The sequence below is a fragment of the Eleutherodactylus coqui genome, chromosome 5 (genome assembly GCF_035609145.1).
Source record: "Eleutherodactylus coqui strain aEleCoq1 chromosome 5, aEleCoq1.hap1, whole genome shotgun sequence".
NCBI classification, from domain to species: Eukaryota; Metazoa; Chordata; class Amphibia; order Anura; family Eleutherodactylidae; genus Eleutherodactylus; species Eleutherodactylus coqui.
In genome coordinates, this window is record NC_089841.1 from 68474791 (window position 1) to 68546879 (window position 72089).

Here is a 72089-nt window from a genome sequence, read left to right on the forward strand (position 1 = left end):
TAGAACTTCCCATATTGAACAAAGTATATATATATATAAAAGAAAAACTCTTATGTACCGCGGTTTTTACATATTTTGTTCAGAATAGGCTATCCAATGACAAACACAATACAACTTATGCCCATTTCCATCCACATACTTATATTCACCACTCCAGATAGCAACTATTATCACCGTTCATTGTTAAACCTTCTACCTTTCCTTACACATTCTTTGTTCCCTATTAACCTGCACAGTCTGCTCACACCATTCACTACTACAGAGACTATATAAAACCCCCCCCATAGCTCACACCTTCTTTACACTCAGGAAAAACAAAACAAAACACACAGTATATATATACTTCATTGTTCTTTTGAACCCCCACAGATGTGAGTGGGGTATAATTTTCTTACACTTAAATGAAGAAGACTAAGACGTACAACAAAGATTAGTTTACATAACAACAAGACTTACAAGACAAACAATAGTGGTTATTTGTCACATAATTGTCCACAGATTTTGCATGAACTTACTTTATGTCCCAGAGGGACACAAACTATAAGAGGATTCCCTTTCTCTGATAACCCCTTACTGCCGTATCTATACTTGCCTTAATCCATCTGTCTAACATATTTTTATATAACCTTTTGACTATCTCTGAATCTTTTCCCCAAACTTGCTGGTCTAAGACTCCCAAAATTCTAAACACCTTACTACATTCTTCTTCCCACAGCTAACGTGCCTTCTTTGTCTTTTTCTATTTCTCTAGCTGATTTCCATATAGGCATACTGCTTGCCCTGTACGTTTCCCATATTGTCTGTTCCTTTATCTAAACCGGCGTCTCTGATATCTTTCATATGCTTTTTCCCGTACTATTGCCAGAACCCATAGTTAAAGGTTCCCGCTTTTCTAAGTCCTATCTGTCTATATATTTTATACGTTTGTCTGCGTACGTCTCCCCCTTCCCTTTCTCTTATGGACTTACCTCTTGATTTACCACTGTTACACAGCATTGAGGATGCATACGGCTTTCCTCAGATAAATCTGGCGGTCCCTTCTTACCAAGCCGCAGCTGGCAGGACAATTATTTCTCACACAGACCTCTATTTCCCACTATTCATCACCAAGTAAAACAGGACCTGATATCACATAGTAAACTAAGGACCCCTGGTCCCTGGTCCTGGAATAGTTTTACGGACTCCTTAAGGGGGGGGGGGTTTAGGGGACTTCTGGTGATATTATAACAGACTCAGTAAAAGCAAATTATGGCTAACATGACACAGACAATCAACGTACAGATTTCAACAATTACTACAGGCAACATGGCAATATACACACAAGGCTTCTTCCGTCTAGCACGGTCACTAAGAACACCGTAAATAACAGGCAGAAGCGTCCTATATAACATGCAGCAACTCACCCCCTGTCGACACGAGACTGAAGTCAGGAGAGCCCAGAGCTTGAGTGGCAAGTCAAGAGCTTACCGTATACCGGTGTTTTGTAGATCTGGGGTCCCGTGGCCTCTGGTCCGGCTGGTCGGCAGGTAGTGTAGTCAGGTATCGGCTGCAGGTAAGGAGTTAGCTTCTGCCCCACGTTGGGCGCCAAATAAACTGTGGGGGGTCTGGAACGCAGACCGAAATGCGAATGTTGCCTGTGTCCAAATTAAAAGGAAATATTATATAGAGTACTCATAGAGAACCATAATAAATCACTACACATAAGACCGTCTAGTGATCAGAATGAATTCTGTTTATTGTTGTACATTGCTAGTTTATATGCAAGTTGTAAAGAAGGCGTTTCCAAATGTTAACTGATACCTAGTTTCTTATTTAGTTACAATGTACCTTTGGTGACCAACCCCTCATTCCAACAGGTTACAACATGACTGTAAATTAAAAAAAAGCTTATCAACAAAGCTGTTTGAAGTAGACATAAAAACAGTTACATGTGATAATAAAGGTCGACTCCTGGCTGTCTAAATACCTTGTTTCTTGACTACTGGCTGAGTACTTTTGTTAATTACATTTCTTGTTTGACTAGAAGTGTAATCTTCAAAGTTCATCAACAATTTGCACATCAAAAGAGGGGACATTGTTTCTAGTTTACACATAGACAAAACTGGTTCAGCCACCTACTCGGGAGTCAGCACAAAGTTGGTAAGTTGGTATTCAGTAAGATAGCTGAATAAAATCTAATTAATCATACATTTAGTATTCTAAAATCAATATTCAAATAAACGCTTGAATATACCTTTTTACATATGATTCTATATCCAAATTCTACTAGCAACTTCCGGAATGTTTTACATATAATACATAACATTATATAACCAAATAACTAATGTCACATTTATTACACTGTTCCCTTATCTTTCTTATGTTAGGTTATTAAAAATAATGATTGACCCCTATCAATTATTACTTCTTTTTTTTAGTTCCCAGAGGCTTGCGATGTTTTGATCACTCCTGCAGTCTAATGTAATGCTACATTACATCATACTGCATTCAGGCAGGCATTCTATTAAGCCACCCCATGGAGACAGCTTTATAGACATTCTGCCATGACAACCCTGGGGCTTTTCAGGAGGCCTGCATAGGTTCCCTGCGATCTCATTGCGAGGTGTTGTATGGGACCCCTGAACTTTGTTCGGGGGATTTAAATGCCGCTGTCTAAAATTACAGTGGCATTTAAAGGGTTAAAAGCCCCAATGAGCCGCGCGGCTTATCGGCGCTGTTGCTGCTAGGTGTCAGCTGTAAGAAACAGCCAGCAGTTGCAATGTATGGAGGAAGATCACCCCGCGATACCCCTCTATACATGTCCTGCAGCCGCAGAATGTTAAAGCACTAGAGGGCTGTCACTAAGGGGTTAAAAAAAACTAATGTGCTTCCAGAATAAAGTAAATAGATGGAAATATACATCTCATCAAAAATGTGTACAGCATGTTTGCAGATATTTGAGATATTGCAGTTGAAAATTCAAATTTTCTCAATTTTGGCGCTTTTAATAAATATTCACAAATTCTATCGGTCTATTTTCACCACCTAAATGAAGTACAACATGTGGCGAAAACAATCAATCACTTGGATATGCAAAACCTTAACGGAGTGAACATGTGATTTCCGCGCGCATAAAAAAATCACTTGTATTTGCAATAGAAGTCAAAAATGGCGCCGCAGTCCCGCATGCAGGGGTGGGCAGTAAGCAGTGTTTTCTCACCCCTTGGCAACCATGGACGAAATTTCAGCAGACTCACACAGAAATAGCGCTTGCTGCAATGTTTTAATTGCGCAGAGAGAAAAAAAAAATCGCCCATTAGACCCAATGAGAACAATGCGGTGCGCTGCAGTGCAGGTTTGTGTGTCTCAACGCAAGAACCGCACTTGTGTGAGCGCACCCTTCAACAGACACGTCAGAGGTGTAGATAGCGCCTGATCAGGAAGGGGTTAATGCCCATGCCTGTACCATTTTGGGCCTCCTCTCGCAGCGCCTCCTCGTGGTATAACTTATTATTACATTCTCTATAAGCGGATGAGGGGAAAAGGTGATTGTTAATAAAAACTGTGCGCCCCGTATACTGCGAGGGGCAGCAGACTAACACCAGGAAGGTCCGTCCATGTGATGCATATGGACGGCTCCTCCTACAGAACGTCATCTACAGCACTTCATTACATACACATCACCTCTCTCCACGTCTTCCCGCCAATAGCGCAGTCATGTGACTATTAAACCACGTGACTTATCAGGCCTATTAGCAACGCCTCCATTCTACAGCCGCAGTTCAGCAGCGCTGCTGATTAGAGCCACCTGATTGGCTCTTCGGCTTCATGTGATTACACAGCGTGCACGCGGATTCCTTCAGCAGCCGTGCACTACACACTACAGTTAAGCAGACGTACACTACACTTAAGCAGCACACCTAAACCTAACCCAGTGCTGCTTAAGTGTAGTGTGTAGTGCACGTCTGCTGAAGGCAATCCGCGTGCACGCTGTGTAGTCACGTGGTGCCGAAGAGCCAATCAGGTGGCTCTAATCAGCAGCGCTGCTTAAGTGCGGCTGAAAACAGAAATATGCCTCCCGCCGTCAGCCGGCTTACAGGCAGCGATCGCAGTGCATGTCGGGGTTTGTAGTCTACTTACCCCAGCAATTGCTCTATGCCTACACAGTATAAACTACAACTCCCGGCACTCCCTGCGGTAGTTACATCCAGCCAATAAGCGATTAGGAGCGAATGTTGTGCTGGAAGTGGCGGCTGCGAGAAGAGAGGGTGGCTCACGAGGTCTGCAGGTAGCGGACTTGTCAGAGGATGACAGGGGGCGGAACTGAGGGGAATCGACTGTTTATCCGGCACTGGGCTGAGTTTGTCCTGTAGCTGGCAGGCAAGTTTCTGCATTAATGAATGCCGGATTAGGGCTAGGATGCCACCTTCGTCACAAGCTATACGGTCCGCAGGAAGAGGGGACGTCACTTATCACAGTGTGTGGTTGTAACAGTAACCCCCTTAGTGGACCGCTGTCCTACAAGCCCATTGGGTTCTGAGGCCAGCGGTCTTCTATCACGTGTATTGGGCATGTGAAACATATAAATTGCAGCGGGTCGTATTTTGGTGCAGATTCTACGCATTTTAGGCAATGGGGGTTCCCTCGGAACACGTCACCCGTTGTTTCCAATAGGGCCGGCGCGGTGTGTGACAGTGATGCCAGCTTTACCCATTGTAACCTTCCCATCCCGTGGGGCATCGCCTGTGAGGGGGGCGATATATGGCACTCACCCGTGTAACAGGAGCCTAAATCACACGTGCAGTTAAAAAAAGCATCCGTTAAAAACGGATCATCGCAGATTAGAAACTGATGCGAACAGAATCTAGCGATACGTTTTGGTTTTTTTTTGGTTAGTTTTTATTACAGTCAGAATCCCATATATTTTCGCTTCCGTTGGCGCTGGTTCGGCGCGGTTCACATCTGCGTTCAGGGATTCCGTTTTCCTGCTCCTTTATGGGAGCAGAGAGGGGAATCCCCTGGCCGGACGGATCCGTCTTATTGGACGGCTCTCACAGGCGTCTTTGTTTCTGCGTTTAACGCTATGTTTTCAGCGCAGCACTAAACACTGTCAATCGCTGCCATTGATTTTAATGGGGCTTCTCGGACCAGCGTAGAAACGCAGCGTTCAGGCGCCGTCTGGTCTAGATTCATGCGTTTCTGCATTTTAAAACGCGATGCTTTGCCCGCTGAAATGAATGGGGTGCCAGGATGGCCAGAATGGAGCCCATTCAGTTTTCGTTCAGCCATTTGGCATTCTACCAGACGAAAAGTCCTCCATGCAGGACTTTTTTGTTTGATGTCTCTTGGCGGATCTATGACAAGCTCCGGCGGCGGTTCCTGACCCAGATGTAAACGAAGCCCTAAACATTCACTATCTATATATATATATATAAATTTTTTTAATGGATCCGTTAAAAGTGGATAAGAGAGCCCAGATGTGAGCGCAGACTTAGTAGATGTGCTCTGTTCCTAGCTGGCATTATAAACCTGCGGCTCCTCGGCGCACCACCAGCATCTGGAGATAAGTGCACCCCCACCCCCCAGTTATGGAGGTGGATGGGGAGACGGAGGACGACGACTGCGGGACGTGGTGGACGCAAGAGAACAACAGCATCATCAGGACGTGGCAGGTAAAGATCAGGCATGGCGTCACATGGATGTCCTGAACAGATCGTCCCTCCGACCACTACTAGGGGTGACCGGGTGTTGTATGTAATGACTCCCCCAGACCATCACACCAGCAGGGGGCAGTGTGCCGCTCCACAGCAAAGGAAGGATTGAGGCGCTCACCCCGAGGTCTCCGGACATGAACACGGCAGTCGGTGACCGTTGGAGATACTTGTGCTTGTTGGATGATCACAGGATCCTCTCTACTGGTGGTCTGTTGGGGGGTCCTGAGCCCGGTCACCTTGTGCCCTCACACATCCACTGGTCCCAACACCCCCAATAGTCACAAGCCATCTGGAGGCCAGATAGAAGGTCCCTGCTGACCCCTTTCCTTCCTGTGACTCCTTGTTGGTATTTCTAAACTAAAGTATATACTGTATATCTTTTATCTGTTTATCAGGACTCGGAAAGCCTGTTGGACGCCCGCATCAGGGCGCAGAGGAGGCAGCAGTGTGATTCCGACTCATTCCACCTCCTCCAGAAGATACAAGGTAACGGCTGCTGCAGCGTGGGGACTGATGCCTGACCATTCATACTGTGACAACTAAGCTTTCTGACTTGGAAAAGACTTGTCGGTTGTCACCGCCCGGCTGTCTCCGAGCATCAGTGAATAGTAATATGATGATGCTACACCGTAGTGATGGTGTCAGGAGGCTGCAGTCTGGACGGCGAGCGCACTTACTATTTGTCTTCTGCTCATCGCTGTTGACATTAGATTGTTCTGTTACCTTAATGTTTTCTTTCCTGTGTAATTGCAGGGTTACCGCCAGCCCCCCGTACCCTTCCCCTGGAGCTAACCGTCCTGTATAACATGGTGATAATGCACAGCAATACAACTGCTGGTGGACTCCTCGCTGAACATTCGGTGCCGGTGGAGGACGCTCTGAGTAGAGGTGAAGAACATGTAATATATATCTGCTGTCAGGTAGTGGTTCCTAGCCTACATCACTTGGGCTGCTTTTATACGAACCATTGTAGGGTTCATAAGCGCCCGACAGTCATGCCAGCGATAATACTCCTGTGCTTTCACACAAAGCGATGATCGCTCACTGAATGGCTTCCGGCTACCAGTCTCCATTCAGATAAAGTGGCAGCCCTTTATAGATCGTCGTTTGATTTTTATGCCTGCACATACTGGACTACAAGTAATAAGCAAACTAATTATTGTTCGCAGGTCGCTGGCGGCGTTCACACTTTAGATTATTGGTCAGCTTCCAACAATTTAGCAAGAGACTGAACGATAAGCATGCTGCATAAAAGGGCTCTTATATGCTCACAGACAGAGAAGAAAGGGAACCTGCAGACTTCTGTACACTTATACGCACTGGAATGCAGGTTATTTCTCCCAGTTATCTGCACTCTTTCTATAATTGTTCGGTGATTTGCACTCTGGGAAATGTCATAGGCAAAAAGTAATCTTCTGGAAATATAACAAGCAGCCCCCCCCCCCCCCCTCCACGTTGCAGAACCTGGTAATTAGATGTAGTGTCTCTTGTTTCCTTACAGTGATAGAAGTCTTGGGGCAGGATGAGACGCTCGGTGCTGGTCACTGGGAGAAGATTCTTGCAGCTGACCATTCCTTGGAGATGACTTCCGCCCTGAATAGACTGGCCGGGCTGCAATGTGCCCTTTGGCTGTCACATGGCCAACTGCAGGATGCTGTAGATCTGCTTTCCCTACTTGGCAGAGTAAGTTACTTGAGGGTCTTGTTTCTGTTTTTAGTGTCTACAAACCACATTGTTGTTGGGGGTCCTGAACTTGCGCACCCTGCAGCCTGGAACTGCATCACTCATGTTAAGCTGTGGTTTTGCTGGTTATACAATTTCTGGATTAGAAATCCTTCGCTGGTGTGTATGAACCCTCTCGACATAGAATTGGCTCTTCTGTACCCAGGAAATCACTTCCTGGTGTGACCCATTCCCAATCATTGTGGAGGGGCAGTATTTAAAGGGATGGTCGAAGGTTAGAAAAGCATGGCTGCTTTCTCCCAAACACAATCTTGTGGACAAGGATGGCACTGTGTTTGTAAGAAAATAGCCGTGTTTTTCTAACTTTGGACAACTTTTTTAATGGGATGTATGATAGAGAAATGCCCCCCAACTCAATTCCAGCCTAAATCTATATACATCTTTCTTTTTCTAGACTCCCGACCTCCATAATTGTTCTCACAAGGAGGACCACCTGTTATCGCTGATCAAAGCCTGGAAGGTGCCGCTGGAGGAACCGGAGACCATCCTCACAGTCCAGACTACCAGCCTCATGAAAGACGTCCTCTATAATGCTGCTGCCCTCCTTCAAGGTAATTGCTGCCCCTCCTTTATGACCAGGTTTAGGTCACAAATTAAATATACCGAGACGTAGCTATTGAGGTATGCAAGGGCCGATGGTGCCAACAAGCCACTTTGCCTTGACTGTGGTATTTAGTACAGAATTGCAAACTGAGCTTTTGCCCCAGGTAACTAAAACTGGCTGCTGAGTAAGTATCTAAAAAGTTAGGTAACTTTGCAAATACTCAAATTTAGGCCAGATTCACATGGTCGTAAGCGTGTTGTGCCCAAGAAACTTTGGCATAACACACATCGAACAGCACACATCCCCGTCCATGTGTTATCCGATCTCTATGGACCCTGCACATTGCTTGTCCTATTCTTGCCCATGAATATGGATGAGACTAGGACATGCAGCGATCGTCTTCACAGGTATCATCAGTCCTTGTGAAAAGTCATCCACCTGAATAGCATCGCAAGCTACAATGGAGCCGTGTGCTCTCTGTAGTATAAAATTTCTGAAAAATCCTGAGTTATGGCTGCCCTCGGGAACCTACATCCGTTTGGCTCCACACCCCTTTCAGGTAGCAGGAAATCGGCAGCTTTCTGTGTGAACACAGGAGAAACATCAACTCATGTAAAACGGCACAAGAGAAGTAAAGGAAACGAGTTACTTGAATTTCATACAAGTTTAATCTAATTTTATGAAATATAGAACATATTTGGTTGCTTCTTGACTTTTCGCCCTCCTTGTTTCAGGCGTTATTGCGTTGAACGCATCAGATTTTTCGCAGGCGGTCATTTTCCTCCAGGAAGCCGCCAGCAGTCTGTGTTCTAGCAGAGTGTTGGCAGACATCTACACTTGTCTGGGCTGCTCCTTCTACAAGATGGTAAGTGTAGACATTTATGAAATGTGGCTATGATTTCCCTGCGTTATCAGGCGATGTGTGTGAGTGTGAATCTTTTGGTTTAACCCCTTCCTGACGCAGGCAGTTTTCGTCTTTTCTTTTTTTCTTTCCATCCTAATGTTGTACCTTTTTTTTCATTGCTCAGTTGACGTAGCCGTATGAGAACTTGTTTTTTGCAGAACGAGTTGTATTTTGTACCACATACTGGAATGGGGGAAAAAAATACAACTCTATTGTTTTACTGGTACACCCTCCATTTTGACACCCCCTCGTATGGCTTCATGAATGTTTGTGCAGCAACCAAAAGTCCTTCCTGGACATGGCGTCCTACGGCTGCATCACTAGAGAGAGGCTCGATCAGGACTGAGTTTATTTCTGAATGTGGCACTTTGACTCAGTTGTTGCCTATGGGGCTCAGATTAAAGTACAGGGCTCATTAAAAGTGTTGGGAAACAGGAGGCATTTGGGGGTCACGCTGTATAAATGACAATTTAGCAACTTCTAGGATCTTGCAGTATTTCTATCTTCTGATGTCTTGATGTCTTTCTAGGCAAAGCCTCAGGTATCCCTGCAGTACTGGAGGCTGGCGCTGAGGACGGACTTCCAGTGTCTGTCCGCCCTGTACCACAGTTCTGTCCTCTACCACGACATAGGAGACACGGAGTCTGAGCTGGAGGCCCTTGCTCTGCTTCATGCGGTAAATATCTTGCTGTAGATTCTGCAGTTGTGTCTGTGCTGGAGGGGTAGTGTCCTCTTACTCCTTGCAGAAGAGCGCCTCTAATTTAAGACAGAGGTTTTAGGCCTCATGTCCACGGGGAAAATCAGGCCTGCCGCGGATTCTTCATGGAGAATCCCGCAGCGGGTCCCACCTGCCCCGCGGACATGAGGCCTGAAAATAAGAATAAACTCACCTGCTCTGGACGATGCGGATCTTTCCTCCGTTGCGTCCGGATCTTCTTTCTTCGGCCCAACGGATGTGTCCGGCGCATGCACGCTACCAACGTGGCGGGCCGAAGAAAGAAGATCCGGCCACGACGGAGGAAAGATCCACAGCGTCCGGACAGGTGAGTTTTAATTCTGGTACGGGTGTTCCGCAGATCCGGACAGCTTCCATAGGCTTCAATAGAAGGAAAAATGACATCCGCAGGTATTTAACTACCTGTGGGTGTCCAATGCATCCCTATGGGGCGCGGATTCGCATGCGTGAGAAACGCTGTGGATTTTAAATATTTATGTAGCTGTGGACATGAGGCCTTAAACCGCTGCACTATTGATGACCCAAACTCAGGATGGTTCATGAATAGATTGCTGGGTTCCAACATCGTGATCCTAATTTTGGCCATGATCGTAGGATTGCTGCTGTAGAATTATAGGATCATGAAGTATTGTCAGGGGTCCAGACTTTAAAAAAAAATTTTAAAAGTTGACTTCTGAACTGAAAAATTTGGGAGACAAAAAAAATTAGTCACCAAATTCAAACACCTATACAAGTAATGTATTAATTAAAAAGGGTAACTGTTTGCAGCTCCCCGCCACAGCTCTTTTTTTTTTTTTTTTTTTTTTTTTCTTCTTCTTCTTTACTGCTAATGGTTACTTTAAATTTGAGAACTACTTTGCAATTCTGTGCTGGAAGGACCACACATTCTATACAACCCAGAGCCCATTGTTGTGGCTGTTGGTCACTGCCCGTTATACTCAGTGTCCTCTATCTTACCACTTATTAGGACCTAGTTTCCTGTAAAACTGGTCGTGGCGGCACAGAGGTAGAGAGAAAAGACCAGTAGCGGAGGGTTGGGTACTGATGATCAGCAGCTGAGGCATTCTTGCCAACATCTGGAGTGTTTTCACATATCGCTGAAATACTGTGGATTTTCCACAGTAGTTGGGGTGGAAAATTGCAACATTTTGCAATAGAAGCAGAGTGGGTGAGATTTTAAGAAATGTAATCCACAAGCAGAAAAAAATCAGCTTCATAAATAATACTTGTGATGCAGATTTTTAAATTCAGAGCATGTAAACCTATGCAATGACTCGTTACAGCATATTCACCTCAAATGAGGAGGAGCCGTATGCTTCACAATCTGCTCGTAATCCATGCGGGTTCAAAAGAGAATCCACAGCTGTATTTCTGCAAGGCCTGTGTCACACAGACATATTTGCGCAAGTGTATAAAAATTTTGCGCACACAATACACAGAAAATAGAGCCCATATTTCAATAGGTTTGTTCACATGCACATACGCAGCATGCTCTATTTTCCTGCACATTTGTGCAACAAAGAACAGGTCTTGAACTTATTAAACTAATTGTTAATTTCAATGGCTGAGGGCCTCTGCACACTAGCATTTTTTTAACGCTGCGATATCGCTGTGTTGTTTTTTTGTTTTGTTTTTTTTTAACCCGAATGTTAATGGGAGTTTCTAATGTTAAAACCGCTTTGCACAAAATACGCAAAGCGCGTGCGATTTTTGCATCTTGTTTATACAGCCTACAAACGGCAACAAAAATGACATAACCACTTTACTCTATGGGTCCGTAGATTACTACGATACCAAACTTATGTAGTTTAGTGGTTTTTTTGCTGTACTACTTTCATTTTTTTTCAAAGGCATTTTAATTTTTTAAAATTTTCTGCCGCCATCTTCTGTGCAATAGCTTTTTTTATTTTTCCATCCACATAGTTGTGCAAGGGCTCATTTCTTGCAAGTCGTCCTATAGTTTGCGATGGTACCATTTTGGATCGCACATGACTTTTTGATCGCTTTTTATTGCATTTTTTTTTCTTGGTGACTGCCCAAAAAAAGCGCATTTCTGCCGTTCTTAATTTATTTATTTTTTATCTGACGACGTTCACCGTGCGGGCTGAATAATGCGTTACTTTGATAGATCGGACGTTTATAGACTCAGCAATACCAAACATGCATTATTTTTTTAATGATTTTGATTCTTTTATTTAGTGAACTAATGACCTGTAAAAGAACAGTTCATTAATTACAACTACTGGTGGATGATCCGCAGCGTTTACGCCACGTGGAAACATACTCTATATGTTATATAAACCTACCCTTATAGTGTTCAGTCAGCACGCGGTGTGTAACAGTGATTGCGAAATAGCTGCGCAATCACTTCTGTTCTTTTTATTAAGCAAGTTTAATGGCGAGCCGACTGGATTACTTGTATTGGCATATTTCCCCAAAATACAATACAGTGGCAATTGAATTACATTATTCCCCATAACTGGAAAACCTTACTGGCAGAAAAAAGCGGATATCATATTTGAATTCAGTGCAGTAAAGTCACTATGAGCCGCCTATCTGCCTATCAGTTACACAAATTGTGTTGTACAGTCTATTCAATCAGTGTCTGATTCGGAGGATGTCTGACCCCTATTAGCTCTACTGATGCATAGAAAGAATGGGCTGGGCAGTTGGTAAAATACAGAGGCCCTTATAGAGTCACCTATAATATATATAATATATATATATATATATATATATATATGTATGTGTATATATGTGTGTATATATATTATATATATATATATATATATATATATATAAGCATCCCAGCAAAGAGGACAACCATGATCTGTCTGGTTTATAAGCAGTCCTTACTAACTGTCCAGCGAGCACATCCCGCAGAATAGCTTGTGGGTTCATGTGTATTGGTTGATTTCCAGGCCTTAGAAAATCCCGGCGCAGACGATTCCTCCAGAAAGACGTCATTTCCATTTAGAACTGAGCTAATTGTCAGCTCTTCGGTTCTGGGCAGTTTCATCCACGCGCCGAGTTCATTTGAGGTGAAATATCTAATGGCGAGGCACTGCCTGCAGAAAAGAAGGTAAGCGCCATGGCTAACGCTGGGTGCGTAACCCCTGCTGACCTAGTCTGACCGCTGTCATTTCTCTGTGTCCGTGAGCTGCTACATATAAGGGTTGCGGACTGTGATGGTTTGGTGTTTTGTCTCCTCGCAGCATAGATCAAGCAGTGGGTCATTACCTAGAGCTGATGAGGGAGCTGCAGGACGGATCTCCATGTCAGGTAAGTGATAGACTGATGCAGCGCTGCAGACAGACCTTTCACATATGCTCTATTTAAAGCGATTGGAAGTAAAGCGATGGAGCAATGTTTGTGTCAGCATCATAGAAAACTCTTGGGTAGAGTTCGCACCCGCGTCCATAACCGCACTTGAATTTCATTGTTTGGCTCTGTCCTTGGATCAAAACAACGAAAATACTGGAACAGCTGCAGAGGCTGCGGATGGACCCCATTGATTATAATGGTCTGTCTGGGTTCCAGCATGCCAGCTGAAATTTCCCCGACAATATGGCACATCAAGCTGCGTTATTTTGTCCAGGATCTTGTACCAGAGACCCAAGATTCTGGACAAAATCCAAGTGGAGCCTCCTAACCAGATGTGAGTGCAGCTTTACCCATCACTTTTTTGTCTCTGATCCCATTTATGCCAATGGTCATATGACCAGAATAGTGCAGCATTCAGTGTTGTGGCAAAGCATCCCATCTCTCAATCATATGATCTCCCTCCGGCTTCCCCGCCCCCTAAGGGCTCTTTCACACGGGCGTATTTTTACCGCGTATATCGTAGGTGTAATACGCAGTGAATAGAGTCAATGAAAGTAAATGGCTTTTCATTGATCCATTCACCCTTGCGTATAGCCATTGTGTATGTTACGCAAGTAAGAAAATCGTAGCTTGTTCTATTTTATTGTGTATTGCGTGAGCAAGAGCCCTGTTGTTGGCGCATATAATACGCAATGTAGACACAAGTACTAGCGTAGCAGTTGCATTTTTCACGCATCTTGTTTGCATTTTTTATTTTTCTTGCTACGCAGTACATACACATGTAGACTCATGCAAAAAAAAGCCACACATACATGATGAAACGCAGGGTAAACTGAACAAAGTGCATTTCAATTGCTGTGATGTTTTACGCATATGCCCATGTGAATGAGCCCTTAGACGCACTGTCATTAGTGACACCACCTACGCTACAGTGTGCCAACACAAAAGGAAACGAGCAGGAGATGTATGAGACTCCCACCAATCAGCAGGTAATCGCCTATCCTATGGATAGGGTGTAACTTGTGATTCTGGTGTAACCCTTTGGAATTTTGATCATGTCACCCAGCGCTCCCAGATTCAGACAGAACTAAGAAATGGCTTAACAGCACATTTATGTGACGGGATGATTCAGGGACTTCTAGTAACAGGGACATTTGTGGGAACGATGTACACAGGAGAGCATGTTGCACTGATTTTTTTTTTCTTCTCTCAGGGGTCCAGCTCCAGTCCTGCTCCTCTGCCCAGGATTCCCGCCATCTATCTTGAAGCCTCAGCCGCTCTTCTGGAGGATGAGCGGTTTGAGGATGTCATCACGGTGTGCTCGGAGCTACTGGACAGTGTCAGACACCTCACCTCTGGTGTCATCAATGTAGACACCTTCGGAAGCAACCATGAAAAGGCGAAGTCTATGAGCGAGCAGCTGAACTGTATCGTATGGGCATCATCAGCTTATCTACTGCAGGGAGAGGCCCAGGGCATGCTGGGAGATCACAGAGAATCCATCACTGACTTCACAAGGTATTCGGGAGGGGACACCATTATATTACCCATTAATTCTTGTACATCCAACAAAACTATAGTTTAGCATTAATTACTTAGTGTCGGTATAATCACTAAATTTAGTATTGATTGCTATTGCCTTTGCAGTAGGTGGAGCCTGTAGTTCATGCAGTGATACGTTCAGACTATTTTAGTTATTGGTTCTGTTATATATGGTGGGAGACTTAATTATAAGGGGGACAGACAGGGCAATCTGCCACAAAGATCGGGATTTTCGAACAGTGTGTTGTCTTCCTGGTACTCAAGTTAGACACATCACAGATCGGGTTGACAGATTACTGGGAGGGGCTGGTGAGGATCCAGTGGCCAAGGTGCACGTTGGCACCAATGACAAAGTTGGAGGCCAATGGAGGACCCTCAAAATGATTTTAGGGACCTAGGATCTAATGCTTGGGGCGAGGACCTCCAGTGTAGTTTTCTTGGAAATATTACTTGTACCATGAGCCACACTAGAAAGGCAGTGGGAGATTAGGGAGGTAAACAAGTGGCTCCGGAGTTGGTGTAGGAAGGAGGGGTTTGGGTTCCTGGAGAAGTGCGCTGACTTTGCTGATGACTAGAGACTCTACCGTAGGGATGGGCTGCATCTCAATGGGGAGGGTGCAGCTGTGCTGGGGGAGAAAATGGCTAGAATGTTGGAGTGTTTAAACTAAGGATCGGGAAAGGGGGGGGGGACAACAAAAAGAGTAATAGGGGGGAAGATAGTGTAGACGGTGACCTGGGACCAAGTAATAGGAATGGAGGTGGAGCGGGAGGTGGGGTTAGTACAGTTAGAACTGACAGAACAGTTCTTGATGATTAGTACGACTGGGCGGTGAATTTACAGGCTTACAATCTCTTCAGAAGAGACTGGAAAGTGGGACATCTGTATGTTAAATCCTACTTGATGGCTAGGCTACAAGAAGATCTAGGTGCAGGAGATGAACACGTGGAATCTCTGTGGGTAGAAATACAGGGAGGGAAAAATAACAAAATCCTGATAGGGGTCTTCTATCGACCACCAAAAGCAACAGAAGAAACGGAAAACTTATTAATACGACAAAAATAGAAGTGTATTCTCGAATGAAAAAGAAATGTCACACAAGGGGATAAAACGAATTCCCCGCTAAATATCGCCTGCGTAACACAGGACGAAGTACAGAGCCGGTTAAAAAAGATGAAAATCGATAAATTGCAAGGCCAGATGGAATACGCCTGAGAGTCCTAAGGGAACTAAGTGATGTATTAGACCGCTATTTCCTATATTTAGTGACTCTACTGCGACTGGGGTTGTACCACTGGATTGGCGTATTGCCAATGTGCATTCAGATCCTTTGTTCTCCAGCGGGAAATAATACTATCAGCACTCCCCGTGGAGAACTGCTGATAAGGCTGACCGATTTTTAGGTTGGACTGAATTTAACGATTAGCTAGCACTGCATGATGGGCGAACAGTTAGACGCAACAATTATGGCTAAAACGATCGTATTTTAGCGTTGTTTTTTTTTTTTAAAGCGAACATCGCTGCGTGTAATTGAGCCTTTAGTTTCACTTCAATAATTAGAAAAATATTCTGAGAGACACCATCCTGGAATACCTCAAGGTAAATAATGGTATAATTCCTCATCAGCATGGGTTCACGAGGGGTCGATCATGTCAGACCAATCTGATCACCTCCTACGATGAAGTAAGCTCTAGGCTGGACCTGGGAGAGTCTATTGATCTCGTATATCTGGATTTCTCTAAAGCATTTGACACCGTGCCGCATAATAGATTGATATATAAAATGAGACAGCTCGGATTGGGCGAAAACATGCAGCTGGGTAAGGAACTGGCTCAGAGATAGAAAGCATAGGGTGGTAATAAACGGTTCATACTCTGATTGGCCCACCGTCACTAGCGGGGTGCCATAGGGTTCAGTATTAAGCTCCATTCTGTTCAATATACTTATCAACGCCCTGATAGAGGGGCTGCACAGTAAAATATCAATATTTGCAGACAATACAAAATTATGCAAGACCATTAATACAATGGAGGACAATGTACGGCTACAAACGGACCTGGATAAGCTGGGGGGATAACTTGGGTAGAAAAATAGCAAATTAAGTTCAATATTCATAAATGTAAGGCTATGCACATGGGCAGGAGAAACAGGTGTCACCAATATACACTAAATGGGGTACTGCTAGGGAAAAGTGATATGGAAAAAGACCTGGGGGTACTAGTGGACCGTAGATTTAACTGGAGCAACCAATGCCAATCAGCTGCTGCAAAAGCAAATAGTATTGTGGTGCATTAAAAGAGGTATAGGGGCGAAGGATGAGAACATTATCCTCCCACTATATAAGGCACTTGTCAGGCCCCACATGGAATACTGTGTACAGTTCTGGTCACCGGTGCTCAGGAAGGATGTTGCAGTACTGGTGGAGGTTCAAAGAAGGGCAACTAAACTAATAAACGGAATGAAGGGACTGGAATACCCAGAGAGGCTATCAAAATTGGGATTATTCACCCTGGAAAAAAGACGGCTAAGGGTCGACCAAATAACTATGTATAAATACACTAGGGGACAATACAAGGATCTCTTCCATGATCTGTTTATACCCAAGATTGCGATGGTAATAAGAGGGCATCCACTACGTCTAGAAGAAAGCAGGTTCCATCACCAACACAGAAGTGGGTTCTTTACTGTAAGAGCAGTGAGACTGTGGAACTCTCTGTCTGAGGATGTGGTGATGGCAAAATCAGTAGAGGAGTTTAAGAGGGGACCAGATGCCTTCCTAGAGCGCTGTGATATTACAGGATACAGACATTAAATAAACCAGCGGGGTGTTGTTCCGGGTCCTGGAGTCGGGTAGGAACTTTCAAGCGTTGATCCAGAGATTATTCTGACTGCCATTATGGAATCAGGAAGGATTTATTTCCCCCAAGTGGGCTAAATTGGCTTCTGCCTGTTTTTTTTTTTTTTTCCTTCCTCTGAATCAACAAGGGGGAGGGGGTTGAAGCAGGCTGAACTAGATGGACATGGTCTTCTTTCAGCCTAACATACTATGTTACTATGTGTATACGTGTTTGCATTTCATATCTAATTTATTAATATGTGTAATTCTTCTAGGTGTATTAACTTATTGGTGAAAGTCCAGTGTGGTAATTCAGGTGAGTGTGCCCAACGTTTGTATAGAAGTATGTTATTAAATTCTAACGACCACCCGTCCATAAGTGGGTTTGTGAGCGACTTGCATGCTCTGCCCCTGATCACATGACTGTGACATCACAGGTCCTGTATTCAAATGGCTGCTGTCCAGCTAGGTGTTTGTTAGGCTTCCATAGCAACTGAGACTGTGGGGGTTGGTAGTCCGCCCGTAACCTGCACAACAATGCAGGACCTGTGATGTCACAGTCATGTCATAAGGGGCGGGGCATGTAACTCCTTCACTGCCGATGAAGGACCTTTAAGGATGTGTTACTGTCATGTGATCAGGGGGCTGCGCATGATGATGTCACCACAGGTCCTTCATCTCCAGTGCTCTGCTGATTCTGATCCTTGTTGCATGGGATGAACAGTGCGTGTGTGACATGCATGTAGCACAGCAGTGTGGCGCACTGTACCACCAGAAACACTGGTACTATAGTTTTCTAATAATTACTAATATCTACTGATTATAAAACTCCGCGTTCATCTGTTGTGCTGTCTTCGGCTTCTTGCATGCTTAAATGTTAAAGCTGCGTTCAAAGCACCACCCACATCGAGGCCCCTCCCCTCAATGTATGTGCAGTAGTCATCTTCTCTGACATCGGTCATGCTTACAAACAGTAAATCATTGGGTGTAAAATCGCCTTTAGTTGCTTGTAGTTTATAATTGTCCTGTCCTTGCTGTATTGGTGATACAGCATATACTGACTTCCGGCTAAGCCTCTGCATGCACAATGGATCCAATCTCAGCTAGCAGAGTGGCACTGTAAAGCATGCGGGAGGAGACCAGCCAATGACATGAAACTGGATGCAAACCTTAAAGGGGTTGTCTCGCGAAAGCAAGTGGGGTTAAGTACTTCTGTATGGCCATATTAATGCACTTTGTAATATACATCGTGCATTAAATATGAGCCATACAGAAGTTATTCACTTACCTTCCCTGCGCTGGCGTCCCCGTCTCCATGGCTCCGTCTAATTTCAGCGTCTAATCTCCCGATTAGACGCGCTTGCGCAGAAGGATCTTCTGCCTTCGGGTCTGTCCGGCAGCAGCGGCGTTCTGGCTCCGCCCCTTCTACGCGTCATCGTGTAGCTCCGCCCCGTCACGTGCCGATTCCAGCCAATCAGGAGGCTGGAATCGGCACATGTGACGGGGCGAAGCTACGCGATGACGCGTAGAAGGGAGCGGAGCCAGAATGCCGCTCGTGCCGGACCGAACAGATGGGAGAAGACCCTTCTGCGCAAGCGCGTCTAATCGGGAGATTAGACGCTGAAATTAGATGGAGACGGGGACGCTAGCAACGGAACAGGTAAGTGAATAACTTCTGTATGGCTCATATTTAATGCACGATGTATATTACAAAGTGCATTAATATGGCCATACAGAAGTACTTAACCCCACTTGCTTTCGCGAGACAACCCCTTTAAAATTAGCTTTGCCCGGAACACAATAAGACTTCTTAAGTTCAAACATGATGCAGATTCTTCACAGCAAAGTTTCCAAATATAACACTTCAATACGTGTGGGCGGAGTTTGGTAAATGACATCTGCATGTATCAGAAAATCTCCAAGCAGCAAACAAGCATGCTAAAGATTGTCAAATCTGCAGCATTCTCATTCTGTTGCAGAATGTAGCAGATTTTCAAAGCACATTTTGCCCTTTCATTGTATAGGGATGACATGCAGAGAATTTGCATGTGCCACACAGATTTTCTAGAGGAAATGCCACAGATATGCAATAGGATCCACAGCGGAGAAATTCTGCAATACGTGTCTTTACCCGTAGTCTAGGTGCACACTAGACACAATGCGATTTGTGCCCAAATAACTTGGGCGCAACTTGCATCGATCAGCACATAGAGGCCCATCCGTGTGCTGTTCAGTATACACATAGAATGCACATAGTTGTGCATCTGCATGTCCTATTTATCATGAAACATGCAGAAACCATGTTATGGGTTTTTATGTGGACCATCAGTCAGTGTGAAAAAGGTCTATATGTGTAGCCTCATAAGTTATAATAGAGCTGTGTGCTGTCCGTGGATTAACATGGACGGCACACGGCCCCAAAAACGCAAGTATGCGCCAGAGGTCTTAGGATCACACGGGCACAAACTATCATTCGGTCATACTCGCGCTAATTGTGAAACTTGCATCTAAGACTCAGCTCATTCTTACACTGTGCTCTACATAGGTAACGGGAAAGCTCCCTGGGTTTGCCTACACCTGAGTGGTATGAGTCGGTATACGCTTTTCTTTACTACATAGTGAAGCCACAGCAGACTGCGTTCTCCTACAGGTTGGGCCACCAAAGGTTTTGGGCAGGTGTGGAAAAGCTGCAAAGTAAGAAGGCTTTCAAAAATAGAAGTGTAGGTAGTTTAATTTTGTCACTTGACAAGATACAAAGTGACTGAACAAAAGAGAAATTTAAATCCACTCCGTATTTGGTGTGACCGCCTTCAAAGCAGCATCCGCTCTTCTAGGTACACTTGCACAAACTTGAGGATTTAGTAGGATTATAGTCCAGGTGTATGATTAACCAGTTATCCTAAACGGCTGATAATGAATCAGCATTTTCTTATGTAGGATGAAATGGTCATTAACTGAAACAGAAACTGTGTAGGAAGAGGCTTAAAAAACTGCATGAGGAACAGCCAAACTCTGTATACAAAGGAGAGGTTGTGGAAGACAGTTTCATATCACAGGTGATACACCGTGGCAGGACTGAGCACAGCAACAAGACGCAAGGTAGATGTACTACATCAGCAAGGTCTCTCCCAGGCAAAGATGTCAAAGCAGACTGGGGTTTCAAGATGTGCTGTTCAAGCTGTTTTGAAGAAGAAACTGGCAACTTTGAGGACTGTAGACACCTTGGTTAAGAAAAGTCAGTGCAACAAATAAGACACATCCTGTTTACTTGTCTTTGAAATTGGAAGATGTCCAGCTGTGCCGTCAGCTCAGAACTGGCAGAAACCAGTGGGACCCAAGTACACCCATCTACTGTATGGAGACGTCTGGCCAGAAGTGATGTTTGTGGAGGAATTGTGGCCAAAAAGCCATACCTTCAACGTAGAAACAAGGCCAAGTGACTCAACTACGCATGAAAACCTAGAACTGGGTGCAGAAAAATGGCAGCAGGTGCTCTGGACAGATGAGACAAAATGTGGAAAATTTGGCTGCTACAGAAGACTGTTCACTGGAGAGCGGCACAATAATGAGTGCAGTCAGCAGTGAAGCATGTGGAGGGGCCGTACAAAATGAGTGTCTGCAGTCAGCAGTGAAGCATGTGGAGGGGCCGTACAAAATGAGTGTCTGCAGTCAGCAGTGAAGCATGTGGAGGGGCCGTACAAAATGAGTGTCTGCAGTCAGCAGTGAAGCATGTGGAGGGGCCGTACAAAATGAGTGTCTGCAGTCAGCAGTGAAGCATGTGGAGGGGCCTTGCATGTTTGGGGCTCTATTGCAGCAAATGAAGTTGGGGATTTGGTCAGGATTAATAGGGTCCTCAATGCTGAGACATACAGGCAGATACTTATCGATTACTTATAATACCATCAGGGAAGCATCTGATTTGGCTCCAAATTTATTCTGCAACAGATCAACAATCCCCAAACATCCAGCCAATGTCCCTATATCCTCAGTGTAAAGAAGAACAAGGAGTCCTGGAAGTGATGGTGTGGCCCCCACAGAGCCTTGATCTCATCATCATCCAGTCTGTCTGGGATTACATGAACAGACAGAAGGATTTGTGCACGCTACATCCATAGAAGATATGTTCGTAGTTCTCCAAGATATTTGGAACAACCTCCCTGCCGACTTTCTTCAAAAACTGTGTGCAAGTGTATCTGGAAGAATTGATGCTGTTGTGAATACAAAGGGTGGCCACACCAAATATTGATGGGATTTACATTTCTCTTTTGTTCATTCACTTTGTGTTTTTGGTCATTGAGAAAAATAAACTATTAAACACTTCTTCTGTTTCTGAAAACATTCTTACTTTGCAGCATTTTCCCACACCGGTCTAAAACTCTTGTACAGTTGTGTGTGTACATCGGGGAGGACTCCATGATGCTTTTGTAACCCCTATAGATGGCTGCTATAAGTTACCTATTGTCTGAAGTCAGCTGTAAGACGAAGAGGTTTCGGGCAGAACTCTGGAGGAAAGTGCAGCATACGGGTGTCCCGTCTGTGATAGAGAGCTGCTGCAGCTGCATCCCCCTCCTCTTCCCTGGTCTCATTCTTGTATTACTGTACAAGTTGTTTTGTTTTTGTGATGTTTTGTTTCTGAAAATTGACTGAAAGTGTGTCGGAGCGAAAGGAGAACTACAGTCTTCTGGGGGGTAAGAACTGTCCCACAGAGCTAACAATCCAGACCAGCACCGATGAACCGAGAGACCCCTGTATCCTTGGTATTTTTAGTGCCGCTGTGTCCCCCGGTAAGATCTGATGTTCTGATGATGATGGAAATATTCAGTAGAACATTCTGTAACTCGGAGACAACAGTCTGATGTCTCCCAGCAGATCAGGTAATTGATGTGTCAGACAGTTCAAACACAATAAGAGCGTTCAATATTCAATGACTTGGAGGAGTTTTCTGCGGCGTCTAGCAGACATCGGCCTCCCCGCTCCGTCTGCAGCTCATCCATTTATTTGTATGACAACACATCAATTTTATTAATCGTGTAAGAAGAAAGATGTTTACAGCTGTTTTTTGTTTAAAGGGTTCGTTCAGTCTGCTGTCAATAAAGTTAGATCCATGTATTACAAAGTTCTACAACTTTCTAGTGCACTTTTGTGTTTCTATTGCTCACCATTTTTTTAGATCTCTGCTTGCTGTTTGAGTAGAAACCTTAGCTTTACAAGTTAAATTGCTTTCACACAAGAAGATCGCGTGAGCTTTGTGCGCTGCGAGACGCACAAATGTGAACCCCATTCTTTTGAATGGAATCATATACATGAGCGTTTTGTTTTAATACGCAGCCCTGCTCTGCACAGAGCGGGGAATTACAAAGAAAAAAACAATCACATTGTGCATGCCCGGGACGTCCTAATCCTGAGCATGTGCAGTTCCAATCGCAGCCCGTACACAATCTCTGCCGGCAGAGCTTTTGGGCTGCGATGCGTACAATGTTGTGGGATACTGGCGGCGTTGTAAGCATACGCCCGTGTGAATGAGCCCTAAGGCCTCATGTCCACTGGCTAATTATGTTTACAAAATCCGCATGGGTGTCCCAAACGCGTGATCCGCGCCCAAAGGGATGCATTGGACACCCGCATGTAAGTAAATACCTGCCGATGTCATTTTTCCCTGCCGCGTGGATCGCAACTGCGGGAAATCACCCGCAGCATGCTCCATTTTCTGTGGGTTTCCTGCACGGACAGCTCCCGCAGGCTTCCATGGAAGCCGTCCGTATCCGCGGCACACCCGCAGCTGTTTTTTTTTTTGCTGCGCTGCAGAAAAGCAGGGATTGGAAGAAAAAAAAAAAAGAGTGCACGACGCATGCTCGCGGCACTCTGCCGGCACCGAGCACATCCATTGGGCAGAAGGAAAGAAGATCCGGCTGCGACGGATGGGAACCCGCAGCATTCGGACAGGTGAGTATTATCAATTTATAGGCCTCATGTCCACAGGAAAGGAGGGACCCGTTGAGGATTGTGCATGGAGAATCCGCGCGGGCCCGAATTTCCTAGTGGACATGAGGCCTAAGGCTGAGACCTTGTCCTGATCTAGGGCTGCTCAACCAGCTGACGGATTGTTAGTGTATCCGTCTGGAAGTAATGCGGTCCGGACTCCAGACTGACACATTTTTACCTGCACTATTAGATTGTATTACAATGTGATGCATTTAGCTCACAGAGGATTGTCTAGACTGGGACTAGGATTTGTCCATACAATTGTACCAAAATCTCATCAGTGAACAGTATAAAGCCAGCTTCACACGGACGAGATTCTTCCGCAGGATTTGTGCACTGCGAGACGCACGAATATGAACCCCATTTGTCCTATCTTTCTATGTGCCCCCGCAACGCATTTTCCATTGTTTTCAATGGTGCTAGGTGTACATGATGCAAGGTTTCCACATTGAAAACAATGGGAGACACTCCACGATCCGCGGCTGTCAGCCTTGCTGGAAGATCGCTACTTCCCCCGAAGTGATGCGAGACATGTATGATACAAAAACGCCACACATCCACAGCGAAATCACATGTTGGCAAGCGCAATATCGGGCTGAGTTTCCCAGCCCAATATCATATTTGCCTGAGAAAACTTAGCCAAAGGGCTGACAGCAGAGGATTGCCTGCAGTTATACAATACTGTGCAGACGGTTTAGGGTCCATTTAGACAGGACGGATGTCAGGCAAACGATGCCCGACACTTGGCCCTGTGTGTCCTCGCTCTCGAGCTGTCGCACAGGAGCCAGTATCACTGGCTCACTCACAGAGCGGCCAGCAGGGGGGGACGCTCTGCAGGAGATTTCTCTCCTCGCAATCAGCTGTCCCTCCCCATTGACATAACATAACGGCCATTCATTACTGAACGGCTGCTATATACACTGAGCAATCAGCTCATCGTCCATCGTTTATGCTGCATAGATGAGCTGATCACTGATCGCTCAGTGTAAATAGCCATTCAGTACTGAACGGCCGCTATGTTAAGTCAATGGAGAGGGGCGGGGGATCGTGAGGAGAGAAATCTCCTGCAGCCGCCCCGCTGTGAGCCAGCGATACTAGTTCCTATGCAGCAGCACGAGAGCTGGTATGTGCAGGGATAAGTGTCGGGCATCGTTTGCCTGACATTCATCCCATCTAAGGCTGCCTGTCTACAGGCGTTTTTGCATTGTGTTCCCTGCGGCAATAATCTGTCCGCAGAGAATGCAGTGCATGCTTTCCATAGCGTTGCTACGGAAAGTGTAGCCCCCCTGTCCACAAGTGGAGAGTCATAGCGATTCTCCGCAGTGAGCCTATCTGTCATACAGGCTCACCACGGAGATCCGTCAGCTGGCTCCTGCTCCCCGGCGGCGCCCGTGGACAGGCAGCCTAAATGGGCCTTTACACAGGTGGAAAAAAAATGCTGCAGAGTAAGGCCTCCTTCCCACGAACGGATTTACGCCGCGTAAATTCGCGGCAAAAATCCGCTGCGTTGCCCCCTGCTATTAGGTTCTATTGAACCTAATAGCACAATGCTCACGATGCGGAATTCCACCGCGGAATTTCGCACCGTGAATTCACCCGTCCTCACCCGCGGCATGCTCTATTTGCCGCGGGTGTACGCGCGGACGGCTTCCATTGCAGTCAATGGAAGCCGTCCGTTCACGCTATCTCCCGCTGTAACACAGCGGAAGATAGCGTGAAAAAACGCTTCCCCGCCTACTACCGCGCGTCATGTGACGCGGTGGGCGGGGAAGCGTCTTCACGCTATCTTCCGCTGGTAAGTATGGGGTCTCTGGGGGGCGCCGTGACGGGCTTCACTGCGGAATATTACGCAGCGGAGCCCGTCACGCTCGTGTGAAGCCGGCCTAAGAATGCTTTCCAAAATACAAGTATTAATAGTTTTTGTCAATTAACAAAATGCTAAATGAATGAACAAAATAGAAATGTAAATCACATCAATATTTGGTGTGATCACCCTTTATCTTCACAACAGCATCAGTTCTTCTAGGACACTTGCACATAGTTTTTGAAGGAACTCGGCAGGGAGGTTGTTCCAAACATCTTGGAGAACTAAGCACAGATCTGTGGACGTAGCTTGCTCAAATCCTTCTGTCTCTTCATATAATCCCGGACAAACTGGATGATCTTGAGGTCAGGACTCTGTGGGGCTGTATCATCACTTCCAGGGCTCCTTGTTCTTAATGACCTTCTGAAGATAGTTCAGTACTGTGTGTTGTAATAAAGCCTCGGTGGTGTGAGCAGAATCGGGTTAGAATTAGTTTCAGCCTCGATGGAAACTGTGGATGATACTATTCACTGACAGCAAGCAGAAATCTTTGAAATGAAGATGAAATCAAAAAATACATTACAACGTTGTAACACATTTCATTCTACAATGATTTTAAGCTTAATTGATGGAAGAGCAGGCAATACTATTAATATAAAACAATATAATTTTGTAGAGCGTTGTTGATCGAGCTGCTGGTCGATGTCTTTCCAGGGTCCGTAGACTTCACAGAGTATAAAGTGTGCGGGATCCTAAAAGCAGCCGCCCTGCTAGGGAGATACCACCAATTCCAGGACATGGGGGAGAACACAAAGGCTCTGACTAATGCAAAGCTCTGCCTGCAGGTTGCTCCAGGTAAGGGGCTTGATGATGATGATGATGATGATGATGGAGCAGGTGGGTATAGGAAATTTACGAAACAGTGTGTGGAAATAAATTTGTGTATCCTGAAGGAGGAAGGTTTACTCTGCTAGAGCCTGGGAATTCACATCGGCATTTATAATAGCGGAGCAATGGATGAGGTTTTAACAATTCTTTTCTCGTCCGTATCATTGGGGGCCACAGCCTAGACCATGGGATATAGCCACTGCCCTAGGAGGCGACACTAAGCAAAGAAGCGTTAGCTCCTCCCCCCTGGCTATATCCCCCCTGCAGGCACTCAGCTAATTAGTCTTTAGCTTAGTGTCTGTTAGGAGACAGACGTGGCTATACGCGGGAATCCGGGGAGTCGGGGCTTTTCCCTGGCTCTACTGGCCTCCCGGGGGAGACGCAGGCAGGGGGTGTCTCCACCACTACTGCGGCGTCTCACCCAGTGAAGAAAAAGGGGCCCGACCATGCAATGCGCATCTGAGTCGGTTACCCGCCAGCCATAGGGCTCCCCCTCCCTGGAGTAGCACACTGTCTGACGGTGACGCATAGGGGGCAGCACTGCTGGAGCTGTCGACGCGCGGACAGGCTGTGGCCCCCGGACAAGACCCCGTTTGGGACTCCGTACTGGCAGCGGCGGCAGCAACGTTTCGTGCAACGCAGGGTACCTCATGGAGCATCAGGACGGCAGCGGCAGCAGCAGCAGCTCTCCCAGGCAGGGGCAGAAGCGAGGCAGGTTGCAGGGCGCCGGCCGGCAGGCAGGCCACTTCCGGGCGCGGCGCTGCGGGGGGTGGAGCGCCAGCGTCACGGCCGAGAAACGTCACTTCCGGGTCGCGGGCGTGCTTCCGGGGCAGGCCACGCCCCCTCCGACCGCGGCAAGTTTAAAAGGGGCAGCCCGACAGAGGACTGGCCACTCTCAGCAGCTGGACACCTCGTTCTGTCTGCACTTCTGAGCCCAGCGCTGCGCAGCTCTCTGAAGCATACAGCAGCACACAGGCATTCAGCCCTCCAGCCATCCAGCTCTGTAGTTTCCTTGTCGGCTACTGAGAAAGCACCCGGACAGCAGCAGCACCTCCTGTCTCGGGCACCAGCAGCTGTAACAACGCCGCAGCAGTTCCTGCCACAACACCTGCCGGGTCACCAACGCTGCGAGATCGTGTGGTGGACCCGCGTCGACTCCCGACAGCATCCAAGCGTCAGGACCAGAGGCTCCAGCTGGACCGGGGGAACCGCGGAAACAGCTGCTAGACCGGGTAAACCCTGCCCAAGGCAGCACTTCGCGGTGTGTTCCCCTCGCCATTCCCGTTCCCCCCTGCAGGCATTCCTGTAACAGTACGTAGCTTCCCCGCTACCTAGAAGTTGTTTTCTTTTGCCATGTCTGACCCTAGATCAGAGGGTTCCAGCCAGGCCAAGGGGAGGGTGAAGCACTACGCTTGCACTACCTGCAGCGTTAAGTTCACTTGCGGTCAGGTCGACCCCCGCTGCGCTAGATGTGCCACGGCACGCACAACTCCAGGGACCCCGGTGCCCCCCGCCGCCCCTGTGGAGCCAGGGCCCGAACCCCAATGGGCGAGGTCCCTGGCCGCTGCCGTTTCTGGCTTGGCCACATCCTCTGCCACGATTTTACGCCGGTTAGAGCCCAGCTCAGACGCGTCCTCCTCGGAATATGCGCGAGGGAGGGCACGCAAAAGAAGGAGGTCCCGTAGCAGCCAGGACACTCCCCGTAGATCGCGCCACACCAGGAGGTCGCCTAGATCCTCCAAGTCCAGATGGTCCAGAGACTCTCATGGGTCCCGAGAGTCCGTGCATACTTACCACAGATCAAGGCATTCTTCACGGTCCCGGTACTCTGCGAGATCGGCCCGGGCTCACTATGGGTCCCCTCGAGCGTCTTGCTCACGGGCGTTCCATGACACGGCCCAAACGGCAGGCGAGAGCAGCGGGTCTGAAGACTACGACCATTCTGCAGGCTTGTCGGTTTCAGAGCTAGACAAGGAACAAGTGTCGCGCCTAGCCAGTCTAATGTACAGCCTGGTAATATCCATAAGAGAAACCCTCCAGGTGACGGAGGAAACAGTAGAGACGGCTCCTTCCACAATGTCGTTTAGACGGCAGTAGAGATCACGACAGGTCTTCCCAGACCATCCGGATTTTTCGGAGGTCCTTAATAAGGAATGGCAGAACCCGGACAAAAAATTTAGGCAACCCGGGAAAACTTGGGAAATTACATACCCATTCCCAGGGGGTCTGAAAAAGGGTTGGGCGGTACCTCCGGTAGTCGACCCACCAGTGTCACGACTATCGAGAAGCACAGCATTGCCAACAGCCAAAATAGCAATGCTGGCTAATCCTCAAGACAGGAAGCTGGATACGTTGGCAAAAATAGTTTTTCAAGCCACAGGCACTGCCTTGCAGCCGATTTTTGCGGCTGCATGGGTCAGTAAGGCGTCTATAGCCTGGGCCAAACAGCTACGGAGAGACATTGTAGCAGGCGCTCCACCGAGCGAGTTGCTCGAACTGACAGACAATGTCATACAGGCAAACAAGTTTGTATGCGCAGCAGAACTAGACGCAGCCAAGTTCGTTGCCCGGGCATCCGCTGCATCGGTCGCGGCAAGGAGAACTCTCTGGCTGAAAAGCTGGTCAGCGGATACAGCATCCAAGATGGCTCTAACAAGATTGCCATTCGAAGGAAACAGGCTATTTGAGCCTAAACTGGATGACATGATAAAGGACGCCACAGGCGGCAAGAGCACGTCATTACCACAAATGCCGGCAAGAAAGGAGAAGTTCCACTAAAAAGGAAACCGTTTTTTAGATCCTTTTGGCGTTTTTTGTCCCGCCCGGGGTCGGGACAGTGGTCCCAGTCTACGAGAACCCCGACGGACGCAAAGAGGGGCCCTCTTTCAAAACAAGACAAACGTGGCGATCCCGACCCGGAACATCTAAAACGGCGGGATCAAAGAGCGCGGCATGAGACGCTGCCCCCACCCAGTGTCACCAGGGTGGGGGGGCAGGCTCTCCCAATTTCGGGAAACATGGGGGAGGCACGTGAGCGACAAGTGGGTGCACGAGATTGTGACATCCGGGTACGCAATCGAATTCACGACTCTCCCACGGAATTCGTTCTGCAGGTCCAGAGTGCCTACCACCCCGGAAGGAGTAGCCAACCTACAGCAGGCAGTGCAGAATCTTCTGGCACAGGGGGTTGTGAAACCGGTGCCGGAGGCACAGGAGAGGCAAGGATTCTACTCGAATCTTTTTCTTGTACCCAAAAAGGACGGCAGAGTGAGGCCGGTTCTGGATTTAAGGAGGTTGAATCGATTCATCAGAACAAAACATTTCCGGATGGAGTCAATCAAGTCCGTGATAACCTCCATGCAACCGGGAGAATTTCTGTCCTCGATAGATATCAAGGACGCCTATCTCCATATCCCGATTCGGAAACGCATCAAAAAGTCCTTCGTTTCGAAACACAGGGAAGGCATTTTCAATTTACGGCACTGCCATTCGGCCTGTCTACCTCTCCAAGAGTTTTTACGAAGGTACTAGCAGTAGTGATGGCGCTACTCCATGCAGAAGGTATATCGGCCATTCCATACCTGGACGACATACTAATAAAAGCACCGTCGTTGGACGGCAACATCAGAAGTCTACGCGTCACGATAAAAGCTCTAGAAGAATTCGGCTGGATAGTGAACCACGAAAAGTCATGCCTAATACCAACACAATGCTTGGAGTTTTTAGGCATGATATTCGATACCAGCCAGCACCGGGTCATGCTACCTCAAGCAAAGGCAGACAAGCTCCGGCAGGGTGTCCGGTCCCTAATGCAGGGGAAACCGCTAACCATCAGACACTGCATGGCTATCCTGGGCCAGATGGTGGCAGCATTCGAGGCGGTGCCCTTCGCTCAGTTTCGGTCAAGGAAGCTACAACACCTGATATTGTCGCGCTGGAATGGGTCCCGGCTGACCCTGGAACAGCGAATCCAGATAACCCCGCAAGTCCAAGAGTCGCTGAAGTGGTGGCTGAAACCAGGGAGGCTTCAGGCGGGTCGGCTCTTGGGCCCAAGGCGATGGATAGTAGTGACGAGAGACGCCAGCCTTTCGGGTTGGGGCGGAACACTGGGGGACCAGTCTGTTCAAGGAGTTTGGTCTCAAAGAGAAACAAGGCTGCATATAAACGTCCTAGAATTGTGGGCCATCTACCTGACTCTCCGACACTTCGGGCCCAGTCTCAAGAGAAAAAATGTACGCATCCAGACGGACAACACCACAGCGGTGGCCTATGTCAACCGGCAAGGGGGTACACGGAGCGCGTCGGTAATGAGCGAGGTAGCAGGCATACTAACATGGGCGGAGAAGCATCTGAGCTCAATATCCGCGGTCTACATTCCCGGAATAGAAAACTGGGTGGTGGATTACCTAAGCCGGGAGAGAGTAGATCCCGGCGAATGGGGGCTGCACCCAGAAGTTTTTCAGACGATATGCTTGAAATGGGGCACACCAGACGTGGACCTCATGGCGTCCCGACTAAACTACAAATTACGTCCATTTGTGTCCCGAGCGCGGGATCCACAGGCAGCGGCAACAGATGCGCTGACCATTCCGTGGGGGGAGTACAAACTTCTATACCTATTCCCGCCAATCCCTCTCATACCGAGGATCCTAGGGAAAATCAAGCAGGAAGGGCGACCAGCGATATTAATAGCGCCAGACTGGCTAAGAAGAAGCTGGTACGCGACCATCATAGAAATGCTGTTCGACACACCGTGGCATCTTCCGGAGCAAAGAGACCTGCTATCCCAGGGACCTTTTCTACACCCGGATTCCAAGTCTCTACATTTGACGGCCTGGCCGTTGAGACCGAGGTGTTGAGAAGAAAAGGTTATTCAGACAATGATACGGGCCAGGAAACCAGCCTCATCAGCAATATATTATAGAGTCTGGAAGCGCTTCTTCACCTGGTGTGAGGAGAGGCGGGTACAACCGATGCAATTTTCGGTGGCCAGAATTCTTGCATTCCTACAATCAGGCCTCGAAGTAGGATTGAGGGTAGGTTCGTTAAGGGGACAGGTGTCGGCATTAACGGTACTGTTCCAAAGACCAATCGCAAACAGGATGGCTGTACGTACATTCGACGCCCCCGTTTAAACCCCCGGTCCAGACTTGGGACCTTAATCTCGTATTGGACACTATTACAGACCAATCATTTGAGCCGCTGAAGGAAATTTCTATGCGACTACTGACCTGGAAGGTGGTATTCCTCGTCGCTGTCACGTCGATCCGTAGGGTCTCGGAACTGGCGGCTTTGTCGATACAGACGCCATATATGACCTTCCACCAGGACAAAGCGGTACTAAGACCATCACCCGAGTTTCTACTAAAAGTAGTCTCGCAGTTTCATATTAATGAAGAAATTGTCCTGCCTTCTTTTTGTCCAAATCCAGTACACAAAAAGGAAAAAATGCTGCACCATCTGGACGTAGTAAGGGCGCTGAGGATCTATGTGAAAAGAACAAGGGAATTTCGTAAGACCGACACCCTCTTCATTATTCCGGAGGGGACCCGAAGGGGCTTGGCAGCCTCAAAAGTCACCCTATCGAAATGGATAAGGTCCCTGATAACAGAGGCATATCGCGCCTCAGGACACTCGCCGCCATTCCGGGTTACGGCCCACTCCACACGGGCGGTAGGGGCTTCCTGGGCAGTCCGTCACGGAGCCTCAGCCCTTCAGGTGTGTAAGGCAGCCACCTGGACTTCCTTACATACGTTCTCGAAATTTTATAAGGTCCACATAGCTGCATCATCTGACGCTGCTCTTGGCCGGAAGATCTTACAGGCGGCGGTCTGACCGCACAGCCGAACTTGGAATGCCCACCCAATATATTTTTTCGGGACTGCTTGTGGACGTCCCATGGTCTAGGCTGTGGCCCCCAATGATACGGACGAGAAACAGATATTTTTGGTATAACTTACCATAAAATCTCTTTCTCGTCGCGTTCATTGGGGGCCACAGTACCCACCCCTTGTTATTTAAGCGGTTGCTGGAACTTTCTGTTCTTCGGTCATTGTTTGGCAAAAAATTACGCCAAAGATATGTATTTTGGTATGTATAAAACATAGTATGTATAATTTTACTCCCACTGGCTTCCTACTGCTTGCAGACAGACTAATTAGCTGAGTGCCTGCAGGGGGGATATAGCCAGGGGGGAGGAGCTAACACTTCTTTGCTTAGTGTCGCCTCCTAGGGCAGTGGCTATATCCCATGGTCTAGGCTGTGGCCCCCAATGAACGCGACGAGAAAGAGATTTTACGGTAAGTTATACCAAAAATATCTGTATCTCCACGCTGCATGGAGAAAGTGTGCACAGACTTGATCTGCGGTGTGGACTTTAACCCTTTGCAATCCAATTTTGGATTCAGGGTTTCGTAGGGGGCTTTATCTTTCTGCCATTATACAATGGTGCCATCTGCTGGCTAGAGCCAGTACTGCGGTATAGGACATGCTGGAGAGGCCCTTGACAATAGAGCGGCCACTAATATACAGTAAGAATACCCTGCCGGACATCTTCCGACATCGGAGCTGTACACCCTTCAATCAGAATGTCTTTAGACGTCAGACAGTGGATTGGAAAGGCTTAAAGGGGTTGTCCCGCGCCGAAACGGTTTTTTTTTTTTTTTTTAACCCCCCCCCCCCCCCCCCCGTTCGGCGCGAGACAACCCCGATGCAGGGGTTAAAAAAACAACCCGCACAGCGCTTACCTGAATCCCGGCGGTCCGGCGTCTTCATACTTACCTGCTGAAGATGGCCGCCGGGATCCTCTGTCTCCGTGGACCGCAGGGCTTCTGTGCGGTCCATTGCCGATTCCAGCCTCCTGATTGGCTGGAATCGGCACGTGACGGGGCGGAGCTACACGGAGCCCCATTGAGAAGATAAGAAGACCCGGACTGCGCAAGCGCGGCTAATTTGGCCATCGGAGGGCGAAAATTAGTCGGCTCCATGGGAACGAGGACGCTAGCAACGGAGCAGGTAAGTATAAAACTTTTTATAACTTCTGTATGGCTCATAATTAATGCACAATGTACATTACAAAGTGCATTATTATGGCCATACAGAAGTGTATAGACCCACTTGCTGCCGCGGGACAACCCCTTTAAAGCTACTGCATGTCAATTTATGCTGCAGACTCTTACCACTGATCTCACACTATGCATTGCAAACCCACAGCAAAAATCTGCCTTGTGTGGCCAGCCATACCCTTAGACCTGGACTAAAAAGGTAAGACAATGTCTGGCAACTGTACAAGCGACATGTGGCTGTTAAAATATATAGTACAGTTGGGATGCAGAGTTACCATGTATCATAGACCTCAGGCTCAGCCTATATAATAGCAGTGGCTTAGTAGTAGTGCCACACAACCGGTCACTGCCATTGCTCTTCCTTTACACAAAAACATGTTTTTTCCTAATATATAGGGGCTCCAGTGATCCAACACTTATCATTTATCCTGTGTTTTGGCACCAGTCCTAACAAGTATTCTATCTTAGTTTACTAACACAACTTAATTGGGCTGCATGTCTTCAGCGAATTTCTAACCTTAATGTAAATGTCCACTGTTGGAACATCATTTTGTTTCCTTTTTTTTTTTTTTTAACTCTTAACTAGCTTAAATCTGGTGTTGCCCAGGTATCCCTTGATGTCCTTGCTCTATCCCTCTTTTTTTGAGTTCAGGCCTCATGCTGTGTCTGGGGGTCTCTGAAGCCCTTGATGTCCAGGCTCTTTCCCCTCTCATTCTTAAGTCGTTGGTCACATTGTTAACTTCTCACTTGCTTTCAGTAATTTTATTTTCTTTTGTCTGGACTTGTCCGATGGGTTTCCGTTTTTTCAGAGGCATCCCAGATCCACCACATGCCTAAATTATTCACCACGCTGAATCAGAAAGTATCTTCTCATACCAGAGATTATCCAACTGTCCTCATTTATTGAAACCGTGTTTAAAATAATTTGGTGTGGTGCACGTAGCAACCAGTCCTAATTTCTTAAGGTGTTCTAGTAAGATAAAAAAAAAACTGTGCTGTGATTGGTTGCTATGAGCAAAGCACAGTTGAAAGCACCCCCTCAGTATTTTAGGTTGGATCATGAAGAGCATGTGTACTAAGTTTGGTTGAGATCCATCAAGGTATGTAGGAGCCTATGAAGAACAAACAAATCTGCACTTTTATAGATCTATACAAGTGTGTGCACAACTCTGTGCTGTTAAATTTCTGGTTCTCCACAGTCACCACTAGAGGGAGCTTACTGTATACAGTGAATGCAGTTATAACAGCATATGCAGAAAGCTCCCTTCAGTGGAAGCTGCAGACAGAATTTTATCCTTTAAGTCTGTCTATACAGGAGTTTTGGAGCTGTGTATAAAAAAACGGAGATGTCGGTCAGTACAATAATATCGGTAGTATGGTGATTTGTAGTGAATTCGGCACAATAATGTTAACATCACATTTTGCCCCTCAGCTTTTCCAGGCGCAACCTCATGTCTTTTGAATGCTCTGTGGACACTGGGACAGAAGAAAGAAGCTACAAGTCAGTGGAGAAGGTACCAAAGCAACAAGGAAAACTTGCACCAGCAGTGGGAAGATATAAGAGGGTTAGTGTTACCAGTTTATAAGTATAGTGGGTATATTTGGGTTATAATACGCCTTATATATAACTGGTAACCATCAATGCCAGGCAGCTGCTGCCAAGGCAAACAAAATAGATACACAAAAGGCTTAAATATACGAGGTGTGTTCAAAAAGTATCCAACCGTAATTTTTTGTGTGTATACAAATGAAGCTAGGGCGGTGTGGTTTGGTGTACATATGAAGGGGATCCTAATGCACATGCTTGGATTTTTATCCTGCCTGCAGAAGCTGTCAGTCGTTGGCCAATAAGTGAGGGAGTGTAAGTGAGCGCCGTCTGATCTTTCTTTTTTGACAAAAGGACACAAAAACTTGAACAACTCTACTGCATTAAATTTTGTGTAAAGCTTGGTGATCCCCAAGTAGAAACTATCTGCAAGATTCAAAAGGCCTTCGGGGACTAAGCAATGAGCGCCACACAGATAAAGGAATGGTACAATTGCTTCAAAGATGGGCGCACGTCAGTGGAGAGTCGGGCTTCCTCCTCTCCCGGCGGCTCCATGTGACTTCTGGCTTTTCCCCAAGCTAAAAATGCCCCTAAAAGAAACCAGATTTCAGTCCAGACATCATACAGAATGCGACGGACCAGCTACGCGCCATCTCAAAAGAGGTGTTTTAGCACCTCTTCCGACAGCGGCGGAAGTGTTGGGTGAAGTGTGTGGCTGGCCAAGGGGATTATTTTGAAGATTAGTGTAAGTTTGTTGTATCTAAATGCAAATATTTTTTATTAAGGTTGGATACTTTTTGAACACACCTTGTACACGATGGGCATAATATAAATTACAAGTCTGACATTTTATGCATGTTGTATACAGTGTTGGGCTTAGTGCCTAAAAAAAGACAATGCAGAGATGGAGGAAGCGTAAGGGTGACATCCAAAGGACTTGAGGAAAGTTAGACTATATCACTACTCAAAGTAAAATAAACATCTCTTTATAGTAAACTTCAATAGGAGGTTTGCAATTAGGTTTAGTCACACACACAACAAGTAAAAGGGGAGGACTTCTGGGGAAAAAAAATTGCAGCTAAAAAGTCACAGCCATGTTAGAGTAAGACATAAGCAGAGGATAAAGGCACATAAGATACAGCATTGAGAAAAAGAATGGCTTCACTGAGCACACCTTGAGCTCTAAACCTGCAGCTACACAAGCAGGGCAGACCTACTGAGCTCTGAACCTGCAGCTCCACAAGCTGGCATGTCAGAGAAAGCCAATCTAGAAAGTAAGACAGTAGTTAGCGAAAAACCTATAGTAACTTGAACTTATCCATATACATGGATACATAGCTATGTATTTCTAGATATATAAACTCTGCATGCAGTTACAGCTCAGGCAGATAAGCCAATGATTAGAGTTGTAGTGTAATTAGATGAACGGTCTTGTCACCTGAGGCCCTAAAAGTGGTTCCATCCTTGGCCTATAAAAAATGCTCTGAGGCTACTTGTGTGTAGTGACCTCTTTTTTCGCTTGTGTAGAGCCTGTTGACCACTAGTGACTCTACAACGCAATCAAAGAGATTTTGCCCAGTTAACAGAGTTTGAGAGGGAGCGCATTTTTAGAATGTGATAAGCTGGATGGTCTTATCGATGCATTACCAGCCACCTGGACCATTCTGACCAGACTGCTAGTAGGTGTTGGTGACCGGGCTCAGGACACCCTCCGCAGAGCACTAGTAGAGAGGATCATCTGATCGTCCAGCAAGCATGAGCAGCTCACACTGTTTTGTTGTCCACCATTCAGAGAAAGGTGGCACCATTAATACAGGCCCTGTGTCTGTCAGAACCATTTCCAGGCGCTTGGCTGAAGGACATGTACTGACTTTGATTCCCACCCGCCGTCGCTTCCATTTGCAGTGATGTCATGAACAACAAAACTGGATGCTACAGAGTTGTACCTGGTTGTCTTCAGTGATGATCCAGGTTTACTTTGGGCACTTACGACGGCCATGTTCATGTCTGGAGACCTCGGGGTGACACCACAGTCCTGCCTTTGCTGTGGAGCAGCACATTGGCCCCACTGCTGGTGCGATTGTGTGTGTGGTGGGGGAAGAGTCATCGCATATGACAGTTGGTCCCCCCTAGTAGTGGTACGAGGGACAATGACAGCTCAGCGACATGTTCAGGACATCCTGCAGCCACATGTAACATACATAGTAGCATACTGTGTTAGGCTGAATGAACACTATGTCCATCTAGTTCAGCCTGTTTCAAACCCCTTATTGATCCAGAGGAAGACAAAAACCCCAAAAGGAAGAAGCCAATTAGTCCATTCGGGGGAAAAATTCCTACCCGGCTCCATAATGGCAATTAGAATAATCCCTGGATCAACCTCTGCTAGTTCCTACCTAAATGTAAGACCCGAAACTACAACCCGCTGGTCACCTAATACCTATATTCTGTAATATCCTTCCACTTAAAAAGCAGCTTCCACGAGGCCTTTTCTAGCAGGCTAATGGTTGGCTGGACACACACGGGTGTCACAGGAATATCTCCACAACATTGTCACACTTCCGTGGCTGCCCGGTCACCGGATTTATTACCAATAAAACATGTATGGATCCATCTGGGATGCTAACTTTCACAGCCTACGAGTTTGCACAATCTAGAGGCTCAGTTATAGAAAATATGGAGCGATGTGCCGCAGTATACCATTCGGAACCTGTATGCCTTCATTTCCGCCCGTATCACATCTTGTATACAAGCTAGAGGCGGCCCAACAGGGTACTAGACCCTCCATGCCCGCCTGTGTCACATCTTGTATCCAAGCTAGAGGCGGTACAACAGGGTCATAGACCCTCCATGCCCGCCCGTGTCACATCTTGTATCCAAGCTAGAGGCGGTACAACAGGGTACTAGAGCTTCCATGCTCACCCGTATCACATCTTGTATCCAAGCTAGAGGCGGTACAACAGGGTCATAGACCCTCCATGCCCGCCCGTGTCACATCTTGTATCCAAGCTAGAGGCGGTACAACAGGGTACTAGAGCTTCCATGCTCACCCGTATCACATCTTGTATCCAAGCTAGAGGCAGTACAACAGGGTACTAGAGCCTCCATGCCTGACTCACATCTTGTATCCAAGCTAGAGGCGGTACAATAGGGCACTAGTGTGTTCAGTTTTCTGCAAAGAATTCTCCCTTTGCTCTGATATTGTAATCATTTATTTTATATTAACCTTACAATCATTATATAATGTGTATATATTATGCATTACAAAAGAATAAATCAGTCAGAGAACGTTAATCTTCTAATCCGTTGGCGCTTTATTACCATCTCTCCTGCTTTCTTCCCAGTGACCTTCCCCTGTACCTGTCTTTGATCAGGCTGAGAGGCGATTCCATGGACGAGTCTCTGATTAGAGAATTGGAGGATTATGTACAAAATGAGGAACACAAGATGTCATCTGCTGGTGTCGCATTACTGCTCTGAAGACATGAAATCTACTTCACTGCAAATTCTTGTTACCTGCCACAACTAAGAGGGTTGCAGCAAAACCTGGTGCCTGAGGGGGCCAAAAGACCTCAAGTGGACAGAAAGATTATAGATGGTGGTGGGAAAAGAGGGGGGACTAGTACAAAAATTGCATTATGGCCCATGAGCTTTAAAGGGATTGCCTGGGAGCTCAACAAAATGGCTATCATCTGTGAGAAACCCATATGTAGATTCGGGAGGGAGTGTAGCCTAAAAAAAACACTGTTCATTCTTGTTAGGCTGAATGGTAAACTCGAGAGAAACAAGCAGTGTGGTATTATGGCCCATTTACACGCAACGATTATTGCTCAAAATTCATTAGCTTTCGAGCGATAATCATGTGTAAATGCTACCATAGTGCACTTTTCCTCTGAACAATGATTTTTTGGTGAGCTTCAAATCCGTAGTTCAGACTGCAAGCTGTGATTCCCCATGGGAGCAGGAGATTACATTGTATTATTTCTGCAGCCCAGGAGAGAAAACAGACCTCAGGCTGTTATCTCCACAGGAGCTAGAGATTACATTGTATTAGCAGCCCCTGGTTGAACAATAGAGCTAATTGCAGAGCTCAGACCACCTGCTGAGTTCTGCAACAGCTCCAGGAGGCTCATTTGTATGCAAATGAAGCTGATAAAGTACTAATGGGCATTTAGTGTCTATTAGTACTTTATGCAAAATGACCGCTAATCTTTCAGTCATTTGAAAGATTATCTTTGCGTGTAAATTTGCCTTTTGGCTCCAACCACTTCCCCCTTAGCTCTACAGATGTATTCACCCCTTGTAGGACAGGTATCTCGTAGGATAGATTGTTGCCATTTTTATGAATTCCTGACAGCTTCTTTAAGCTACATCTTGATGCTAGTCTATTAGTTTAGAAAGTTTATACAATTCTTTGACGTTGCAGTTATAATCTCTTTTCCACTACTGTTTAGTACAATAAATAAAAAATGATATGGTTCATATATGGAGAATAATTGTCACTTAATTCTACCACAAACAAGAGTATAACTGTCATAACCCTTATTTATATAGCACATGCATATTACTCAGCACTTTTTAAATAATACTGCCTCCTATGTACAAGAACAGAACTACCATAATACTGCCCCCTATGTACAAGAATATAACTGCTATAGTATTGCCTCTGATGTACAAGAATATACTATAATACTGCCTCCTATGTACAAGAATAAAACTACTATAATACAGCCCCCTATGTACAAGAATATAACTATAATACTGCTTCTATGTACAAGCATATAACTACTATAATACTGCCTCCTATGTACAAGAATATAACTACTATAATACTGCTCCTATGTACAAGAATATAACTACTATAATACTGCACACCTATGTACAAGAATATAATTACTATAATACTGCACCCCTATATACAAGAATATAACTACTATAATACTGCCCCCTATGTACAAGAATATAACTGCTATAATACTGCCCTCTATGTACAAAAATATAACTAGGATAATACTGCCCCCTATGTACAAGACTATAACTACTATAATACTGCCCCCTATGTACAAGAATATAACTACTATAATACTGCACCCTTATGTACAAGAATATAACTACTATAATACTGCACCCTTATGTACAAGAATATAACTACTATAATACTGCACCCTTATGTACAAGAATAGAACTACTATAATACTGCACCCCTATGTACAAGAATAGAACTACTATAATACTGCACCCCTATGTACAACAATATAACTACTATAATACGGCCCCCATGTACAAGCATGTAACTACTATAATACTGCCTCCTATGTACAAGAATATAACTACTAGAATACTGCCCCCTATGTACAAGAATATAACTACTGGAATACTGTCCCCTATGTACAAGAATATAACTACTAGAATACTGCCCCCTATGTATAAGAATAGAACTACTATAATACTGCCCCCTATGTACAAGAATAGAACTACTATAATACTGCCCCCTATGTACAAGAATAGAACTACTATAATACTGCCCCCTATGTACAAGAATAGAACTACTATAATACTGCCCCCTATGTACAAGAATAGAACTACTATAATACTGCCCCCTATGTACAAGAATAGAACTACTATAATACTGCCCCCTATGTACAAGAATAGAACTGCTATAGTATTGCCCCCTATGTACAAGAATATACTATAATACTGCCTCCTATGTACAAGAATAAAACTACTATAATACAGCCCCCTATGTACAAGAATATAACTATAATACTGCTTCTATGTACAAGCATATAACTACTATAATACTGCTCCTATGTACAAGAATAGAACTACTATAATACTGCACACCTATGTACAAGAATATAATTACTATAATACTGCACCCCTATATACAAGAATATAACTACTATAATACTGCCCCCTATGTACAAGAATATAACTGCTATAATACTGCCCTCTATGTACAAAAATATAACTAGGATAATACTACCCCTATGTACAAGAATAGAACTACTATAATACTGCCCCCTATGTACAAGAATAGAACTACTATAATACTGCCCCCTATGTACAAGAATAGAACTACTATAATACTGCCCCCTATCTACAAGAATAGAACTACTATAATACTGCCCCCTATGTACAAGAATAGAACTACTATAATACTGCCCCCTATGTACAAGAATAGAACTGCTATAGTATTGCCCCCTATGTACAAGAATATACTATAATACTGCCTCCTATGTACAAGAATAAAACTACTATAATACAGCCCCCTATGTACAAGAATATAACTATAATACTGCTTCTATGTACAAGCATATAACTACTATAATACTGCTCCTATGTACAAGAATAGAACTACTATAATACTGCACACCTATGTACAAGAATATAATTACTATAATACTGCACCCCTATATACAAGAATATAACTACTATAATACTGCCCCCTATGTACAAGAATATAACTGCTATAATACTGCCCTCTATGTACAAAAATATAACTAGGATAATACTACCCCTATGTACAAGAATATAACTACTATAATACTGCCCCCTATGTACAAGAATATAACTACTATAATACTGCACCCTTATGTACAAGAATATAACTACTATAATACTGCACCCCTATGTACAAGAATATAACTACTATAATACTGCACCCTTATGTACAAGAATATAACTACTATAATACGGCCCCCATGTACAAGCATGTAAGTACTATAATATTGCCTCCTATGTGCAAGAATATAACTACTATAATACTGCCCCCTATGTACAAGAATATAACTACTAGAATACTGCCCCCTATGTACAAGAATATACTACTAGAATACTGCCCCCTATGTACAAGAATATAACTACTATAATACTGCCCCCTATGTATAAGAATAGAACTACTATAATACTGCCCCCTATGTACAAGAATAGAACTACTAGAATACTGCCCCCTATGTACAAGAATAGAACTACTATAATACTGCCCCCTATGTACAAGAATATAACTACTAGAATACTGCCCCCTATGTACAAGAATATAACTACTATAATACTGCCCCCTATGTACAAGAATATAACTACTAGAATACTGTCCCCTATGTACAAGAATATAACTACTAGAATACTGCCCCCTATGTACAAGAATATAACTACTAGAATACTGCACCCCTATGTACAAGAATATAACTACTATAATACTGCACCCCTATGTACAAGAATATAACTACTATAATACTGCACCCTTATGTACAAGAATATAACTACTATAATACTGCCTCCTATGTACAAGAATATAACTACTAGAATACTGCCCCCTATGTACAAGAATATAACTACTATAATACTGCACCCTTATGTACAAGAATATAACTACTATAATACGGCCCCCATGTACAAGCATGTAAGTACTATAATATTGCCTCCTATGTGCAAGAATATAACTACTATAATATTGCCTCCTATGTACAAGAATATAACTACTATAATACTGCCCCCTATGTACAAGAATATAACTACTATAATACTGCCCCCTATGTACAAGAATATACTACTAGAATACTGCCCCCTATGTACAAGAATATAACTACTAGAATACTGCCCCCTATGTACAAGAATATAACTACTAGAATACTGCCCCCTATGTACAAGAATATAACTACTAGAATACTGCCCCCTATCTACAAGAATATAACTACTATAATACTGCCCCCTATGTACAAGAATATAACTACTATAATACTGCCCCCTATCTACAAGAATAGAACTACTATAATACTGCCCCCTATCTACAAGAATATAACTACTATAATATGGCCCCCTATGTACAAGAAGGCAAAGGTCTGTGGATTGGCTGCAGCAGCCTGAACAACACTATGTAAGAGGGGAGACTAGCAGTGACTATAGGATTGCTTATTTTTACAGAGCACACATTTCTTTTCTTTCCTTTTTGTTAAATTTAACTTGTGCAACTTCTTGATCCCTTTTAATGATGTAGCTTTTTTTCTCGGCTTTTCCTCCCCACCCTCAAACAACCCAAAACTCTATTTATCCATCAATGTAGGCAGGCGTTTGGGATCTCTGAACTCCAGTTGGGACATTTAAATGCTGCTGCCAGAATTAACAGCAACAGTCTGCTCTGATCGTGGCTGTTGCCGGCAGGTATCCTCTATGAGAAACGGTCAGCACTAGAGATGAGCGAGCGTACTCGGTTCTGGTGTTTTTGCACTCGAGCTTCGCTTTTTCCGAGTAACTGACTACTCGGACGAAAAGATTCGGGGGGCGGCGTGGTGGAGCAGGGCGTAGCAGTGGGGAACAAGGGGAGCCCCCCCCCCAACCCCCACTCCCCTCTGCAACCCCCCGGCACCCCCCGAATCTTTTCGTCCAAGTAGTCAGTTACTCGGAAAAAGCGGTGCCCGAGTGCAAAAACGCCCGAACAGAGTATGTTCGCTCATCTGTAGTCAGCACCCACATTGTACTGAGTAGGTCGGCTCCTGATGCCACTCCAGACTAACACTGGACCTCAATGACGCAACTGTACATCCTGGAGTGTTAAAGGTTAAATTCAAGGGTTCACTTACTTTTTCTCCCTGCACTGTGCCTGATTGATAATGTTACACCAGAATTCACAAGGATAAGAAATCTATCCTTTTGCTAAAAATGTAGTTAGATTTGGAGACAAGCTGTTCTGTCCTCGGCCTGTACCCTCGGCTAATGTGCTTTGTTACAGCATATCTGTGTAAGCAGAAGCAATCAGCCTAATGTACGGTACACTGTATAGGAGAGAGCTGTGTTCTGCTGATGCCCTGTTTAGCTTACTGAAGACTTTGTAAGAATATATGAGCTGCGGAGCAGAACAAGGATAGGATGGTCTTACAGTCACTGGACATAAACAAGAATATTTCTATCCACTGACAGCAAACAGGGATAGTGAAAATGGTGAGGAACTGAAAAGCTTGCAGACTTGTTCTATAAGTATATTTTAAAGGCGTTTTCTAGGTAAATGCTATTGATGATCTGCTATCAAAATAGGTCCTCAATAATTGCCTGGGGTTCACCGCTTGGCACGCTGGCCAATAAGCTAATCGGGCACACACTGTTGGTGCGTACAACACACAAGGTTTGAAATGGAAGAAGTTGATTCCGACTGCTGTGTAGTGGGCGTTGCTGGTAATTGCAGGCGCAGCTATCATTGATTTCAGTGAGCCCCCTAGCCTGCAATTACAGGTGCTGGGCACTACCCAAGGGTCGCAGCTATCTGTTTCCACTCAGACCCCCGTGTGCATTGTGGTGCTGACGGTGGTGCCAGCTCAGCCGATCAACCGGGTTTCTGAGCGGTGGACCTCAGTCAATTAACTGTTGATGACCTATCCTGGGGATAGGTCAAAAGTACTGTATTTGCATAGAAAATCCCTTTTATGCGTTACATCATGTGGATAGCTGAAAAACGTGTTTAGTGGGGCTTCGCCTTTAAAGGGGGTTGTCCTATGAAGAGAGTTTATCCTCTAACCCAACTGATCATGAGAATCGGGGTCATGAATGGCTGTGCAGTACTGCTCTTTCTGGCAGTTCCATTGGAATGAATGGAGTGTAACCACCACTTCATTCATTTGAGTATACTCGGGACTTCTGTTCTTGTGATGAATGGTGGTTCCAGCTGACAACCCCCCCCCCACCACCACCTTTCACCAATCAGATACTTTATCCTGTAGATTGTCTATACTCTGGGAAGACAGGATCTGCCTATTTTTTGTATGGATCCCTAGTGTGCAACTTATATTGTGAGGAGATTACCCCTCAAAACAACTAATTGGTTCAACTTGCAGAATAGGGGGACAGCGATGGGGTCTCTTTTAACACCAACCTATGGCTTTGACAAAGAATAAGCAGGGTCGAAAGCCGCTTGAGTGGTGCTTCACAATATTCTTGCCTGCTGATTACCCTGACGTTGCCTGGATGATATCGAGAAATGGACACCCCTCATGCGTCTCAAAAAATACATCTTTCTGAGTGTGGTCAGTTGCTGGCAGCACCCCGGATTTCCTTTTCTCTACCAATTGTTCATAACAGTGCTATAATGAAAAGATACGTTAAATGCTGCTCCCATGGCCACGTCTTGTGTATAAGTGATTGTAGGAAGCATTGGAGCAGGTCAGCAATTGTGGTGCTCATGACAATGTTACTAGTAATTATTAGGAAATTATAGTACTGGTGTTTCTGGTGGTGCAATGCGCCACACAGCTGTGCTACATGGTACATGCATTATGATCATCACACACAGCTCTACTACATCCATCCTGACCCCACACATTACACACAGCTGTAGTACATCCATCTTGATTCCCACACATTACACATACAGCACATTACACATACAGCTCTGCTACATTGTACATCAATTATGATCCCCACACAGCTCTACTACATCCATCTTCACCACACACATTACACACACAACTCGACTACATGCATGCTGACCCAACACATCGCACAGAGCTCTGCTCCATCCTGATTATGTCACACGCACACAGAGCTCTGCTATTCCAGGCCTCACCAGACTAATGGATCCAGTCATCACCCCTGATCATGTGATTCTTAACTCCACCCACACAGGTGATCACATGACTGTGACGTCCTCACAGGTCCTAGCGGCTGCTGCTGATTTATCCAGTCTACAGTACTTTCTGCCAAACTGCACAATGGCTCCTCCCACAGCTGTAATGTCACTGCAGGTCCTTCAGCCCACCAGATCTCTGGGTCAGAGTCTTCTGTCAGGACCGCTGAGTTGTGTCTGAGATAATAACGACTTAATTGTATTCTCATTTTGTTATTTTTGTCCTCCGCTTTTCAAGAGCCCTGACTGTAGTGTTCTTCAGTCAGACAGGCTCTGTGTTTTTTATATATATATATATATATATATATATATATGTATGTTGTAGGACCTGTGAAGATGTCACCAGGGGGCGGAGCATGAGAAGCACTCACATACTGACAATTAGTCGTTAGTAGTTTGATTCATGGGTCAATAGGGCTAAAGTATTTTGACATGAAAGCCGTGGCGGTATTATTGTATTTTGACGCCACCGGAAGTTCAGGTGGCGTCAAGATACTGAGTGTTTGACAGGGGCTTGCAGCCCCCTGTTCCTGATTGGCTGTCCGGCTCTCTCCACATCCTGCCCCTCACAGGTCCTGTAGCGTCCGGCGTGGAGGAGAGGCTGTCTCCCCGTGCTGGGCACCGGACTACGGCGTTCAGAAAGGTGAGAGCGGCCGGTCTTCAGTTTACACGACTGGTTTCCCACGGAGCCGTGAGCGTTGGCACTGGGGAGTTAACTGCGCTGCCCTGGAAGGGAGCGCTGAGTGGCGGCGGTCCGCACTTCACAGCGGCGGTCCGCACTTCACAGCGACGTATGGGTGATCGCAGCACAGTGCGGGAGGGACCCAAGTTACTTAGCGGAGAGTACAGCGGCGGGGGAGTACAGCGGCGGGGGACAACAGCGGGGCAGGATTGTATGTGCAGCAACCTTCAGCGGTCAACAGTGACGGAGGGGCCTGCATTAATGAGCCAAGCACTTTTGTTGCTCCTCGGACACACAGTGCATAAATTGTGCCCTGCCCTGGACACTTTGCCTTAGGGTTGGTAGGACCTGGACGCTTTGCTTTAGGCCCCCTGCACACAGGCGGGATTTCCCGCGGAATTTCCGCGAAACGCAATCCTATGCAGACGGACGCAATTTGTCCGTGTGAAAATACATGCAGAAAACAAATTGCGGCATGCTCTATTTCTGTGCGGGTCTTGCAGAGGCCCGCACAGAAATGTCACGCCCGGCGCCACGGGTCTGTTCTGCATGTGCGCCGGCTGGCCAGCAGCCGGCACATCACAGAGCCAGAGCTGCCGGAGAAGGTGAGACCCGCACTGGTCCCTGCAGGGGCGCAGGTCGGGTCCGGCTGCGAGATTTCTTGCAGGGGATCCGACCCGGCCCTGTGCAGGCGGCCTTAGGGCTGCTAGGACCTACATGAAGGCAGCCAATCGGGAGCTAGGGGTGTGACAGGAGTTTCTGCATCCAAGCTTTGTCAAACCCCTTAGCTTCCGGTGGCATCAAGATACAATAATACCAGCCATGGCATCTCCTTCATTTTAATGGTAATCCAAGTCAAATCCAAATTGCAGGGAAAAAAGTGACACATTAGAATCCCAGGACATCCAAACATGGATTAGCCCCACTGAATAGGGCTGATCTGCATCCGAATCCATGTCAGCTGTCACTGCAAATCAATGGCAGATTTCTGCAGCAGATTATGGGGCGAGTCCATATCATTTTTTTCCCCTACGTGTAGTTTACCCATGTGAAGGTGGTCATAGGGAACACTGTGCCCGGCCCTGACGTGGTCACTGGGAATAATACTGACACAGGTACTTATAAGGGCATTGTGGCTGGCACTACTGTAGCACTGTTAGTGATGTGCCCCCATATGTGAACCAAACATCGTTACAACATATCCTAGCAATGTTCAAGAGCACATCGATGTTGTTTCATTCCTATGTTATTCCTCCTATGACAAAATTGAAAGCTGGGTGTTACCATTTGGGCGCATCCATGCCAATTCCTGTGTATTCCAGAGGAATGATAACACCCAGTTTTCCATTTATTCATAAACTTTCAGGAGAAATAACAGAGGCCCTACACCAGAGATGGCGAACCTTTTAGAGACCGACTGCCCAAACTGCAACCCAAAACCCACTTGTTTATTGCAAAGTGCCAACATATCAGGGGGCGGGGCTTATCACGACGTATGATTTTTACCTCCGTCGTTCTAAAAAGGACAGGGCCACTTCAAAATAGACAGCGTGCAGATTCTGACTGCTTTTTGGATGCAGAAATACTGCAGAATGTCCTTAGGGGAGACTTTTGTGGAAAATTCTGCAGCATTTCCGCATCCAAAAAGCAGTCAAAATCTGCACGCTGTGTATTTTGAAACAGCCCTGCCCATTTTCGCCACATGTAAACATACCCCCCAATGCTAATAGTGACCCCCCCCCCAGCAGTGATAGTGACCCCCCCTCCCCGCAGCGGCTCCTCTGTACCATAGTGACCCCCCTCCCTGCGGCGGCCCGCGGTACAATAGTGACACCACATGGCGGCCCCCAGTACAATAGTGATACTCCAAGCAAAATTAAATGCATACCATCGGGTGTGGTGTTCGGCACAACCTTCAGCATCCGCTGCCAGCGACTTTGGTCCTGCCGCCGCCGCTCCCTGTCCTCATCCCACTGGCGCAGCATGTGCTGCTGCCGCCGCCCCAGCCTCTCATGTTGCCAACGCTTCCTCTCCTCAGGCCACACACGCCCCCTGCCAAGCACAAGCATGTCAAATTCATGTATTATGTCGCCACCCCTAACTTCCGGTGGCGACATAATACAGGAATACCCACGTCGGGAGGGGGAAGGAAGATCCTGGCTGCACACTGATGTCGCAGTGTGCGCTGGGATCAGTGCCGCTAGCTGCTCAGCTGAGTGAATGCCGGCAGGGGAGCCGCGGCCCCTGACGCTATTCACTAAAGTGGTGAGTGGCCAACCGCGGCACGTGCCAGCAGGGAGGGCTCTGCGTGCCGCAGGTTCGCCACCACTGCCCTACACCATGTAAAGTTGCAAGAAAAGATGTTCCAGAATTGTTTAATGAGGTATACTATTTACTAAAATAGTCCTGGTAGGAGAGGTGACAGGTCCTCTTTTGGGTACACACACTGTTGTGGAGGCTCTGTCGCTAGAACTTTTAATAGGCGTACTACAGAGTGGACCATAGAAAAGTAGCCTGCCTCTGACAATACTGCGACAGGAAGAATCAGCAAACTAATTATTGTTTTTTTTTCCAAAGCTTTACTTTACCCACATGATGCAAAAGATGTTGGAAGTGGTCCCTGTTCACCTCTATGCAGCTGCGGCCACGTCACATAATGTTAGCTGATCATGCCTGCAGCTCTTCAACTCTGATGCTGTGGATAGTGTTTGTGATATTTTCCTTGAGTTCATCCAGAGTATGCAGATTATTGGCTTAGACTTTGCTTTAAATTTCCCCACAAATATAAATCACAAGTGGACAAACGCGGGGGAACATGGCGGCTCACAGTTTGGTCTTCCGTAGACTGTTTGTGAACCCGTAGCAGTAAGTCGTGGGGGGTGAGCCATGTCTTCTAACTTGGAAAAAGCAGTACATTCTACTGGTGGTGGTTGTAACCCTGTTCGGACATGGCCAGTAAGACCGCGGTATTCATAGTTGATTAGAAGAAAACTGGGCCCACTATTTGTGTTCCTGACACTGCGCACCAATTTCTGATCACGCAGCGCTGTTTCGTGAGTCAGGTGGGGATTATGCGTGGACCAGTACCGCACATTCTGTGAATTCATGTGGTATGATAAATGAAGCCGCCCTTCATCCGTCATAAAGTACAGTGATGGGTCTATACGTCCGCTAGTAATCAGCGCAGCCGCGTCCAATAATTTACACGTTCAGGTTTTTCGTGCTCTCTCAGTGCACACGGTTTTCTACATGGTTTCAGGTTTACATATTTCCGCACACGCCGCCGCCGCGTCGCTTGTGCTACACCACCTTCTGGGATGGTTCGTGAGTAGATTTTTGAGGGCTGTTTGCAATCCGCTGCTGAATGTCACGGATGGCTTTAGACGTCCGGACTGAGGGGCGGTTTCTTCATGTTTGCGACAGACTTGGTTTGGCGTAATTTCTGAACCATGCTCCGAATACAACGTTCGGCCTTTGGTCTGTACCCGGGTACTTGTCGGCGAAGGGGTCTTGTATTTCCTTACATGATCCTCTTCACACATAACCTCCCACAGTACAGGGGCGACGGTCGGCTAAACGAGCGCTGACGTCCCTGCTAAGGTCATTAGCGCTCGTGCGGAGTGTTTATACAGGCTGAGTTTGCAGGCTTCTCGCTCAGCGCATCCCCTTCCATTTGAGACGCTGACTGAGGACCGTTTACACGGAAAGAGGATCCAGCGATAGTTTCATGCTGACTGAAAATCGGCGATAACGAACTGCGATTGAATAGTGAGCGATTTATTTCTTTTATTACATGTATACCGCACGATTATCCCTCAGATTCCTTCATTTAAATGAACTTTGAGTGATAATCGTTACGTGTAAGCGGGCCGCAACTATTCGCTAAGAACACCACGGGGAAGATTTACGAAAGCCGGTGAAAAGAAAACCTTTGTTGCCCATAGCAACCAACCAATCAGCTTTCATCTCTTATACTGCTGAGGTAAAATGAAGGGGCTACGGCCTCCCTCACGGACTGTGGTGTCAGGCTACTTTTGTGTGGCCCACGCTGTATCATGGAGGCCGAGATGTCACTTAATGTGGCCACGTCTTTATGTCTCACCGCTGTACCACAGAACTATATGTGTAAATGACCAGCTGTTACAACTGGGAGGAATAAACCTCAAGAAATAGTAAAAGCCTGAAAATATGCAATTTTCCCTCCAGGTGAGGCGGCTGTGATTAGAGTGTCAGCTTCCTGTCTAGCACTACGTATAGTTAACATGGACAGGGGCCCAGTCACCACAGACACGACCATGACTAATCACTGATGTATGGCTGCTAGTTTGACGGACAGATCTTCTATCCAATCACCGGCAGCCAGATAACAGCTTCCTCCAACCACAAAATTTGCTTTCACTACCTTAATTCTAAAAGCCTAATTTTTGCCCCACCTCTTACTTTTATTTTCGGCCAATCAACAGCTTCTGATTGCCTGTTGCTAGGCAGCTCTTTTCTCGCCGAAGCGGGTCAGCCAATAGAAGGCGGTTATCGGGTAGTACGCGTAGGGCGGGCTCTGGATCACGTGACTTTTTCATCGTCTCCTCCCGCCTGGTTTTGGCAGCTGCTGATTGGCTGCGGTACGTCCACGCATGCGCGTTTGCGGTGAATGACGCAGCTCTTTGCCGTGCCGCAAGCTCCTCCCCCCGCCGCAGTCAGTCACACAGTGAGAGACACCGGGTGCTAAACGTTCACCGCCAGCGTGTACCGGAGTCAGGGGGCGGAGCAGCCAGCGCGAGCGAGAATCCCGGGACTCGTCACCATCCAGCTAGTTAACAGCGGCGGCGGGGCGCACGGCCCGGACACTGAGGATGGCTTCCGGATCAGAGTAAGTGAGGGGCGCCGGTAGGCCGCGGTGGTCAGTACTGGCAGGCGGAGGCCGGGGCCTGTTCTACTCATTCATCCCGGTGAGGGCGCCGGATAAGCGGACGGTTTTCTCTCTGCTGGTCCACTGCGGCCTAGTTGTCCGGCCTCGCTCTATCCGGCTGCTGCCGCATCCTGCTGTGTCATGCAGGCCCGAACCCCACACACGGGCGCCCCCATCCGGTGGGCAGGGGGGAGTGACTCTACTGTTCTCCTGTACCCAGATGAGGGCCCCCGGGGGCCACACTTGTCACTGTTATATACAATTATACATATTCTCTGGTAGAGTCGTAACCGTACGCCGCCAGTCATGTGGTGCCCGCCGGCCCTCGCCGCCAGACTTTCGGAAAGAAAACTTGGATAGTCAAAGTTTTTCTTTGTTTCTGGCGTCACGTAGTTATTGGTGGCGTGTGAGCCGGACTACAATGACTGGTGGTTGGAGCATGTCGGCAGTTGTAGTTTTGCAGCAGTTGGCAGACGGCGCTTTATGGCAGTTATTAAAGGGCCAACTGAGAGTGAAGAAAGGAATCGGGAGATGTTAAGGGAAAAGCGAACCTTCCCCATCTCTTCTATCCGGCGCCAGTTGTTATGCCCGTCCCTAGAGGCTGCGTTCACATGGAGTGGATTTGGGGATGACTTAGCGCAGCGGAGAGTCACCCCCAAAATCTCTTGCCAAAATTCTGCATCAAAACCCGTGTCCAAATAGCGCAGATTTTGACGCGGATCCCCAGCAGCCTTCACCTGCTCAACTAAAGGCTAACGCCCATCCGCTACAAAATTGGCTACATGTGACGCACCCAAGGGGCGCTCTGGCATATGGTGGGCTTAGTGCTGCCGAAAAATCTGCATCAATGTGAATCCACAGCAGACTTAACCCCTTCAACTAGAAGGGTAAAATCTGCTGCAAGAAAACGAGTTTGTTGTGGATCTGCACTGGTGGTGGCATTTTAAAGCGGTTGTCCAGTTCTAAGCTATTGAAAGGCCCTTACTAGTAGATTAGCAGAGGAACCCCACAGATCAACTTGTTTGCTGGGCTGGGGTGTTCATGCATTGAACAGGAAGCAGGCAGCTCCTTACTCACTGTAGTGGCCAAGCTTGGTATTACAGGCAAGGTTTCTGTTTGTCAATGAGAACTTTGCCTGCAGTACTAAGCTTTACCCCTGTAGTGTGAACAGAGCTGTGTGCTTCCTGCAGTCATCGGCTCAGTACACAAGCCCTTTGGTCCTGCAAGCAGCTTATCTGCAGGGGCTACTATTGATGACCTGATCAATCTGCAGCTTACATCTGGACAGCCCTGTACTGCAGGGCTCTCTGCACACTGCCTGCAGTAGACATTTTGCAGCAAGTGGATGTTTTTCTGCAATGTGTGGATGCGATTTTGAAACTTCGCTATTACTGTAAATGTGGCTCATTTTCTGCGCGGAGAGCTGGGATGGGAAATCGGTGATGAATCTGCCCTGTAACATGGCGTAAAGGGACGTACCAGCAGACAGATGGGGTGTGCATTGGAGGATGGGGGTCACGGGCATCTTCAATCCACTGAGGAAAGCCACTGATTTGTGATTTGAATGCCTCACATCTGCGAGGTATTGTGCCATTGAGTGGGTCAACACAAGGGTGCCCACCTGCTGTGGCTTCCGGGCAGAAATCTTGGCAAGAATTGACATATCAGTTTTTTTACACAATCTTTAAACTTGTGCACAAGAAGTTCTGCACTGTGACTTATGACACGGATTGAACATGGAGGGTTACGAAAACGCACAGATTTCTGCAGATGATCCGCACAGTCTGCTGTGAGAATGAGCCCCAGGTCTGCTCGCTGTCTGGACCTGCGCCAATCTTGATATCAATTTGATCTGTTGTAAATTAAAGCAGCCCTCTGGACAAAGAAAGATGGCCGCACCACTTCTTTGGCTACCGGTTTCTTGCTATAACTCCTACAATGGCAAGGAGTTTGAATGCAATGAAGGTCGCATGTTTGGCTGCTGCTTCATTTGTCTTTGTAGCTGAAAATAGCGGAGTGTTTGTACGCAGCCTCTTGGTTAGCCCATTGGTGGGGAATGCAGCAGCCGAGCACATGCGACCGCCGTGCCATTTAAACTCCGCTTTACTAATGGACCCAGACTCTCACCTCTCACCTGTACTGTGCACAAGTAAAAAGTAATTTCTGGGGTAACACTTTAAGGGGGTTTTTCCATGTTTTACAATATTAGATGTGGTGGGCTGACTTCCCCTCCCAGGTGCTGGTTAAAGGGGCTGCAGTATTTGGGTGAGCGCTTCCATTCATGTGCATAGGATAGAGTTGTAATACCGATCAATGCCACTATATTAAGTACGATGCTGTGCCTTGTAGAAAATGAAGAGTCTATAGCACTTTTTTAATGGTTGCAACCCCTTCAAACAGCTAATTAGTTAGGACCCGCGCCCATCTAATATTGATGACTTGTCCTAAGTGTAAAAGTTCCAAAAAATGGCTTTAAGGTGGGTTTGGTCGACTTTCATCTAATGTATATGGCTGCCATCAGTTACTGGTTTGTAGGAAGCAGAATGTTTCCAGATTGGAGGTTTCAGCTTTCTTCACTAGAGTAAACAAGTTGTGCGCCCCCTGGGGGTAACTGTGATCAGTCTTGATAGGTCCTGTATGAAGCCTGGTTTAGACAAAACAATTGTGGCTCAAAAAATCTTTGAGCGATAATCGTTGTGTTCTTTACAGCGCAAGGTGATCGCTCAAACATTGAGTGATCACCAGGCGCTGCGAGCGGAGGATGCCCGCTTGTCTTCTGCATCCAGCTGTTCCCCGCTCGGAGCGCCCGGCTGTTAAACAGCCGAGCGCTCCGTGCCGGGTATGGAGAACACAGCTGGATTGCTCTGTTCTTCATACGCAGCCTGTCGTCAGGGAGCAGGATACAGCTGAAACAATAGTATCAGCTGTATCCTGCTGTGAATTCCTGATAACTGATCTTTCAGTATGCTGAAAATCAGCGATGGGAGAACGAAAACCGCACGATGTCAGTGCAGTTAGACACGATTATCGCTCAAAAGACAGCTTTGAGCGATTTTTGAGCGAAATTTGTTGCGTCTGAAAGGGCCTTTAGGAGCCTGCAGTATACAGTGTAGGGGTGGCTGGTGTCATGTAACGGATCAGGTTGGTTACAGCTCCGGCTTCCTGGGTAGATGTGTCCGGCCTCTCATTGTCTCCCTTGATGACCTCCTTACACCAGAAGGAGATGCAATACCCCATATAAACAGTAGGGGGTAGCAGTCAGTGCCAGACATGCGGGACAGAAAATACTGAATAAGCAGAACATTGAACAGGTTTTACAGGGGTTTTCCAGGATTAGTGCAGATTTTTAAAAAAAATCATAAAATGGGCAGTTCCCGGAGCTCCCCCTCCACAGTATATAAGGGGGGGGGGGGGGAGATCAGGCAGTTTGGGCTGTCCTCTGCTATGACCGTATCAGGTCCAGTCAATATCACAAGTTCACATGTACTTACTGCTGCCCATCAGACCCGTACACTGGAGGAGTGGGATGTGGTAACTGGGCAGCAGGTTATACCCGTCCTCTACATCATGTATCCTGGTGGTACACGGGTACCTTATATGACCCCATTCCCTAGTATGGCCAGTCCCATTATGTTCGAAGTGTCCCCCAGCAATGTGCTGATGGCAGACTGTCGGTACAAGCCAGTGTTCACCATCTCTGCTGCTCCCCACGGAGGAAAACACAATCATCTGACAGCAAAAGCCCCCATTACACTTCTAGGAGTAGTAACCCAATGCGTGGACTGAAATTTTGTCCAGTCATAAAAGGGTCCTGGGGTATCTTGAACACATTGATCAAGGGACCCCCGGACAGAGCAAGCTTTACCCCCCTTATATTAACATTGTGATCGTTTTCCCTACAATCACTCATTTTGTATTCTTGAATGGATTACTTTAAAGGGGTTGTTGGCAATATCCATGTGGTAGGGGATAGCTAGTTGATTGGTGGGGGTCTGAGCACCGGGACCCCCACTGATCTTGAGAATGAACGGTGTGGAGGTCATGTCTGTGTGCTGCTGCTCCATTCATTTCAGTGTGAGGGCCGGAGGTTGCTGAGCGCTCGTTCTCATCAATCTCTGGCGTGCTCAGTGAAATGAATGGAGCGGCGGCACACTTGCATGACCTCCACACCGTTCATTTGGGAACCGATGGGATCCATGTTCTCAAGATCAGTGGGGGTCCCGGTGATCAGACCCCCACCATCAGCTAGTTATCCCCTATTCTGTCCATCCGGGGATAGCTTGCTACAATTGCAGCACCCCTGTAACCTGACCTAATCCTCCGCACAGCAGACTGACTACAATAATGTCAGCAGCTCGTTTTAGGAGTGATTGTAAAGGGGTATCCCTACGAAATGTTGTTGTGTGCGATCCTCAGGATATCGGAGAAGTATCTGATCGGTGCGGTCTTACCCCTGGGACCGCCACTGTTCCCAAGAAACAGTGTCCCTGAATGGAGTGGAGTGATGATCACATGTGTAAACTACCACTCCATTTATTCCTGTGGGACTGCCAGAAATGGCAGCCAATGTCACCATCCCCAGCAGTGCCATGGAAGTGAATGGAGTGGTAACGTGCATGCATCAAAAGTGAAGGTTTAAAATGAGCTAAAATAGAATACTTGCTCATCTCAACTGCTTCCCTCCAGGGGGTATTCAGTTTTAGTTCATTTTAAGCCCGTTTAACGTTTTCTTTTTATGTCCCGGAAAAACCCCTTTTAGCCTCTTGGGTGTCCCACTCACTGACAGCAAACTGTTATCTTGAAAATGATGGCGATTAGAAACTCAAAATATGACTCCCATATTACCACTCGCATGCAGGTGAAATTGTTTTCAAAAAATGTTCTATTTAAATAACATGTAATTTTCATGAGTCAGAAAATCAGCTGTGCCGGGATGGTCTGTCTTGCAGAACGCATCGCAATCGCTGGCTTACAAGCGCTCGCCCGTGTAAATTTTAGTACATGCTCTGTGGCGTGACCACAGTCTTGGTAAGCTCGCAGTCCGTTGTCTTGCTATTTCACGTGTGGCGGACGTTTATTCCTGACTTCCTGGCAGTGTCCCCGTGCTCAGTGGCTAGCGAGCCCGTGCATTGTGGCTTCTCTGGTTACGTTACCAGATGGAGTCCTGCTGTCATACACGGCACACCCCGCCATCCCACAACAGCATCTGCAAGCAGATTGTAAAGAAACACAAGTCGCCCTCCCTCCTCACTTCCTCCAACGTTCCCACTCACAAAGCCAAGTACATCTACCCCTGGAAGGGCAAGCAGAGCCGAGCTCACCTCTGGACTTGCTGACTTTTTGCTTTTTTTTTTAAACAAGTTAGCATTATTAAAGCGGCTCTTGCCTGTGCTTGAGTGATCACTAGTAAGTGTCCGACAAGTTACCAGAAGGTACGTGTGCAGCTCCAAAACATGGCGCATGTCCGTAAATGTGCTGCATCTTTGTGTTATGTGGACCTGGATGTAAATGTCGGCTTATACCGGAGTGTCCCCTTTTTACTATTCAGCGTGAAATGCCAGGTGGCTTACGGTAACAGTATTACCCAATCCCTGTGATGAGGTAACATTCACATAAACCTCTGAGCACACAGCGCTGCCATCTGTAGAGGACTGAGATGTGATGCAATCCTAGAGCAACTTGTAAAATGAAAAAAAGGTTTGGTACCGTGTTAGCCAGTAGAGCAAAGTCTGATTGTTCTCAGTGAGAGAAACCAAGTAATCTTGTAGATATGATAGCTTTAAATGGCTAACAAAAATACATGATGTTACAGCAAGCTTTCGGGTCTTCTATCGATCCTTCATCAGGCTAAAATGGAACTGGTTTGGATGGGGCACATATATAATATACAGATGCAGGGAGGGCAGACCTTAATCTAAATACAAATGTTCACACACAGAAATTGGAGACTGTTTTGCACTCAAAACAACAGACAAACTGAGCTGAGACATAAATACTTAATCAGTCCATTGAGCTCAAATACTTAATCAGTCCATTGAGCTCAGGAATGTGACAGTTTTATGATGTGTCTTCTCTCCTTCAATCTACACATGGAAGGATCTCATCGCCACTTAGAGAGGGAAAGACTGAATTACCTGTAGCAAAACATTTTTGTGGTCAGGGACACAGCATAGAGCAGATGAGAGTTGTTATACTGCATGGCAATGTCAAGTCGCAGCGTCACAGTAGAATTTGGGAGTACAAATTTACGGCCATGTTTGACACCCTCAAGAATGAAATAAACCTCAGCCCGGGATTCTTGTATAAGTGGAAAATCTGAAAGGTCTGAAGGAGGTCAAGAGAGATATCCTCTTCCCAATCCTTTTTTTTTTTTTTTTTAAATTTAAACTTCATAAAAATTCAAAACTATGTACTAATGTTGCCATCCAATAGGTGGTGCTGCATTTCCTTCCATGTGCAAGTTGAAGAAGAGATAAGACACATCATAAAACTGTCACATTCTTGAGCTCAGTGGACTGATTAAGTAGTGTGCAAAACATTCTCAAATTTGTGTGTGAACATTTGTATTTCAATCAAGAGTTGTGTCCTCTCTGTATCTGTATATTATATATGTGCTCCATCCAAACCAGTTCCATTTTAGCCTGAGGAAGGGTCAATAGAGGATCTGAAAGCTCACTATATCATCATGTCTCTGTTAGCCACTTAAAGCTATCGTATCTACAAGATTACTTGGTTTCTCTCACTGAGAACAATCACACAGAGCAACTTGTGTAACTCCCGATAACCAGTCTGACCAAACACAGGGGTAATGGTGCGATTAGATGGAACGATTATCGTGTACCATAATCGTTCGGTCTGAACGCGAGCCAACGACTAACGAAAATCATTTACTTCTAGTCAGTCGTTCAGCTTCAGCCGGGATTAAACTAACCGGTTGGTGACGACCTCATCGGGTCGGTCACTCGTGCAAATGATTGTCGTTCCCAGTCATTCAGTGTAACAGGAGCATCGCTCTCCGCTTTATGGATGGTGCAGTCTGCCAGTGGCTTCTGGGGATTAGCAGCAGTCACTTATCCAGATATTGTTACACGGCCACTTGGGGAAACGTCTTATCATTTCCACAGGGTACAATTGCCATCCAGCTGCTTACTAGGGGAGGTAACCTACATACAGATCCCTATAATGATGAACAAGCTGGCCCTGGCATCAGTCACCTCCACTGTGACTGCTGTAGTTGGATCAAGCCGTGTCTGCTGCATGACCAGAAGTGGCTTTTCCTATGAAAGCCGCAGTGTGATGGCCCATTTAGATGGGGTAATTATCACTCAAAATCCATTCATTAAATGATGATCATACAGTGTAACTACAAAAAAATTGCTACCTGTTTGTTCACAAGCTCTCACTGACTTTAAGTCAGCATAAATGCTCCCCGCTCAGCGCTTCACATAGGAGAAGCCTGCGATTCAGCCGTCACGTGTAAAAGGGACAGGAGTCTCATAGGACTAAATGGAGATAATGGCTTCCAGACTATAGACTGATTCTCCGCTTCAGTTCTCCTCTGCTTCCCGCTGGACTGTGTTTTGGTGCATGATGGGTAATACTCACTCCCCGATGCACTGAGATACAGACACGGCACATCCAGTCCAGGAGGGGTATGATTGCTAGGGCACCTCACCAGAGCGGGGCACGCTTGCAATCTGCTACCACCAGTGCTAAGGACTGTGGAGCATCAGGGCTCATACCTGACCAGTCAGCCTCCCTCCCCACCATGGTCTCCTGGCGGGAGGAATGAGGAATGTTGGGAAGATGGCTGGAGGTCATAGAAGTCGAGGCCCTGCAGATTTATTATTTATCACCTATCCAGCAGATTGTTGATAAATGCTTGTGACCAGTATATCCCATTAATCAATTGGCTTTTACAGAAATGACATTAAGTTCTTCTCTCCCCTACAGATCTAAAGGCGATGACTTATCCACTGCAATTCTTAAGCAAAAGAGCCGACCAAACCGGTTGATTGTTGATGAGGCTATCAATGAAGATAACAGCGTTGTCTCCCTGTCCCAGGTACGTGCAGCATGTCCCATGGTCTGTAGAGATAGAAGGATCCAGCAGCACCACCTCAATAATGTCCCATGGTCTGTAGAGATAGAAGGATCCAGCAGCACCACCTCAATAATGTCCCATGGTCTGTAGATATAGAAGGATCCAGCAGCACCACCTCAATAATGTCCCATGGTCTGTAGATATAGAAGGATCCAGCAGCACCACCTCAATAATGTCCCATGGTCTGTAGTGTATAACTTCACCAGTAGCTATAGATGCATCCTATTTGGTGTGCACCAGCACAAGAAGGTGAGTGCCGTGAGCTACAAGAAAGCTGCTAGAAGTCTCAGTATATTGTACAGTGCTGCAGAGAATGTTGCCACTTTATGTTTAAAATAATCTATCTTTTCTGTATGGTCAGACAACCAAACTAATAGTGAATGATTTTGCAGGGCAAAATGGACGAGCTTCAGCTTTTCCGGGGGGACACTGTGCTTCTGAAGGGAAAGAAGAGGAGGGAAGCTGTGTGCATTGTCCTGTCTGATGACACCTGCTCAGATGAGAAGATCCGTATGAACAGGGTTGTACGTAATAACCTGCGGGTACGGCTTGGAGATGTAATAAGGTAAGTCAGATCCTGTCTGCTGGGAATTAGTTGGAATTCCTTCTTTGTAAAGGTGTCCTTCACAATTTGCTCTTTGCATGGGAAGCCACATCAGTTCAACACTTTAATGCTGATGATGGCTGAATATCCCATCAGTTTCACTGGAGGAGCTTGAAGTCACATACTGCCTTTCTTCGGTTTTGACTTTTAAAGGGGTTTTTAGAGCGAGAAAAAAAATACAGGAGGCCGAGAACAGTGTACATAAGAAAAAGTATACCTCCTCTTTAAATTACTCCCCTGGTCCAGTCCCAGAAGCTACTGCAGAGGGCACATACTGATCATCATTCATGCCAGTGTTTCCCAAACTCCAGTCCACATGGACCCCCACAGGTCATGTTTTTTTGGATTTTCTCAGTATTGCACAGGTGAAATAACTATTGTCGGTGCCTCAGACACCACCACAGCATAGACTATCTCGAAAAATGACCTGTTGGGGTACCTGAGGACTGGAGTTTGGCGAACACAGATTCATGCGAATGCTCAGCCAATCACTGGCCTCAGCAGTCACATTCTGTTTCTGCACAGATGCCAGCGGAGGCCGGTGATTGGCTGAGTGATCATGGGGATGTTAAACTGTGGTACATTCTTTGACTATAAAGGTTTGAGGTGGATTTGAATAGCACTATGGTATTTTTTTCCCTCATTTAACAGTTATGTATATTGCAGATTGCCTGTCAGATTGCGGTATAATGTAATGCTATGGCAATACATCATACTAAGAAGCGATCAAACCATTGCAAGTTCTTGTGCTCTGTAGGGACTGAAAAAAAAATTGAAAAATTTAAACACGTTTTATCAATTATTAAAATAAAAGGTAAGAAAAGTTTAAAATAAAGAAAAAACCCTTTTGCCATATTTATAATAAAACCCCCAAACCTATTTGGTATTGCTGCATCCGTAAACATCTGATCTATAAAAGTAACGCAGCATTTACCTTGCACAGGGAACGTCATCAGAAAAAAAATAAACACCAGAATTGTGTTTTTTGTCATCCAGTCTCCGAGAAAGATGTAATAATATCAGTCGTATGTATTCCAAAATGGTACCAATAGAAGCTACAGGATGTTCCACAAAAAACGAGCACAACTATGTAGACTGAAAAATAAAAGGCTGTCAGGAGATGGCAGCAAAAAATAATTAAATACCTTTGGAAAAAAAATAAAAGTAGTACAGCAAAAAAAAAACAAACCAAACCTTAAATTTGGTATCTTAGTAATCGTTCTGACCTATAGAATAGTTGTCATTTTTGTTGCTGTATAAAACAAGACCCTCCCAAAGATCGTGAAACTTTTTTCCCCTATTTCACTCCACTTAATTTTTTTGAACTTTTTATAGTACCATTGAAAAATACAATTTGTGTAGCAAAAAACAAGCCCTCAGACATCTACGTCAATGGATAAAAAAAAGTTGTAATTTTTTTTTTAAAGGGGGGGGAGGAAAAAACAAAAGGGGGGGGGGGGGAGGGGTGTCCTTAAGGGGTTTAATATAGTATTATTTGACATAACATATATACTCTCCCTTTCACTGACTCTTAAAGGGGTTGTTTCATGCTCTTAATTTTTATTTATTTTTTTTGTTGACATGTCCTCGGGGCAGGTCATCAATAGATGATCAGGAGGGGTCTGCTGCTCAGATCTCCACTGATCAGCTACTAACTGGTGGTATGATCTGCTAATCATAAAAGTCCTAGACAACCCTTTTAATTTCCAGTTTATGGTATTAAAGGAAACCTTTCACCTCTGAACAGCACCATAAACTAAAGCTTCGTTTAGATGGAACAATTATCGCTCAAACGATAATAGTTTAAATGCGGGCGAACAAACTAATGTCGCTCAGACTAATGTCGTTCAAAACCAGAGCCGGGTCGTGCTCTTCTCGTGCAGTGTAAGCTGATTGTTCAGTGTTTTCACATAGGAATGTGAAACATTGAACGACTAGTGCGCGTGAATGAGCTGGTGATGACATCACCGGCCCTTGTGCTCCGGTAAACGAGAATGGCAAGACTCTCGTCATGTAAAAGGGCAGTAAGTTATGCTGCTGTTCAGGGAGAGGATGGGAAGCCGGGCTAAGTGTTTTTTTTTTTTTTCTCTTCTGCACTGAACAGTGGGCACAGAAAGTGTACATCATAATGGCGCCACATTGTACATGAAAACAGAGCGTAATTATTTGCATATGTGCGTACATTACCTATAAGTCATAACATTTGGCTTTATATTTTTATTTTAACTTAATCAATTATTGATAATGAGAAGAACAACAGAAAGTGGCTCCCAAACCTTAAGTCTGAAAATAACAAAAATAAGAACTATAGCAACCCCCCCCAAACACAGCGCGACTTAACAGAAAAGGAGGATAGAAAACAGAGTTTAGGTCAAACAGGTACTCTTCACTCCATCCCCTCACAACACTCAGGCAGATCCCTCTCCCACCGTTGCAGGGCAGCTCACCCACGCACCCTAGATCTTATCAAACTTCTCCGGCATCTCCTGGCCATATACGTCAGCTTATGCATAGGAATCACAGTTTACCACCTGGATCCATGCCCTCCTGGTCGGCCTCTCGGGTGCCTCCAGTTCAGCAGTATCGTCTTTTAAGCGTAAAAAAGCTGCAATTTTTATATAAGGTGCAGGTTTCCCCAGCCACAACGAGGCTTCCAACAAGCCCGAAGAGGCACAGGATCCTTGGGGCCTCCAGGTGAGACTCCATGAATGAGAACGTCCATCCAATAATCTCGCAGGACTCTGCAGTCCCAGAACATATGCATAACGGTCCCATCAGCCATCCAGCATCGTGGGCAGGTCGCTGAGGGAAGCAAACCCATAACGTGCAGTCTGAAGGGAGTGTAATATATCCGATGCAAGAACTTGGTCTGAATAAGTCTGTCCTTAGTGCTAATCAAATGGGGGGCCAGAACGCTCCAGTATGTCCCCATCCTCCCCTGACAACAGATCTAGAATATCATTGACCCACTTCCGGGTGACCCTCCTCTTCATCGGGGCCAGATGCTCTATTAGCTGGGCGTAGAAACCAGACAGTGGCTTCACGAGGTTACACATCTGCGCCAGACCCTCCACAGTGGGTGAGAATTTAAAGAAAAAGATATATGCCCCGGCTCCCCGTTGCTTTCCCGAACAGCACTATAACTCAGTTAATGGGGCTGTTTGGTTGTGGAGTTCCATTTTAGACCTCTTATAAAATGCACCAAGGCCTATTGCTCATTCAGTGACATCGGACACCTGTATTACCTTGTGCTGGTTGCTGCTTAGCTGCACACATTCTGTAATATCCTTTATTTTACCCATTAGGTGCATGTTGCTGTAACTCTTAAAACACACCTTAGGCCTCATGTCCACAGGCAAAAGAAGAATTAAAATCCGCAGCGGATTTTAACTCTTCTCCTGCCCGCGGATCCGCATCCCATAGGGATGGATTGACCACCCGTGGGTAGATAAATACCCGCGGATGGTCAATAAAAGTGATTTTAAAAAAAATGGAGCATGAAAAAATCTGGACCATGCTCCATTTTCGTGCGGGTCTCCCGCGGGCTTCTATTGAAGCCTATGGAAGCTGTCCGGATCCGCGGGACCAAAATCGGAATTTACTCACCTGCTCTGGATCTTCCCTTCGCCGCGGCTTCATCTTCTCTCCGTCGCGGCCGGATCTTTTTTCTTCGGGCCGGCGCATGCGCGGGGCACGTAACCGACGTGCCCTGCGCATCCGCCGAGCCGAAGAAAGAAGATCCGGCCGCGACGGAGAGAAGATGAAGCCGCGGCGAAGGGAAGATCCGGAGCGGGCGAGAGGTAAGTTTATTCTTATTTTTATGCCTCATGTCCGTGGGGCAGGAGGGACCCGCTACGGATTCTCTATGGAGAATCCGTAGCGGGCCTGATTTTCCCCGTGGACATGAGGCCTTCGTCTTACAGGGCCAAGGTGTCGGGACGCTCTGGTTTTAATACTCATGCTCTTTGGGTGTTACACTCTGTGACCTGAGGCGACACTGTGTACCAGCCAGACTTTAAATTCTGCTGTTCTGTGCACAGTTAGAAAGGTCACATTCATTGGTGTCATGGCATGTATTTAAGTGGCCTCTGCTTGTATTTAAGTGGACCTTGTGCTGCATTTCTCACTATAGACTTCACGATCATTTGGTATACACAGGGCAGCGGCGGAAATATTGCACACTAATTGGAATTTCTGGGAATTATTTTCTGCATTTTCTATGCTTTAGTCCTTTTTCACACAGGTAACAGCGATATCGCAGCTTTGTCCCCACGATTTAGTTGCGACAGCAATGCACTTTCCTGCGAAAAATCATGCATCGCTGCTTCGCGCGTTTTTTTTTTTTTTTTTAATCGCAAGAAGGTTGAGTGCTCTTCAAAACTAAGACCTAGCTGCAAGGAAAAAAAGGGAATACTTACCTAGCAGGTTCGATTGGGTTCCTGCTGCTCTCCGGAGCTCCGCCGGGTGTCCTGCAGTCCCCGGCCACCAACAGATCACTTCATGGTTGCTAGATTTATACATCTCTTCCCCCCCCCCCCCCCCTCCAGGAAGCAAATGCTCTGGTTCATCCAGTACTACTCAACCAATCAATGTAGCTCTGGATGAACCAATCAGAGACATTGCTTCCTGGAGGTGGGATTTATGAATCCAGCAAGCAGGAAGTGATTTTTTTTTTTTTTTGTGGGCGCCCGAGAACAGAGCTCCGGAGAGCAGCGGGAGGCCCCCGACCGAGCCTGCTAGGTAAGTGTGTTTTGCCCCCCCCTCCCCCCCTTTTTTCCCCAAGTGCAGCTAGGGCTTAGTTTCGGGCTACGGCTTAAATCGCATCAGACGAGAACTGCGGTTTCGTGTGTTGCACTGCGACCAAAAACAAAGGCTCCATTGGGAAACATGGGCTACAAAAAATCGCAAATCGTGGCAATATAGAGCATGCCACAATTTTTTTTCCCTCGCAAGATAGCTTCAGAGAAAACAGCGCTAATGTGAAGGAATCCATTAGAAAGCATGCATTTTCTCGCACTATTGCATTGTGGCAAAATTGCGCAATTTTGACGCCTGTGTGAAAGCGGCCTTAGAAAACTTGTGTGAATATGAACTCCATTCTTTTGAATGGAGTCATACACATGAGTGTTGTTTTCCCTCACAGCGATGTTGTGAGGTAAAAAAATTGTCACTTGTCCTATTTCTTTTCTGCATTTCTTGGAACGCATCACCCATTGATTTCAATGGGGGCATAAATACATTGCAAGGCTCTATATGCATGCGAGTGGGATGCTAGTTTTCCTATTGAAATCACCATTTCTTATCCTCTCATCCTGGAAAGAATTGGAATTTCACAAAAGCAATACAAGGCTTTGTCCCCCATACATTCTGTAGAGGCTGATGGGAGTCGAGTACAAGTCTATCTCAGGCACTCCCATTGAAGATGAATGGAGCGGCGCCACGCTTGCTCAATGTAAGTTGAGGCGGTGCAGTGAGGAGGTGAGAGGGACACAGAACCCCATTCTTAGGATCAGTGGGGGTCTCAGCAGTGAGAGCCCCCCCCCCACCTATCTGACTTTTATCACCTATCCTTTGGACAAGTGATAAGCCAATCTTGGAAATACCCTTTTAAGGGCTTTTTACACAGGCAGATAATTAAGAACAACATGTTTGTTTTCCTCATCTTCTGCCCCTGTGAAGGTCTTGCTGACCAACCAACAGATCAGCAAACCCTACATTGTGTGGTGACATCTTTCGTGTGGCACCAAAAATGAAAGCAGAGTGCGTGTTACCAACAGCGAATAAACAGTGGGGTCTGAACAATCATTCATCCCCCCATACATTCTGAATTGGCCCGTGTGAACGCCCGTTAAACAAGCACGGATCCTATTGATCGTCGCTCCTCTCCCTGCTCATATAGAGCCGTGTAAAAAGGGACCCTAGTTCTGAGGAAAGCTTGAAAGAGTTTTGGGACGTCTAAAGGCTGTTTTACACCCGATTATCTCTCAAAATTCATCCAAACGACTGCTTTTGAGCCATCATCTTTGTGTGTAAATGTGTGCACTCTTCGTCCATCCCTGAGTTCAGCTCAGCATAAAAGCCATGCTGCGTTCTCCGCGTGGAAGCGCTTAAATTATTAGCTGGCAGAACAATGGGTATGTATTTAAAGAACAGACCACTTACTGTTCTGTAAATACATCTCTTGGCAGTTGACTAACATGCAAATGATAATTACCTGCTAATGGACATTAGCAGCTAATTAACATCTTAGTACCTAATGCAAAATGATCCCTCAAAGCTGTCAGTTTCTGACAAATTTTGAGTGATCATCTTTGTGTGTAAATGGACGTTTAGCGTGGCTACATGAGAGCTGAATTTGTTGCATGCCACCCACAAGAGACACACACGCTGCATGTGCTGAATTGCTGTACACTATCCTGGCATGTATACACGTCCAGATAGAATATTCAGCAATCTTTTCTGCGCATGTATTTCACGCAACATAGGAGTCTATGACAGATTGGTACAGTGTATAACGCGTGTAAAATGCTGTCGCCACACACATGTGAATGAGCCCTAAAGGAAGGAAGCTGGTTTAATCTGTAATTATTTAAAAGGCCTGCAGAAAAAATTAGGTGAAAAGCTGTTCCATGTAAAATGCAGTCCGAAGGCAGGGGGCGCTTCCCTCCAAGGAAAAACAAGGTTCATTCTCCAGAGGCGACCAGATCACTATCACAGGAGCAGCGGGTCTGTGGATAACCGGCCTCAGGAGTCGGTGCCGGGAGCTTCAATACAGATTTGGATCTCTTAGAAGGAAGTACCATTAACACTTATGGAAATGTATAGAATTTGGTTTTGATGAGTGATCCAGTCTGGTCGCTGCTTGGGATCAGGGGGAATTTTATCTTTTCCTCTTTGGGGGTGATTTGCCAGTGTTCTAGAACTTGCACATGCAACGTCTTTGTCTACGCCCGTCCCTATCCCTTGGTTACACTAAATGGATGTTTTATCGCAGTAACTTTAACTGTAGTGGGTCTTGGTAGCGGCAGATTACTGTACAAGTGCCTGGTAAAAGGACACCGATTCCCAGAGTGCAAATCACCTGTGCAGATGCTGAACTAACGTGATGTAAATGCCACTGATGCCTTTGTTACTGGCTGTAACCAGATAGTCTAACTTTGTACTAAACTGATTCTTTTGTTTTTGTGCAGCATTCAGCCATGTCCAGATGTGAAGTATGGAAAACGCATTCATGTCCTACCAATAGATGACACCGTGGAGGGCATCACCGGCAACCTGTTTGAAGTCTATCTGAAGCCTTACTTCCTGGAAGCTTACAGACCCATCAGGAAAGGTACTGACATACTGTACAGGCTCAGATCCACGCTGTACCCGTGACTGATGGCATTGTGCGCTCTCTTCCCTGCGTCAGCTGCTTTTATGTTGCTTTCCAAGTGATTAGCATCACTCGTCCATTGCGGCATCTGGTAGATGTCATGATGCAGTTGTGTGTGGTCAGTTACAAGTGGTGGTTCACTTTAATCCGTAAGCTTTCAGATTCATAAGCATTTTTCTGCAATGTGAAATGTTGAGGTAATGTCTTCCTCTTAGGGCTCATTCACACAGGCGTAATATTAGCGTGTATTACGCACGTGTGTTTCCCGTGCATAATACGTGATGAATGGAGGCAATGAAAGTCTATGGACTCTCAGTCTTCCATTCACACCTGCATTGGAACTGCGAGTGTACACTGCGTATAGAACGCAGGAGAAATAAATCGCAGCATGCTCTATTTCTCCTTGAAGGACTGCATATTGAAACTTTGCCCCTTCACAATGCCTGCGAATGGACAGAATTTAATACGCAGCTCTACACAGAGCAGGGAATTTGAAGGAAAAAGGTCACACTGCGCATATCTGTGGCGTCAGAATCCCAGGAATGCACTGTGCCAATCGCAGCCCGTACGTGATCTCTGCCAGCGGTGTGAATAGGCTGCAATGCTACAACACTGCAAGATACTCCAGCGTTGTACACATACGGCCTTGTGAATGAACCCTTACAGTTGCAGCTTACATCTTTTGTGTTGTACTTAACGTATAAAAGACTTCTTAGTTTGCACATGGTGTTAAATGGACAGTAACTTTGGACACAACTTCTGCCCATCTAGCAGACTGTATCGCCAATCTTGTAATATATTAGCATAAAAAAAAATTTACCACTCAAAAATTATGTTTGGAGAAGCTCCCACTAGAGCTCTCCTTTCCAGCACATTTGTAATCCACTGCCTGTCATTAGGCATTTGGCTTCTCTAGTAACAGGGATATGGGGACACTACTAGTTACTATATGCAGCAGAGGAGTGGGCACAGAGATGCTGGTCTGCAGCTGATTGCAGCAGGGCTATGCAAGGCAGTGTGGGATAGGAAGTCTCAGCCAGTACAACACTTGCAGAATGACTACTTAGGACTCAACTACCCCACCCCCACACACACCTGTAAGTGGATTGCAAACAGCAGTGCAGCAGAAAAGTAGGACAATCTACATAGAATTGATTAAGTTCAAACTTAGTGAAAACCGCAGCAAAGCAGCGGCTAGCGAAGACCGAGGCTACTTAGGAGTTTTGTTTTTTTTAATAAACTTTGGTACGCTTTAAATGATATTATGGTGATCTTAACTAACTTAGTGTGCCCATCTACAGCAAACATAGGATTGAGGTGCTAATCCCTAGGTCTCCAGACACTAACACAACGGTATGGGCTGTCTGGTGACAAGACCGTTCATCTATAGTAGAGAAAGAGAGCAATTACAGCAGCACTCTGTTCCAGTCACAATCAGTGACCAATATTGCTCGCCCCGTGTTGGACTGGATCCGGGTCCAAAAATCACATGTAAAGAATTGGAGCAAGACCGTTCATCTAATCACCACAACTCTAATCATTTACATATCTACCTGAGATGTAACTGCATGCCGAGTTTTGCAGTAAGACGAAAACTCCTAGGTGAAATTTTTTTTTTTTTTTTGGAGTGTTCTCCCTTTTGAAAAGGGTCCTCTTTTGCCACTTGGGGCTGTGGTTACTTAATCCCACTATGAAATCCCAGCAAGTTGCAGTGGCCTCACATATACAGACCCTCATGAGCTCTTGTGGCTCAAGGTATGTCATCTACTGCATCAGCTTATGCGACTACAAAGGCCCCGAGTCTGTCTTATTAGTTTATGATACTGAGCATATTGGATATTTATTCAGTGTAATATAGCCAAACAACCCCTTTTATAGTGACCACTTAGGGATTTCTGATTCACTCACAACATCTGTGCAGTTAAAGGTCCAATGCCCACAGGCAAATTTGATTTGCGAAATCCGGGTGGGAGATCCGCAAATCAAGTCGTCCATAGAGATGCATGGGCGTCTGCAAATGGATTAAAACATGTGGGTTTGATTTGCGGGCCTTTTGGTCCGGAAAACAAATCACAGCATGCTCCATTTTTTAGCAGATCCCACACTGACTGCTTCCATTAAAGTCAATGGAAGCTGTCCGATCCGCAGCACACCCACAGCTGACATTGTGCACGTGCCGTGGATCTGCGGGAAAGCAGGAGATTTAAAAAAAACCTGTACTGCGCATGTCTGGCGGTGAGCTTTGAGGACCATACGCAGTACAGCTTACCCATAAGTGGAGAGATCTGCATGGACGTCGCTGCCGGGCAATGCAGGTATGCAGGGCTGACTGGCCGCGGGCAGTGTGGGATTCTCTGCACAAAATCCACGCGTGCCATGAACATGGGGCCTAAGTTGTATTTTTTTCTATTTTATTTGACAATTGTGTGATCAGCCCATTACTGATGTTGTCCTACAGGTGACATTTTCCTAGTGCGTGGAGGCATGCGTGCAGTGGAGTTCAAGGTGGTGGAGACGGATCCCAGCCCATATTGTATTGTGGCCCCAGATACTGTAATCCACTGTGAAGGAGAGCCTATTAAGCGGGAGGTAGGAACTGATGTCCGTCATTACCAACAGTGATATTGATATTGGCCGGTCGTCTCCTACAGGTCATTCTAGAATTCATATATGAAATGCTTTGCTTTACCAGGATGAGGAGGAATCTCTGAATGAAGTCGGCTACGATGACATCGGCGGCTGTAGGAAGCAGTTGGCTCAGATCAAGGAGATGGTAGAGCTTCCGCTAAGACACCCGGCACTCTTCAAGGCTATTGGTGTGAAGGTAATATTTGAGTCTGATGGGATGTCCGGTAATGCTCTTTGTTTTATAGTGTTGATAATGTCATCCGTCTTGTAATGCAGCCGCCTCGTGGTATCTTGCTGTACGGACCCCCAGGAACTGGAAAAACCCTTATTGCTCGTGCTGTTGCTAATGAAACCGGTGCATTCTTCTTCCTCATTAATGGTGAGCACTTCCTTGTATATAGAAAAGTTGCTGTATGGACAGCATTTCACTCTCTGCTGCAGTTCAATCCATTTCCATCATTGCTTTGTCCATTTGTACTTTTTCTCTAAATGTTGCAGGCACAAATAATGGTGCATAAGAACCTTCCAATCTAAGATTTCTCAGTGGGTCGGATGGGCAAAAAAAACTGGAAACTGATGACTTATACCAACTCACGGTGTAAACTCAGCATTGTATTAGCATAGGCTTTCACGTTTAAAAATGTAATCACCAGAAGATTGCAAAGAAATAGTTTTTTATGCTTCTACACATTGTTTTGTGTTCTGACTGGTTTAATAACCACTTTCTCTGTTCGTAGGTCCTGAGATTATGAGTAAATTGGCTGGTGAGTCCGAAAGCAACTTGCGCAAAGCCTTTGAAGAAGCTGAGAAGAATGCCCCCGCCATCATTTTCATTGATGAACTGGACGCCATTGCCCCTAAGAGAGAGAAGGTATGTGAAGTGCCATCTTCTATGTTTCACAGTTAATGGCCCTTTCTAGCAAACTTTCAGGTCTTGCCATTGTTGTAACAGTTTCTCCCCCTCCTGTCCATAGACACATGGAGAAGTTGAGCGCAGAATTGTGTCCCAGCTGTTAACGCTTATGGATGGCTTGAAACAAAGAGCGCACGTCATTGTTATGGCTGCCACCAACCGACCCAACAGCATAGACCCAGCCCTTAGACGTTTCGGTAAGCCCCATGTCAGAATTACTGCTGTGAATATTGGAAGTTTAATGTGATGGCAATATGCTCATTATTCAGCCATAGTTTAATCCTGTCTATCACTGATTGTTTGAATTCATGTTGTGTCTTTTCCAGGCCGTTTTGACAGGGAGGTGGATATAGGAATCCCTGATGCTACCGGAAGACTGGAAATACTACAGATTCACACGAAGAACATGAAATTGGCAGATGATGTTGATCTAGAACAAGTAAGAAATATCCCATGAGGAGAATGTGACACCCTCCCCCCACCCACCCCATCCCCTTCCCTGCCACACAGGTTTTAATTGGCTAAATTTCCTGCACAGTTATCTAGCAGTCTTGTCAAAATGCAGTGCAATAGAGAAGGGGACTGCTAGCAGCATGGTCCTCAGGATGTATATCCGTCAAGCGTGTATGGGTTCAGTGTTTGCGACAGGTCTACCCCCAGTTTAACATGACTCCTGTGTTTTCCATTCTTGTCATGTAGGTTGCCAATGAGACTCATGGTCACGTTGGTGCTGATCTGGCAGCTTTGTGCTCAGAGGCCGCTCTCCAAGCTATCCGCAAGAAGATGGACCTCATCGACTTGGAGGATGAAACTATAGATGCTGAAGTAATGAATTCATTGGCTGTCACAATGGATGACTTCAGGGTATGTAATAAAGTGGATTTTTTTTAAAATGTCTTAACCCCTTCAAGACCAGAGATTTTTCTAATTTGTTTTGTTTTTAGTCCCGTAACTTTATTTTTTTATTGACTGGACTGTTTTTTTTAATTTTTTAAAAAGCTGCAGTTTTTTTTACCAGTACCGTTTTGGGTTGCATACATATTTTTGATCACTTTTTTAATTTTTTGGGAGCTAGCGTGACGCAATTCTGGCATTCTTTTACTTTTCTTAATGGTGCTCCCCATGCAGGTTAAATAGTGCGATATTTCAATAGTTTGAACTTTTACAAACCTTGAGATGCCAAATATGTGAATGTGATTTTCTTGTTTTATATTTTGATATGGGAATTTTTTTTTTCTATTTTAAATTGTATTTTTGCTTTAAAGGTTTATTAAAGGGGTTGTCTCGCGAAAGCAAGTGGGGTTAAGCACTTCTGTATGGCCATATTAATGCACTTTGTAATATACATCGTGCATTAAATATGAGCCATACAGAAGTTATTCACTTACCTTCCCTGCGCTGGCGTCCCCGTCTCCATGGCTCCGTCTAACTTCAGCGTCTAATCGCCCGATTAGACGCGCTTGCGCAGAAGGGTCTTCTGCCTTCGGCTCGGCAGCAGCGGCGTTCTGGCTCCGCCCCCTCCACGCGTCACCGCGTAGCTCCGCCCCGTCACGTGTGCCGATTCCAGCCAATCAGGAGGCTGGAATCGGCGCACATGATGGGGCGGAGCTACGCGATGGTGCGTAGAAGGGGGCGGAGCCAGAACACAGCTGCTGCCGGGC

At 46.0% G+C, this 72089-nt stretch overlaps 2 protein-coding genes across 5 annotated transcripts in view; both read left to right on the forward strand.

Moving 5' to 3' along the window:
- The first annotated feature begins 4196 nt into the window (after positions 1-4196).
- Positions 4197-39083, forward strand: FANCG (FA complementation group G). Of its 4 annotated transcripts, none has more exons than XM_066602688.1 (15): positions 4197-4267; positions 5495-5651; positions 6089-6179; positions 6447-6581; positions 7195-7376; positions 7831-7987; positions 8715-8845; positions 9414-9560; positions 12542-12702; positions 12836-12902; positions 14158-14462; positions 17596-17636; positions 25821-25961; positions 34491-34623; positions 37949-39083. In XM_066602688.1, the coding sequence occupies exons 2-15, from the start codon at positions 5568-5570 to the stop codon at positions 38082-38084; spliced, it is 1911 nt and encodes a 636-aa protein (XP_066458785.1). In that variant the 5' UTR covers positions 4197-4267; positions 5495-5567; the 3' UTR covers positions 38085-39083. The 4 variants fall into 4 exon arrangements, with proteins under 4 accessions (XP_066458785.1, XP_066458784.1, XP_066458787.1 ...); XM_066602687.1 differs by having other exon boundaries at positions 4215-4359; XM_066602689.1 differs by lacking the exon at positions 4197-4267 and adding an exon at positions 4391-4424.
- Positions 39084-50557: 11474 nt separating this feature from the next.
- VCP (valosin containing protein) overlaps positions 50558-72089 on the forward strand; it is a 25581-nt gene continuing 4049 nt past the window's right edge. The window contains exons 1-11 of the mRNA XM_066602691.1: positions 50558-50765; positions 58758-58869; positions 59301-59473; positions 66703-66845; positions 69346-69476; positions 69580-69711; positions 69792-69894; positions 70253-70386; positions 70490-70625; positions 70755-70867; positions 71128-71292. Coding sequence (XP_066458788.1) covers positions 50749-50765; positions 58758-58869; positions 59301-59473; positions 66703-66845; positions 69346-69476; positions 69580-69711; positions 69792-69894; positions 70253-70386; positions 70490-70625; positions 70755-70867; positions 71128-71292 — 1359 coding nt within the window. The 5' untranslated portion in view covers positions 50558-50748. The remainder of the gene's footprint in view (positions 50766-58757; positions 58870-59300; positions 59474-66702; positions 66846-69345; positions 69477-69579; positions 69712-69791; positions 69895-70252; positions 70387-70489; positions 70626-70754; positions 70868-71127; positions 71293-72089) is intronic.

What these genes read in the sequence shown, in the direction of transcription:
- FANCG (XM_066602688.1), top strand. Translation starts at nt 5,568, where the DNA reads ATGGAGGTGGATGGGGAGACGGAGGACGACGACTGCGGGACGTGGTGG. An exon ending in CCTCCTCCAGAAGATACAAG is followed by an intron (nt 6,180 to 6,446) that starts GTAACGGCTGCT and finishes GTGTAATTGCAG; the next exon opens with GGTTACCGCCAGCCCCCCGT. An exon ending in CAGTGGGAAGATATAAGAGG is followed by an intron (nt 34,624 to 37,948) that starts GTTAGTGTTACC and finishes CTTTCTTCCCAG; the next exon opens with TGACCTTCCCCTGTACCTGT.